Source organism: Vulpes vulpes, chromosome 7, assembly GCF_048418805.1.
Source record: "Vulpes vulpes isolate BD-2025 chromosome 7, VulVul3, whole genome shotgun sequence".
NCBI classification, from domain to species: Eukaryota; Metazoa; Chordata; class Mammalia; order Carnivora; family Canidae; genus Vulpes; species Vulpes vulpes.
The window spans coordinates 67,232,267-67,291,251 of record NC_132786.1 but is presented as its reverse complement, the minus strand read 5'-3'; the positions used below and the strand labels follow the sequence as shown (position 1 = coordinate 67,291,251).

The 58,985-nt window shown below is 35.3% G+C and overlaps 2 protein-coding genes and 1 pseudogene across 2 annotated transcripts; all 3 read right to left on the bottom strand.

Annotated features, from left to right (window-relative positions):
• Nucleotides 1-8,445: 8,445 nt before the first annotated feature.
• On the bottom strand, nucleotides 8,446-9,384 carry LOC140599513 (olfactory receptor 2T33-like). Its single transcript, XM_072762663.1, has one exon. The coding sequence runs from the start codon at nucleotides 9,382-9,384 to the stop codon at nucleotides 8,446-8,448; it is 939 nt and encodes a 312-aa protein (XP_072618764.1).
• An 18,440-nt stretch (nucleotides 9,385-27,824) lies between these two features.
• On the bottom strand, nucleotides 27,825-28,776 carry LOC112911023 (olfactory receptor 2AK2-like; annotated as a pseudogene).
• Nucleotides 28,777-38,703: 9,927 nt separating this feature from the next.
• On the bottom strand, nucleotides 38,704-39,642 carry LOC112911022 (olfactory receptor 2L8-like). The gene has a single exon (XM_025987340.1). It carries the CDS (start codon nucleotides 39,640-39,642, stop codon nucleotides 38,704-38,706), a length of 939 nt encoding a protein of 312 aa, XP_025843125.1.
• Nucleotides 39,643-58,985: the final 19,343 nt, after the last annotated feature.

The following is a 58,985-nucleotide window of genomic DNA, read 5'->3' as shown; positions in this document are numbered from 1 at the left end:
AAAATCATAAAAAAGGAAAAAAAAACTAAAATTGATTCCTGTAGTTAGCATATTTATGGGCCTTGTTTTTTACCCCTCTGACATCCTATGTCATTTGAATAGATCATGAAGACCATATTTACTTTCAAAATAATTATTGATACATCATTATTGGAAGTTTTTTTTTTTTTGATGTTTCTAGTTCATCTATATTCCTTTTTTCCTGTCTTGTTCTATCTTTTTTATTCATTAGTTTATGGAGTATTGTGCATGACTCACATTCCATGTGTGTGTGTGTGCGTGTGTGTGTGTGTGTGTTATAGATTTTGGATTCTTAGGATCCTAAGTACATAGAAGTCCATATCATTTTACAGTCATTTGAGTTTCAACACATTCTAAAATAACATCTTTTTTACTTTTTCCTCATGTTGTACGTAATTATTGTCATGGATTATACCTAAAAGATGATTTAAAAATCATTATTTTTGGGATCCCTGGGTGGCGCAGCGGTTTGGTGCCTGCCTTTGGCCCAGGGCGCGATCCTGGAGATTCGGGATCGAGTCCCACGTCGGGCTCCCGGTGCATGGAGCCTGCTTCTCCCTCTGCCTGTGTCTCTGCCTCTCTCTCTCACTGTGTGCCTATCATAAATAAATAAAAATTAAAAAAAAGATTTAAAAAAATAAATAAAAATCATTATTTTCTTACTTCTAAATATGGCTTTTTCTTGTCCACCTCAAAGATTTCCTTTACCATTTTTATAAGGTTAGTTTTGTGATACTGAAGTCCCTTAACATTGATTTCAGAAATTATTTCTCTTTAAATTCTAAATGATGTCCTTGTTTGGTAGAATATACTTGGGTCTAGGTTTTTATTTGGTTTTAGTTCTCTTCCCTTCATCTGTTTGATTATATCATTCCACTTTCTTCTGGCTTGCAAATTTCTGTTGAAAAATGATATGATAGCCATATGGAGTTTTTCCTTTATGTAACATCTTACATGTCTCTTGATGCTTTTTTTTTAGTTTTTTCTTTCTCTTGATGCTTTTAAAATTCTGTCTTTATCTTTTGACATTTTAATTGTTGGTGTTAGGTGTGGAACTATTTGGTTTCATCATGTTTAGAATTCTCTGTAGTTTCTGAAAATGAGCGATTTTTTTCCATTTCCTCTGTCTCTCTTTCTCTTTCACACACACACAGACACACACAGCGATCTAGACAAAATGACAAGATTGGGGATTTCACCCAAAAAGAAATATAGGAAAAGGTCACATCCAGGGGTTTCATCCAAACAGATATAAGTACATGCCTGAACCAGAATTTAAGCCAACAACCTAAGATTACTATCAGGACTTATGAAAAACATAGTAGACCCCAGATACACAGATAAAAGAACTAAAAACTGGTCAGACCAAAAAAAAAAACCTATAACTGATATGAAAAACCAACTGGGGATCCCTGGGTGGCGCAGCGGTTTGGCGCCTGCCTTTGGCCCAGGGCGCGATCCTGGAGACCGGGGATCGAGTCCCACGTCGGGCTCCCGGTGCATGGAGCCTGCTTCTCCCTCTGCCTGTGTCTCTGCCTCTCTCTCTATCTCTCTGTGACTATCATAAATAAATAAAAATTAAAAAAAAAGAAAAACCAACTGATTGCAATAACAATTATTATTCATCAAGTAGATGAATGAAACAGCAATATAGAAGATAAAATGATGGAAAATAATGAAGTGGAAAAGAGGGAATAAAAATTATTAGATCACAAAAATATATTTAGGGAACTGCATGAATCCTTCAGGTATAATAACAGAGGAGGCCCATAAAGAGAAGAGAGAAAATTGAGGTTGAAAGCTGATCTGAGCAAATAATAGCTGAAAACTTCCCTGTTCTGGGGAAAAAAACAGACATCAAAACTCCTGAAGTGCATAGAATTTCCATCAAATAAACAAAATCTAGCCCACACCAAGACATATCATCACCAAATTCACAAAATATATAGACCAGGAAGGAATGATGAATTTAGTAAGTTCTTTATAGATCTTGCATAATAGCCCTTTATCTGATATGTCATCCGCAAATATCTTCTCCCATTCTGTACATTGTCTTTTAGTTCTGTTGACTGTTTCTTTTGCTGTGAAGAAGCTTTCTATCCTGATTAAGTCCCAGTAGAAGAGATTTGGGGCTAAAGGGACACTTGTAGTATAAAGGGCTAGTATCCACAATCCATAAAGAACTTATTAAACTCAACACTCAAGAAACAAAAAAAAATCCAATCATGAGATGGGCAGAAGACATGAACAGAAATTTCACTGAAGAAGACATTCACATGGCCAACAAGCACATGAGAAAATGCTCCACATCAGGGAAATACAAATCAAGACCACAATGAGATACTACCTCACACCAGTGAGAATGGCAAAAATTAACAAGACAGAAAACAAATGTTGGATGGAGAGGATGTAGAAAAATGGGAACACTCTTGTTGGTGGGAATGCAAACTGGTGCAGCACTCTGGAAAACAATGTGGAGGTTCCTCAAAAATTTAAAAATAGAGCTCCCATATGACCCAGCAATTGCACTACTGGGTATTTACCCCAAAGATAAGGATGCAATGAAATGCCAGGACACCTACATCCAAATGTTCATAGCAGCAATGTCCACAATAGCCAAACTGTGGAAGGAGCCCTTCGACAGATGAATGGATGAAGAAGATGTGACAAATACCCACCATTTGCTTTGACATGGATGGAACTGGGGGATATTATGCTGAGTGAAGTAATTCAATTGGAGAGGGACAATCATCATATGGTTTCACTCATATGGGGAATATAAGAAATAATGAAAGGGATTATAAGGGAAAAGAGGAGAATTGAGTGGCAAAATTAGGGAGCGAAACCATGAGAGACTCCTAACTCTGGGAAATAAACAAAGGGTTGTGGAATAGGAGGTTCGTAGGAGGATGGGGTAATTGGGTGAAAGGCACTGAGGAGGGTACTTGACGGGATGAGCACTAGGTGTTATCCTATATGTTGGCAAATTGAACTTCAATAAAAGCAAGTTAAAATTTTTTTAAAAAGAATGCTAAAAGAGGCAAGGGGAAAAGGGGCCTTAAGCTACTACGGATGACAAGTGAGGTCTGCAGCAGTTCGGTCCACTGAAAATTCGAAGACCAGAAGAGAGTAGCAAGATATATTCAATGTACTGAATGGGAAAAGTATTCATCCAAAAAAGCTTTATTCATCCAGCTTGTTCTTCACAATAGAAGGAAAACAGATAAAGAGTTTCCAGACAAAGACATGCTAAATAAAATAAAATTTCCAGACAAAGACATGCTAAATAAAATAAAATTTCTGACCATTAAATCAGTTACATTAGAAATATTGAAGGGGACTTATTGAATGGGAAAGGACACAAAGCAACAAAGACAGGAAAGGAACAGAAAAATCACCAGAAATACCAACTTTACAGGTAACACAATGACAGGTAAATTCATATCCATCGATAATCACTCTGAATGTAAATGCACTAAATTCCCCAGAAACATAGAGTATGATATTGGATCTATAAAAAAAAACCACCAAAAAACAAACCAAACAAAAACAAGACCCATATATATTCTCCCTACAAGAGACTCATTTTAGACCTAAAGACACCCGCAGATTGACAGTGAGGGAATGGAGAACCATTTTTCATGCTAATGGACATTAAAAGTAAGCCTGAGAAGCCATGCCTATATCAGCACAAACTAGGTTTTAAACCAAAGACTGTAACAATAGAGGAAGATAGGGACTATATATTAATTAGAGGATCTATCCATCAAGGAAAAAATGATAATTGTAAATAATTATGCCTCTAATTTGGGAGCACCAAAATATATAAATTAATTAACAACTATGATGATACTCATTGGCAATACTAGAATAAAAGTAGGGACTTTGACATCCCACTTACATCAATGTACAGATAATCAAACAGAAAATTAATAAGGACACAAGGGCTTTGAATGGCAGACTTGATTCAATGGAATTAAGAAATATATTCAGAACATTTAATTATAAAGAATGAGAATACAGATTCTTTTCAAGTGCACATTGGTCAATCTCTCAAATTAATCAGGTCTATTCTGGGTCACAATCCAGGCCTCAATAAGTACAAAGAGATTGAGATATATTAGGCATATTTTCAGACCACAATGCTATGAAAATTGAAGTCAACCAGAAGAAATAAAAAGGAAATACCACAAAGACATAGTGGTTTAAGAACATATTGCTTCTGAATGAATTAGTCAGGAAATGAAGAAGAAGTTACCAAAACAAACAAACATGAAAAAAACTAAAAATGAATACACAACATTTAAAAATATTACCCATTAGAAATGACAAATACCCACCATTTGCTTCAACGTGGATGGAACTGGAGGGTATTACACTGAGTGAAATGAGTCAATTGGAGAAGGACAAACTTTTAAACCTACCAAAATCAGATAATTTTTCTTACATTGATTAATCTGGGAAGGCATTTTTTTCTTTCCAAATAAGAGAAGTCATATTTTCAAGTGTCAGAAGTAGAAGACATTATTCTAGCAGCAATGTCCACAATAGCCAAACTGTGGAAGGAGCCTCGGTGTCCATCGAAAGATGAATGGATCAAGAAGATGTGGTTTATGTATACAATGGAATATTACTCAGCCATTAGAAATTACAAATACCCACCATTTGCTTCAACGTGAATGGAACTGGAGGGTATTATGCTGAGTGAAATAAGTCAATCGGAGAAGGACAAACATTATACGTTCTCATTCATTTGGGGAATATAAATAATAGTGAAAGGGAATAGAAGGGAAGGGAGAAGAAACGGGTAGAAAATATCAGAAAGGGAGACAGAACATGAGAGACTCCTAACTCTGGGAAACGAACTAGGGGTGGTGGAAGGGGAGGAGGTCAGGGGGTGGGGGTGAATGGGTGATGGGCACTGAGGGGGGCACTTGACGGGATAAGCAGTGGGTGTTATTCTGTATGTTGGCAAATTGAACACCAATAAAAAATAAATTTATTATTAAAAATATGTGGAATGAGGCAAGGGCACTTTTAAGAGCCAAGTATATTGCAATAGAGAGGTACTTCAAGAAGGAAGAAGAGTCTCAAATACATAACTTACCTTAATACCTAAGAGAGAAAGAAGAGAAACATTAAAGAAACTTTAAAGGCAGCTAAAGAGAGAAATAAGAAAGAATAGAGCAGAGATAAATGATATAGAAGCAACAACAGCAATCAGTTCAACAGATCAATGAAAATAATGCTGCTTCTATAAAAATATTCATAAAATTGATAAACACCTACCCTGACTTATAAGTGAGATAGAGAGAGAAAAACTAAATAAATAAAATCATGAATGAAAGAGAGAGGAGCCCATCCAACACCACAGGAATACAATTGATTATAAGAGAGTCTTATGAAAAAAATATGCCAACAAATTAGGCATCTGGAAGAAATAGACACCAAAACTAAAATGGGAGGAAATGGGAAATTTGACCAAGACACATAGCCAGCAAAGAAATGGAATCAGTAATAAAAAAAGTTCCTATAACAACAAGAACAAAAGAAAATCTCCCAACTATCAAAATTCCTGGGCCAGATGGCTTTTGAGAATAATTCTACTATATATATATATATATATATATATATATATATATACTACATATATATGTATATATTCATATATAAATATAATTATATATGTAGACTTACATATGTAGAATTATATAAATATATATTTAAAGATTTTATTTATTTATTCATGAGAGACAGAGAGAGAGAGAGAGAGAGAGGAACAGACTGGCAGAGGGAGAAGAAGACTCCATGCAGGGAACCTGACGTGGGACTCGATCTGGGACTCCAGGATCACACCCTGGGCCAAAGGCAGGGCTAAACTGCTGAGCCACTTGGGCTGCCTTCTACAAAGTATTTAAAGAACACTTCATACCTACTCTTCTAAAATGTTCTAAATATACATATGGAAGGAAATTTCCAAACTCATTCTAAAAGGCCAACACTATGTTGATTTCAAAATCAGACAAATACCACACTAAGAAGGAGAATTATAGTCCAAAATACCTGATCAATATGGATGCACAAATTCTCAAAAATATTCTAGGAAATTTATTCCCACGGTGCATTAAAAATTATTGACCGGGGATCCCTGGGTGGCGCAGCGGTTTAGTGCCTGCCTTTGGCCCAGAGCGCGATCCTGGAGATCCGGGATCAAGTCCCACATCGGGCTCCCGGTGCATGGAGCCTGCTTCTCCCTCTGCCTGTGTCTCTGCCTCTCTCTCTCTCTTTGACTATCATAAATAAATGTAAAAAAATTAAAAATTATTGACCATGATCAAGGGGGGTTTATTCCTAGGCTCAGGGGTGATTCAACATTTGAAAATCAATCAACATGATACACATTACTAAAAGAAAGGATAAAAATATATTATTCTACAGAGTGATGCAGAAAAAACATTTGACAAAACACAGCAAGCATTCTTGATAAATACCACCATAAGATAGGTATAGAGGGATTATACCTCAAAATCATAAAGCCAAATATGAAAGATCCGCAGATATCATCCAAATGAGGAAAAACTAAGACCTTTTCCTATTGTCAGAAAAAGAAGAAAGAAGTGTCCACTCTCACCATTATTATTTAACATAGCCCTGGAAGTCTTAGCCTCAGAGGTAAGAATTCAAAAAGAATGAAAGATATTTCCAACCCATTTATATCCCCCAAATGAATGACCCATATAATGTTTGTTCATCACTGATTTACTTATTTCACTCAGCATAATACCCTCCAGTTCCATCCATGTCGAAGCAAATGGTGGGTATTTGTCGTTTCTAATGGCTGAGTAATATTCCATTGTTTACATAAACCACATCTTCTTTATCCATTCATTTTTCAATGGACACCGAGGCTCCTTCCACAGTTTGGCTACTGTGGACATTGCTGCTATAAACATCAGGGTGTAGGTGTCCTGGCGTTTCATTGAATCTGTATCTTTGGCGAAAATCCCCAGCAGTGCAATTGCTGGGTCGTAGGGCAGGTCTATTTTTAACTCTTTGAGGAACCTCCACACAGTTTTCCAGAGTGGCTGCACCAGTTCACATTCCCACCAACAGTGCAAGAGGGTTCCCTTTTCTCCGCATCCTCTCCAGCATTTGTGGTTTCCTGCCTTGTTAATTTTCCCCATTCTCACTGGTGTGAGGTGGTATCTCATTGTGGTTTGAATTTTATTTCCCTGATGGCAAGTGATGCAGAGCATTTTCTCATGGGCATGTTGGCCATATCTATGTCTTCCTCTGTGAGATTTCTGTTCATCTCTTTTGCCCATTTCATGATTGGATTGTTTGTTTCTTTGCTGTTGAGTTTAATAAGTTCTTTATAGATCTTGGCTGTTAGCCCTTTATCTTATACATCATTTGCAAATATCTTCTCCCATTCTGTAGGTTGTCTTTGAGTTTTGTTGACTGTATCCTTTGCTGTGCAAAAGCTTCTTATCTTGATGAAGTCCCAATAGTTCATTTTTGCTTTTGTTTCTTTTGACTTCGTGCATGTATCTTGCAAGAAGTTACTGTGGCCGAGTTCAAAAAGGGTGCTGGCTGTGTTCTCCTCTAGAATTTTGATGGAATCTTGTCTCACATTTAGATCTTTCATCCATTTTGAGTTTATCTTTGTGTATGGTGAAAGAGAGTGGTCTAGTTTCATTCTCCTGCATGTGGATGTCCAATTTTCCCAGCACCATTTATTGAAGAGACTGTCTTTCTTCCAGTGGATAGTCTTTCCTCCTTTGTCAAATATTGGTTGACCATAAAGTTGAGGGTCCACTTCTGGATTCTCCATTCTGTTCCATTGATCTATGTGTCTGTTTTTGTGCCAGTACCACACTGTCTTGATGACCACAGCTTTGTAGTACAACCTGAAATCTGGCATTGTGATGCCTCCAGCTATGGTTTTCTTTTTTAAAATTCCCTTGGCTATTTGGGGTCTTTTCTGATTCCTCACAAATCTTAAAATAATTTGTTCTAACTCTCTGAAGAAAGTCCATGGTATTTTGATAGGGATTGCATAAACGTGTAAATTTCTCTGGGTAATATTGACATTTTTAGGAAATATCAGAAAGGGAGAAGGAACATGGAAGACTCCTAACTCTGGGAAATGAACTAGGGGTGGTGGAAGGGGAGGGCGGGGGTTAGGGGTGAATGGGTGACGGGCACTGAGGGGGGCACTTGACGGGATGAGCACTGGGTGTTAAACAATTTTTAAATACAATAAATTGTTATGCATGAAAAATGCTAAATATAGAGTTATGCCTGCATTTCAAAGCAAAATGTTAACAGTTAACAGACATAATGCATATATAACTATTCTTTCAGAAATCTCACACAGTCAGTATTGTAAGAGCTTGAAATTTAGTGCAAAGAAATGTACTCTTACTCATGATTTATGGTAGCACATTGACCCATACACTTTCTCAGGGCTCCTTTGACTTCACTGTTTCTAAGACTGTAGATAATGGGGTTCAACACCGGGGTGAAGATAGTATAGAAGGCTGACACCACTTTATCATGGTTAGCTGACCTGTAGGATTTGGGTCTCATATAAATAAAAATAGCTGCTCCATAAAAGAGTCCCACCACAGTCAGATGTGAGGAGCAGGTGGCAAAAGCCTTCTTGCGGGCTTCTCTAGAACGCATCTGGAGAACCACAGCAAGGATGAGACTGTAGGAAATCAGGATGAGAGAAAATGGAACCAGCAGCATTAATACACAGCAGATATACATGACATACTCAAAAACAAACGTGTCAGCACAAGCCAAACGCACCAGAGTGGGGGCCTCACAGAAGAAATGATTGATCTCATGTGCATCACAGAATGGAAAACTCAGGGTGGCAGCAGCCTGCATGAGCCCATCAGCTGCCCCCAAGAACCAGGACCCCATGGTCATTCTCAGGCATAATTGCCAGCTCATGAGAACGGGGTACCTCAGTGGGTGGCAAACAGCCACATAGCGGTCATAGGACATGGTTGCTAAGAGGAAGCACTCACTCCCTCCCAAAGTTTGGAAGAAAAATATCTGCAACCCACAGCCAGCAGGGGAGATGGACTTCTTGCCACTCAAGTAGTCAGCTGCCATTTTGGGCACAATGGTGGAGATCAGCATCATGTCCATGAGGGAGAGTTGGCTCAGTAGGAAGTACATGGGTGTGTGGAGCTGGAAATCTTGGTGAATCAGGAGAATCATGAGGGCATTGCCCACCAGGGAGCTGAAAGCAATTGTCAGAATCATCACAAAGAGAAATAGGTGGGCTTCTGTGTAGTTAAAGAGTCCCAGGAGAATGAAATCTGAGGTGGTGTTCCAGATGTTCATGATTTCAGAAAGGAATAACTCTGCAAATGAAGAAATATTTGATAGTTTTCATCATTTACAGTGTCTATTTCAATTACATTTTTCATGAAAATGATTTGCTCGAAAGTGTTGAAATCTATTTGGAATCCTTCATCAGTGATTTGCAGGGTTTTTAACTTGAGGATAAAATTAATTCTACCTTTTTAATAATTTTCTCAAGTTTTATTTGCTTAAGTGGTATCATCAATAAAATTTCATGATAAATTGAGTGTAAGTTGTCAGCATATCTTGTACTATTTGATATCAACATCATGCAGAAGAAGTAAACTATTCACCTTTTCCTTTATGTTTGTATTTGCTTTTATTATGAATATTCAACATAGCTGAATTAAATTAACTAGTAGCTGAATTAAATTAGTAGCTGAATTAAATTAATATGTTCAGCAATATAAAAGCTAGGCACTTATTAATGAGGAATATGTAAATATAACACAACAAATTTATTTAAACCTACCAAAATCAGATAATTTTTCTTACATTGATTAATCTTGGAAGGCATTTTTTTCTTTCCAAATAAGAGAAGTCATATTTTCAAGTGTCAGAAGTAGAAGACATTATTCTAGCAGCAATGTCCACGATGGCCAAACTGTGGAAGGAGCCTCGGTGTCCATCGAAAGATGAATGGATCAAGAAGATGTGGTTTATGTATACAATGGAATATTACTCAGCCATTAGAAATGACAAATACCCACCATTTGCTTTGACGTGGATGGAATTGGAGGGTATTATGCTGAGTCAAATAAGTCAATCGGAGAAGGACAAACATTATATGTTCTCATTCATTTGGGGAATATAAATAATAGTGAAAGGGAATAGAAGGGAAGGGAGAAGAAATGTGTGGGAAATATCAGAAAGGGAGACAGAACATAAAGACTCCTAACTCTGGGAAATGAACTAGGGGTGGTGGAAGGGGAGGAGGGTGGGGGGTGGGGGTGACTGGGTGATGGGCACTGAGGGGGGCACTTGATGGAATGAACACTGGGTGTTATTCTGTATGTTGGCAAATTGAACACCAAGAAAAAATAAATTTATTATAAAAAATAAAATAAAATAAAATAAAATAAAAATAGGAAAAAATAAGACATTATTCTGTAGATATTAACCTAACTTAATTTGGAATTGTTAGTGTTTTTCATTTGATTTTATCAAGTTATAAAGTGAATATAATAATTAGCTTCTTGGAATATGTTCCCCATGGGACACCTGGATGGGTCAGCGGTTGAGCTTTGGTCTTTGGCTCAGAGTGTGTTCCCAGATTCCCAGGATGGAGTCCCAAATTGGGCTCCTTGTGTGGAGCCTGCTTCTCCTCCCTCCACCATGTGTGTGTCTCTGCCTCTCTCTCTGTTTCTCTCATGAATAGATAAATAAAATCTTTTTAAAATTATGTTCTCCAAAGCAAGACTATGATACTGTATGCAACGTTTTATTAACTATATAAAGTGATTTTGTGTAATGATACTGTTTCTCCTGAAAGTCACAGATACATGATCTTTTTGGGGGAAATGTGAAAATAAAACGTATTAGTACCCAATACAGAAATAAATTCATTTCTTCTTCATTCTCAAGAGAATCTAAATCTCCTAAGTGATTTTCATCCCTGATCTTCTAATACTGAAACTGTTTACACATATTGAATGAATGGGATCATACTTGAAGAAATAAATAATCTAATTCATTCACAAAGATACATTCTAATTCAATAATGAAATTGGATGTCAGGAATCCACCTCTTCTATGGTCATTCAATTTATCTGCAAATTCCATATGCCTCCGATATTGAAATGCTAATCAAAACAGAGAAAGACAGGGCAAAAATCTCATTCAATCCCTAACTCCACTGCTTCAGAATAATTATTGTCTTAGAAGGATTCTAGTTCTGGGTTTTAGTGGGTTGTTTCAAATTTAAATACTCTGGACACATACTTTCTCCTAACTGCATTTCCTAAAACTTTGTTATTTGCACACCCCATATCAGCAAAACTTGCATCCTGCACACCTAGTAACTGTATAAGCTACCTAATTATGGATTTCTTTATTGCTTTTGTGAATAACCTCAAAACCACCCTAACTCTTTTCTTTGATTTGAAGCCTTATTTCCATTATTCTACTTTCTCATTATTGAATAACGATAAAACTAAACATATACTTAAAGTCAATCGGTAATTTAATAACTGCAGAGTGTTGGGTAAGTTTCCTAAAATAACTTTTGCTGTGATCTTACCCATTTTTAAATGTATGTCATTATAGTGTCATTATGTATATTCACATTATTCTGCAACCATGACCAATATGTAACTCCAGGACTCTTCATAATCTATAACAAAAACTCTGTACCCATCAAGCAATGATTTCCTGTTTCACCCTGTCCCTGGAAACTAGAAAACAACATTTTTCTAGTCTGGCTCTGTAAATTTGATTATTATAAGATCTTGAGTCTAGTGGAATTCCACAGAATTTGTCTTTTGGGATTGGCTTGTTTCACTTAACATCATGTCCTCAAAAGTCATTCATGTCATAACATGTGTCAGAATTTCTTTCTGTTCTAAGGTGAGAAATATTCCTTTCTATGTATATGTAACATTTTCTTTATTAATTCCATCCATCTATAGAAATTTGAGATGCTCTCATTCATTTCAGCTTTATATTTAAATTTAACCTTAATGAGATTTTTAAAAATTGTTATAATGTGAACAAATATAGCTTAATAATACAGAAATTTGAGCTTCTCTTTTCCCTTTACACATATGTAAGAAAGATTAATTTAGTCATTACAGAAGTTAAAATTACTATTTAATTTATCAAATACTTTTTGTCATGATACCTTTTCTTTTGATGTTTATAATTTTGGGTTTCTTTTTAATTTGGAAATATTAGCATTTAACTTTTGAATGGATTTAGGCATATTTTCACTTAGGCATAGTGATTATGCCTAATCACTAATAACTTTTGAATGGATTAGGCATATTTTAAGACAATTTTCCCTGTCATAGAACTAATTGTCTATTCAACATGCTATTGGTTTATAGTATTTACCAGAAAATCAATTAAAGACATCAGTTAATAAAATCACTGATAGGAAATTATATTTTTTTCAAGAAATAATAATGTTAAATTATTTTTGTTTTAAATTTCTTAACTATTCTTTCAGTATTACACAAGAGACACAATTTTCTTAATTAAAATATTAGTACATCTACACAAAGAGGATTCTATAGGATTATTCCTAACTAACTGACTATGTATTCAAAGAGTTTGGAAATCCAGATGAGAAATTAATTCATCCTATAAATAAAATATTTAAATGTTATTAAGTGGAAGAGAGAAAGTTAAACATTGAATAGTCTAAGACATGCAAAATGTAGTAGTCTGATTATTTTTTTCTCTTTGGTGTAAAACAGCTATCAATTTTTCTGTATTCAGTCCTTTAGTACCAATGATGATGACATTGTATGTCTTTAAATTGCAAAATATTTTCAATGATAATAGAAGGCATGAGTATAAATATTCCTTTTCATTTTCTCAGTATAGTCACAGAAAAATTACAGCACATCGATAATATTCCTTCCATATTTTTCTGATCCCCATTGCCCAAACATAACACAAAATCATAATTTTTCCTCAGAATATTGGCATGATCAGTTAATAGGTTCTGTTAACAATAATATGATCACAGCTAAATCAGTTATGTAACTGAATTGATAAGTTATTGCATGGGTCTTACCCATGTTTGTGTCGGCTAGCATACCTTTTAGTTTTTCACATTGTGGGATAGATAAGCATATAATTTTATTGGTAAAACTACATGGAGAAAGTAATGCAAATTTGGATTTTCTAGAGTTCAGGATTGATAAAAAATTACTAAATATTAGAAATGACTATGAAAGACCTACTCACAAAGATAAAAATGATGACTTCAACAAGCTGGATCTGTATCCTCTTTGAACAGGGTCATCCTAAGACATCTGTTCTGGAGGAGAAAGCCTCTTATATTCTGGCAGCATCAAACTTCCTCAGATCAGTGTCAACAGTTAAGGGCTGTGTCCTATTGACACCTTTTGTTAAAAATACTATCTTATAAGTATAACAGACCTGCATAAATTTGAATCTTTGAATAACAAAATTGTTTAATTTTCAAAGATTTTAAAGATTCCCATATTCCTACGTTCTTTTAACAAGCTGTGATTCACTAAAATTAAAATGAGACAGAGGCACTTGGGTGGCAGTCAGTAAGCCTTGTAACATGGTTTATGGCTCAGGTCATGATCCCAGGACCATGGGATCAAGCCCATCATCTGACTCCACCACTAAATGTGGAGATTGCTAAATAGTGTGTCTCTCTCTCCCTCTGTTCCTCCCCCTGATCTCACTCTCCTTCTAAAATAAACAAATTGCTAAAGAAAAATTAAGATAAGAGAAAATCAACTAAAAGCAAATATAAATATATATCCATGAAAAGAAATGATTCAAAAACACACCAAGAAGTGAATTAATGTGATACTTGTACCACTTATTAAATATTTGATGAGTGAGATTACATAATGCATTATTAAGAGATTAAATTTTGTCAAAGTCAGTAATTAAAATGATCAAGCCCATTGGTGTTCAATTTGCCAAAATATAGAATAACACCCACTGCTCATCCCATCAAGTGCCCCCCTCAGTGCCCATCACCCAGTCACCCCCACCCCCTGCCCACCTCTCTTTCTACCACCCATAGTTCGTTTCTCAGAGTTAGGAGTCTCTCATGTTCTGTCTCCCTTTCTGATATTTCACACTCATTTTTTCTCCTTTCCCCCTTATTCCTTTTCACTATTTTATATATTCCCCAAATGAACGAGACCATATAAAGTTTGTCCTTCTCCGATTGACTTACTTCACTCAGCATAATACCCTCCAATTCCATCCATGTTGAAGCAAATGGCGGGTATTTGTCATTTCTAATGGCTGAGTAATATTCCATTGTATACATAAACCACATCTTCTTTATCCATTCATCTTTTGATGGACACCGAGGCTTCTTCCACAGTTTGGCTATTGTGGACATTGCTGCTGCAAACATTCTTACCAACTTTTTCTTTCTTGTTTTTTGATAATAGACATTCTGACAAGTGAAGATGAGATCTCATTGTGGATTTCATTTGCATTTCCCTGATATTTAGTAGTGTTGAAAACCTTTTCACGTGGCCGTTGGCCATTTATATGTCCTCTTTGTCTTCTTTGGGTCTATGTCTATTTAGAACCACTACCCATTTTCAATCAGACTAAATTTGTTACTGAGTTTTATAAATTCTTTATATATTTTGAATATTAACACTTTATCCAATATAATTTGTGAATATGTTCTTCTATTTAGGGGTGCGTAAGTGGCTCAGTGGTTGAGTGTCTGATTTTGGCTCAGGTTGTGATCCTGGGGTCCTGGGATCGAGTCCCACATCAGCATCCTTGCAGGGATCCTGCTTCTCCCTTTGCCTATGTCTCTGCCTCTCTCTCTCTCTCATGAATAAATAAATAAATAAAATCTTAAGAAATAATAGATGCAATTTAGATAGCATATAGTGTATTATTAGTTTCAGAGGTAGAATTTAGTGATTAATCAATTGAATATAAAACCCAGTGCTCACACATAAGCCTCCCCTTTAATGCCCATCACCCAGTTACCCATCTTCCCACCCTCCGCCCCTCCAGCAACCCTGTTTGTTTCCTATAGTTAAGACTCTTATGGTTTACCTCCTATTCTATTTTTATCTTATTTTATTTTTCCTTCCCTTCTCATATGTTCATCTGTTCTGTTTTTTGAATTCCACATATTAGTGAAATTGAATGACATTTGTCTGTCTCTGACTGACTTATTTCACTCAGCATAATGCTACCTAGTTCCATCTACATCATTGCTAAGGATAAGATTTCATTTTTTTGTGATGGCTGAAATATATATATATATGTAACTATGGCTGAAATATATATGTATGTGTATATACATATACATGTATATGTATGTATGTATGTATGTAACTACGTATGTATACATGCATATGTATATGTATGTAACTATGCCACTATTTTCTTTTTTCATTCATTGGTTGATGGACATCTGGCCTCTTTCCATATTTTTGCATTTGTGGACATTGCTTCTATAAACATCAGGGTGCATTAGTTCCTTGGAATCATTTATTTTTTATTTATTGGGTAAATACCTATTAGTACAGTTGCTGGGTTATAGGGTAGTTCTATTTTTAACTTTTAACTTTTTGAGAAACCTCCATACTCTGTTTTCCAGAGTGGCTGTACCACAGTTTGCATTCCCACCAAGAGTGTAAGAGGGTTCCCCGTTCTCTGTATCCTGGCCAACATCTGTGGTTTCTTGAATTGTTAATTTTAACAGGTGTGAAGCGGTATCTCATTGTGGCTTTGATTTGTATTTCCCTGATGAAGAATAATGTTGAGCATTTTTTGTTGTTCGTCTATTAGCCATTTGTATGTCTTCCTTGGAGAAATGTTTGTTCATGTCTTCCACCAATTTCCTGGCTAGATTTTTTTTTTTTGCTTGTTTTACTTTTTTTGGGGGGGGGGGAGTTTCAAGTTTGATAAGTTCTTTATAGATCTTGTACGTTAACCCTTTATCTGATATGCCATTTGCAAAATCTTCTCCCATTCTGTAGGTTACCTACTAGTTTTGTTGATTATTTCCTTTGCTGTGCAAAAGCTTTTTAACCCAATGAAGTCTCAATAGTTCATTTTTGCTTTTGTCTCCTTTGCCTTTGGAGACGTGCCTAGTAAGAAATTGCTGTGGCTGAGGTCAATGGGATTGCTGCATGTCTTCTCTTATAAGAGAAGATGGGTTTTTGATGGGTTCCTGTCTCACATTTAGTTCTTTCATTGATTATGAGATTATTTTTGTGTATACTCTAAGAAACTGGTCTAGTTTCATTCTTCTGCATATTGTTGTCCAGTTTTCCCAATATCATTTTTTTGAGAGACTCTCTTTTTTTCTATTGGATATTCTATCCTGCTTTGTTGCAGATTAATTGACTATAGAGTCAAGGGTCCATTTCTGGATTCTCTATTCTGTCCCATTGATCTGTATTTTTATTTTAGTGTCAGTACCATATTGTCTTGATGACTACAGCTTTGTAATGTATCTTAAAGTCCAGAATCGTGATGCCTCCAGGTTTGGTTTTCTTTTTCAGCATACTTTGGCTAGTGGGTGTCTTTTCTGGTTCCATATAGATATTCAAATTGGTTATTCATTTTGTTAATGGTTTCTTTTGCTGCTCAGAAGCTTCTTAGTTTAATTCAATCCCATATGTTTATTTTTGCTTTTGTTCCCTTGCCTTTGGAATGAGGGATAAAATAACATCTTTAAAACTAATGTCAAGGACATTATCACCTATATTTTCTTCTGTAAGTTTTATGGTTTCAGGTCTTAAATTTGGGTTATTTTTGTTTCATTTTGTTGTTAAGTACGTTACACACCCAGGGTAGAGCTCATGAACACACAGCCCTGAGATCAAGACCTAAACTGAGATCAAGAAGCGGAAGCCTAAGTAACTGAGGCACACAGGTGCCCCTTAAATTTAGTTTTTAAATGCATTTTGAGTTGGTTTTTGTATGTTGTGTAAGATTGTTCTCTAGTTTTAGTCTTTTGCATCCAGTTTTCTCAGCATCACTTACTGAAGAGATTGGCCTTTACTGAGTGTATATTCTTGCCTTCATTACAAAATTAATCAACCATATATGTGTGGGTTTATTTCTGGGCTATTTTGTTCCATTGATCCATGTGTCTATTTTTATGTCAATATTTTTATGTCAAACTTGACCAGTATAGTTTTGTAGTACAGAGTAAAATCAGGGAGTAAAATACCTGTGGCATTGACCTTCTTTCTCAAGATTTTCTAGGCTATTTGGGGTCTTTTATGGTTCCACAGAAATGTTATTCATTTATTGATTTTTAAAGATTTATTTATTTTATAAAGAGACTGAGTGAATGGGGAGGAGGGACAGATGGAGAGGGAGAGAAATCTTAAGCACATTATGTGCTGATCACAGAGCCCAACATGGGGCTGGATCTCACAAACCTGATACCATGACCTGAGCCAAAACCAAGAGGCAGATAGTTAACTGACTGTGCCACCCAGGTGCCCCACACAAATTTTAAAATTGTTTTTTTTTTCTTTGAGAAATGTGATTGTTATTTTGGTAGGAATGTTATTAAATCTGTAAGATTGCTTTGATTAGTATGGAATTTTAACAATATTAATACTACCAATTTATGAGCATGTTTTTCCCCATTTATTCATGTGTACTTTATTTCATGAATATCTTAAAGCCTTCAATGTACAGGTTTTTCACCAGCTTGCTTAAATTTATTATTTTGATATCATATTCTGTTTGATAGAATACATTTTTCTGATTTCTCTATCTGATAGAGATAGAGATTATTAGCACACAAAATACAATACAATTTACATATTAATCCCATATCTTAAAATAACATTAGATTTATTTATTGGTTCTAAAAGTCTCTGGGAAGTCTTTTAGTACTTTCTTATAGGTAGCATCATGTCACCTGCAAAACAGTAACAGTCTTCTTGCCAATTTGCCAATTTCTTTTATATAACTTTTTTCTTGTCTAATTGCTGCATGTAAGACTTTCAAGGCTATGTTAAGTAGCCATGATAGTGCTTGTTACTCATCCTACCATAATCTCTGCTGTTGACACAATATTTTTGTTACAAGTAAATTGGACAACAAGGATGTATTGCAGTACACATATGTCTATTATCTTGTTTATCTTGTTAGTATGCCACACATAATTTAATCATGGCATTAAGTGAAAAGAACCCAGATGTCTATCGACAGATGGAGATATATATATAAATATATATATAATATATATTATATATTTCTTTTCACTTAATGCCGTGATTAAATTATAATATTTATTATATATATTCCATGGAATATTACTCAACCATCAAAAGGATGAAATCTTACCAAGTACATTGACATGGTTGGAACTAGAGGGTATTATATTGAGTGAAGTAAGTCAATCACAGAAAGACAATTATCGATCATAGGGGATGGGAGGGAAAAGTGAATGGGAAGAAACCAGAGAGGGAGACAAACCATGAGAGACTCTTAACTCTAGGAAACAAACTGAGTGTTGCTAGAGGAGAGGTGGGTGGGGGAATGAGATAACTAGGTGATGAGCATTAAGGAGGGCATGTGATGTGATGAGCACTGAGTGTTATATACAACTGGTGAATGTTGAACTCTACATCTGATACAAATGATGTACCATATGTTGGCTAATTGAATTAAAAGAGAAAGAGAGACAGACAGGAAAATACTATGCCTTCCCAGTTTTCCAATGCTTAAGTTTTTCTGTGTTGAAAAAGCCTCATAGTCATGTATTTTAGCCAATATTCTTGAGATATATATATACCCTAATTATGACTTTTTCTTGTTTCTCACATATATTTATATATGAAGTAAATCTCAAGATTTACTTCAATGTCATGATGAGATTGTTTAATTTTAAAAATACACAAACTAAATGTAAAACTATTATTACTCATTTTGTTATTGGAGGAAATAAAATTGCCTTTATTTATCAATATTACATGTGTGTAACCACATGGCTTCAATATACCATGCTTCCAGCTACACAGATACTGCTCCAGAACATTTACCACCATATTGGTCATGTTATCATAATGTACACTCATAATTACAGGGAAATTGTCTCAGTTTGGAGACCTCTCAATGGTTAATATTTATACCTAATATGTACTCACAAAATGTTGATTTTAACTAAATGTGTGCATTGCAAAAAACTAATTTCATAGATGAATATAACCCTGAGTTATGTAAAATATTGTTTTATTTGAAGGCTTTAACATTTTGTTACTAGTAATCAAACATCCTTAAATGTTGATGATAGGTTAACTTATTACCTGATTAAATTATTAACAAATTAATTACCTTATTCAATTAACTGGTTACTTGGGTACTTATCTAACTGGTTAATTAAGACTTGCAAAAATAAATCTCTTGCCCAAAATTACTCTGAGGCATATGGACTCATCTGAAAATAAAGTATGGAGAATTTATTTTCTGGGATTATCTTTTCACTAAAGTCTCAAGCTCTCCATTTCCTTTATGTGTAAGTATATAAGGTAGTAGAATTAGATGTGTATGAAATGACTTCTTTCATATTTATGTGACATCTGTGTTTTCCTGACAAATTCATTCTTTCAAAGACCAATAGATTAATGATTACCAAGATTATTTTGGGACTCTGTAGTATAGCAAATCTTTAGTTTGTTTTAATAAAAATTAATTAGTAAACAGTGAAATTTTTAATTTTATTTATTTATTTATTTATTTATTTATTTATTTATTTAAATTAAATTAGCTAACACATACTGCATCAATGTAGTCTTCAATAACTTATCAGTTGGGTATACCACCCAGTGCTAGTCTAAACACATGCCCTCCTTTATGCCCATGTTGCAAATTTTTAAATGGGCAAAATATCTTTCATAAATATTAGCATGTTTTTGGCACCTTATAGATGACTAGTAGCCATTATGTCATTAAATAATATACATGTTCTGTTCATCAAAATAGCTGATAGTAAGACATAATAATGACCATATCACTCTCATGCTCTCATTCAATGACAAAATATCTATAATACATAAAATAATTTATTTTTTAAAAAACAAGTACAAAAATAAAAAGATAAAGTCTTATCGCGTTATATTCCCTGTTAAAAATTGATTCCGTTGTCTGTAACTTCAAAGGTTCAAAATGCAGGATAGATTTAAAGTCAAGAGTACATTTAGTACATCTGTTGTACAACACAGATGACTAAATGTACATTTAGTACATCTGTTGTACAATACAATACAGATGTACTAAATGTACATTTAGTCATGTGTGCTGTACAACAGATGTACTAAAAGTACTCTGGACTTTAAATCTATCCTGCATTTTGAACCTTTGAAGTTACACACAACTGAATCAATTTTTAAGAGGAAATATCACGTGATAAGACTTTACCTTTTTATCTTTGTGCCTGTTTTTTAAAAAATAAATTATTTTATGTATTATAGATATTTTATCATTGAATAAGAGCATGAGAGTGATATGCTCATTATTATGTCTTACTATAGCTATTTTGATGAACAGAACATGGTTTATGTATACAAGGGAATATTACTCAGCCATTAGAAATGACAAATACCCACCATTTGCTTCGACATGGATGGAACTGGAGGGTATTATGCTGAGTGAAATAAGTCAATCGGAGAAGGACAAACATGATATGGTCTCACTCATTTGGGGAATATAAAAATAGTGAAAGAGAATAAAGAGGAAAGGAGAAAAATTAGTGGGAAATATCAGAAAGGGAGACAGAACATGAAATACTCCTACGTCTGAGAAATGAACTAGGGGTGGTGGAAGGGGAGGTGGGGGGGTGGGGGTGACTGGGTGATGGACACTGAGGGGGGCACTTGACAGAATGAGCACTGGGTGTTATTCTATATGTTGACAAATTGAACACCAATAAAAAATAAATTTATAAAAAAACAATTTAAAAAATCACATACCCATTTATTTTCTGCTTGTATAAAACCTATGATAGCACAGAACCCAATGTCATTTTAGGTTCAGTGTCTAATTTCTATCCAAACTTCAATGTGGTCTTCCCGGAATTTAGTGAAGCTTCACTCTTCACATCTATATGCTCTATATCAAATACCATAATGACTAATGTAGTGGGCATGTCCTAATTTGGTACTTATTTGTCTATTTATAAAAGATTTATTTATTTATTATAGGGAGAGGGGCAGAAAGATAGGGAGAGAATTCTCAAGGAGACTCCTGCTGAGCATGGAGTCCAACAGGGGGCCAAATCCCTGGACCTTGAGATCATGACTTGAGTTAATTTGACTCTTGAGTCAAATTCAACTGATTGAGCCACCCAGGTTTCTGTTTTTTTAATTTTTTAAAATTAGATCCTAAATTTTAAAGCTAAAATGACCCTGATTCTCATTTACATACTACATATGTAGCAATTCTGACATTACATGGATGAATTTAAAAAAATGTAGAAAATACTATTCCAGGAACCATGATAACTCCTCTCATTCAACATGCCAATAACTAAAAGCAGGCAACTCTACTATTATTTTGGAATTGAACTTAAAGTAGATGAGACATGAGTACATTATTTTTCTCTGGAAAACTAAGGGGAGAAACCAGGCATCAATGAAATACCATTAGTTCAAAACCCAGTTTCCAGAAATTGTTTCCATATTCATTTTTGTTCTTTCAGTTTTTTACTCCAACTATTTTCTTGACAGTGAGAAGACTGGTTAACAAACAAAATAAATAATGGACTTTCAAAGTTGTAGGCTAAGCTAAATGATTATCTTTTATGTAATTGACAAATTAATTCAAATAAGGAAACCATTTTTTATACTCTTCTGGATGGATACATTCCCAGGCTATTTTGCTACAAAATAAATCTTATTGTGAACATGAAATACAGAATAATTATTCAAAAAATAAATTTGTGAAGAACACATAAAATGGTTAACGCGCATAAAAAAAAGCTTAAAATCACTCAGCATCAGGGAAATACAAATCAAAATCACAATGAGATACCACCTCACACCAGTCAAAATGGCTAAAATGAACAACTCAGGAAACAACAGATATTGGTGAGGATGCAGAGAAAGGAGAGCCCTCTTAAACTTTTGGTGGGAATGCAAGCTCGTGCAGCCATTCTTGAAAACAGTATGGAACTTCCCCAAATAGTTAAAAATAGAGCTACCCTATGATACAGCAATGGTAAAACTAGGTCTTTTTCCAAAGGATACAAAAGTGATTGGAAGGAGCACCTACACCCCAATGTTCATACATACAGTAATGTCCACAAAAGTCAACATATGGAAAGAAGCAAGATGTCCATCAACAGATGAATGTATAAAATTGTCATATACATATATGAAATATCACTCAGCCATAAAAAAAATGAAATCTTTCCATTTGCAATGATGTGGATGGAACTAGGTAGCAATATGTTAAATGAACTAAGTCATTCAGAAAAAGACAAATACCATATGATTTTAGTCATGTATGGAATTTAAGAAACAAAAGGGATGAACATGGGGAAGGGAAGTAAAAGTAAAATGAGATTAAAACAGAGAGAGAGGCAAATCATAAGAGACTCTTAACTCTAATAAATAAACAGGGTTGCTGGAGGTAAGGTGAGGGAGGGATGGGGTAACTGGGTGATGGACATTAAGGAGGGCACTTGATGTAATGAGCATTGGGTGTTATATGCAACTGATGAAACACTAAAGTCTATCCTTGAAACTAATACTACACTACATGTTAACTAAATTAAATTTAATTGAAAAATTGTCAGAAAGTCAATTCAGAAGTACAATTATAAGGCTACCGGTGGCTCTAGAAAAAAAGCATGAAGGATTCAAGAGACTTCATGACTGCAGAATTTAGATCAAATCAGGCTGAAATAAAAAATTAAATGAGATGCAATTCAAACTGGAGGTCCTACAACCAGGGTTAACGAGGTAGAAGACCAAGTGAGTGACATAGAAGACAAGTTGATGGCAAAGAGGTAAACTGAGGGAAAAAGAGAAAAACAATTAAAAGATCATGAGGATAGGTTAAGGGAAACAAAAGACAGCCTAAGAAGGAAAAATCTACAATTAATTGGGGTTCCAGAGGGCGCTGAAAGGACAGAGGTCTAGAAAGTGTATTTGAACAAATCAAAGCTGAGAACGTCCCTAACATGGGAAGGAAAAGAGGCATTCAGATCCAGGAGATAGAGTGTCCCCACCCTCCAATATCAATAAAAACCGCTCAACACCTTGAAATTTCATAGTGAAAGTTGCAAATTCCAAAGATAAAGAAAAAATCCATAAAGAAGCAAGAGACAAGAAATCCCTAATTTTTATAGGGAGAAGCATTAGGATAAAAGAAGACCTCTCCACAGAGACCTGGCAGGCCAGAAAGTGCTGGCAGGATATATTCAGGGTCCTAAACGAGAAAAACATGCAGCCAAGAATACTGTATCCAGCAAGGCTCTCATTCAGAATGGAAAGAGAGATAAAGAGCTTCCAAGACAGGCAGGAACTGAAAGAATATGTGACCTCCAAACCAGCTCTGCAAGAAAATTTAAGGGGGACTCTTAAAATTCCCTTTAAGAAGTTCAGTGGAACAATCCACAAAAATAACGACTGAATAGATATCATGACGACACTAAACTCATATCTGTCAATAGTAACTCTGAACGAGAACGGGCTTAATGACCCCATCAAAAGGTGCAGGGTGTCAGACTGGATAAAAAAGCAGGACCCATCTATTTGCTGTCTACAAGAGACTCGTGTTAGACATAAGGACAACTCCAACCTGAAAAATAAAAGGTTGTAGAACCATTTACCATTCAAATGGTCCTCAAAAGAAAGCAGGGGTAGCCATCCTTATATCAGATAAACTAAAATTTACCCCAAACACTACAGTGAGAGATGAAGAGGGACACTACATCATACTTAAAGGATCTATCCAACAAGAGGACTTAGCAATCCTCAATATATATGCCCCGAATGTGGGAGCTGCCAAATATATCAATCAATTAATAACCAAAGTTAAGACATACTTAGATAATAATACACTTGGTGATTCAATCTAGCGCATTCTACATTTGAGAGGTCTTCTAAACACAACATCTTCAAAGAAATGAGAGCTTTAAATGATACACTGGAACAGATGGATTTCACAGATATCTACAGAACTTTACATCCAAACTCAACTGAATACACATTCTTCTGAAGTGCACATGGAACTTCCTCCAGAATAGACCACATACTGGGTCACAATTAAGGTGTGAACTGATACCAAAATATTGGGATCGTCCCCTGCATATTCTCAAATCATAATGCCTTGACATTAGAATTAAATCACGAGAAGTTTGGAAGGATTTCAAACACATGGAGGATAAGTATGACCTTGCCAAAAGATGAAAGGGTCAACCAGGAAATTAGGAATAATTAAAAAGATTCATGGAAACTAATGAGAATTAAGACACATCTGTTCAAAATCTTTGGGGTACAGCAAAAGCAGTCCTGAGGGGGGAATACATCGCAATACAGCCATCCATTCAAAAACTGGGAAGAACTCAAATACAAAAGCTAAACTTGCACCTAAAGGAGCTAGAGAAAAAACAACAAACAGATCATTCAATTGGAGAAGAGAATTAATAAACTGTGGAGCAGATTAACAAAACTAGGAGTGGTTGTTTGAAATAATTAATAAGATAGATACACCATTAGCCAGCCTTATTAAAAAGAAGAGAGAGAAGACTCGAATTAATAAAATCATGAATAAGAAAGGAGAGATCACCACCAACACCAAGGAAATGCAAACAATTTTAAAAACATATTATGAACAGCTATACACCAATAAATTAAGCAATCTAAAAGAAATGGACACATTTCTGGAAAACCAAAAACTACCAAAACTGGAACTGGAAGAAATAGAAAACCTGAACAGGCCAATAACCAGGGAGGAAATTGAAGCAGTCATTAAAAACCTCTCAGGACACAAAAGTCCAGGGACAGATGGCTTCCCAGGGGAATTCTATCAAACATTTAAAGAAGAAACCATACCTATTCTAGTAAAGCTGTTCAGACAGATAGAAAGAGATGGAATACTTCCAAACTTGTTCTATGAGGCCAATATCACCTTAATTCCAAAACCAAACAAAGACCCCACCCAAAAGGAGAATTATAGACCAATATCTCTGGAACATGGATGCAAAAATTCTCAACAAGATACTAGCCAATAGGATCCAACAATACTTTAAGAAGATTATTCACCATGACCAGGTGGGATTTATTCCCCAGATGCAAGGCTTATTCAACACTCATAAAACAATCAATGTGATTGATCATTTCAGCAAGAGAAAAAACAAGAAACATAGGATCCTCTCAATAGATGCAGAGAAAGCATTTGACAAAATACAGCATCCATTCCTGATCTCAGATTCCCTCCTCTTCAGAGTGTAGGGATAGAGGCAACATTCCTCAGCAGCTTAAAAGCCATCTACTAAAAACCCACAGCAAATATCATTCTCAATGGGGAAGCACTGGGAGCCTTTCCCCTAGGATCAGGAACAAGACAGGGATGTCCACTCACCACTGCTCATCAGCATAGTACTAGAAGTCCTAGCCTTAGCAATCAGGCAACAAAAAGAAATAAACAGCATTCAAAATGGCAAAGAAGAAGTCAAACTCTCCCTCTTCGCAGAAGACAAGATAATGTGCCTAGGAAACCCAAAAGACTGCATTCCAAGATTGCTAGACCTCATACAGCAGTTCGGCACTGTGGCAGGATACAAAATCAATGCCCAAAAATCAGTGGCATTTCTAGGCACTAATAATGAGACTGAAGAAACATGAAATGAAGGAGTCAGTCCCATTTACAATTGCACCCCAAAGCATAAGATACTTAGGAATAAACCTAACCAAAGTGGTAAAGGATCTATACCCTAAAAACTACTGAACAGTTTTGCAAGCAATGGAGGAAGATACGAAGAGATGGAAAAATATTCCATGCTCATGGATTGGAAGATAATATTGTGAAAATGTCAATGTTTCCCAGAGCAATTTACACGTTTCATGTAATCTCTATCAAAATAACATGGACTTTCTTCAGAGACTTAGAACAAATTATTTTAAGATTTGTGTGGAATCAGAAAAGACCCCAATAGCCAGGGGAATATTAAAAAAAAAACCATAGCTGGGGGCATCACAATGCCAGATTTCAGGTTGTACTACAAAGCTGTGGTCATCAAGACAGTGTGGTACTGGTAAAAAAACAGACACATAGATCAATGGAGCAGAATAGAGAATCCAGAAGTGGACCCTCAACTTTATGGTCAACTAATATTTGACAAAGGAGGAAAGACTATCCACTGGAAAAAAAGACAGTCTCTTCAATAAATGGTGCTGGGGAAATTGGACATCCACATGCAGAAGAATGAAACTAGACCATTCTCTTTCACCATACACAAAGATAAACTCAAAATGGATGAGAGATCTAAATGTGAGACAAGATTCCATCAAAATCCTAGAGGAGAACACAGGCAACACCCTTTTTGAACTCAGCCACAGTAACTTCTTGCAAGATACATCCACAAAGGCAAAAGAAACAAAAGCAAAAATGAACTATTGGGACTTCATCAAGATAAGAAGCTTTTGCACAGCAAAGGATACAGTCAACAAAACTAAAAGACAACCTACAGAATGGGAGAAGATATTTGCAAATGACATATCAGATAAAGGGCTAGTTTCCAAAATCTATAAAGAACTTATTAAACTCAACACCAAAGAAACAAACAATCCAATCATGAAATGGGCAAAGACATGAAGAGAAATCTCACAGAGGAAGACATGCACATGGTCAACAAGCACATGAGAAAATGCTCTGCATCACTTGCCATCAGGGAAATACAAATCAAAACCACAATGAGATACCACCTCACACCAGTGAGAATGGGGAAAATTAACAAGGCAGGAAACAACAAATGTTGGAGAGGATGCGGAGAAAAGGGAACCCTCCTTTTAGTTTTAAATCAAATACCACATTCTTAGTTTGCCTTTTCCAGGAAATTATACATAAAATTGCAACTATTGTAACTTCCTGCCTTATAATTATGACAAATATTACTCTGGTACACTATAAAATTTATTTTTAATTGATTAACTGTCTCTCCACACTAATTATAGTAGTCAATTTATATTTTTGATAAATCTTACATCACCAGTTCTTGTTACAGCACCATACACACAGGTAAAATATTAAAACATTTTTTGAAAAAAAAATTTTGAGTGAAAAGATAAATTAATGCATTATATACTTTTCTCTGTTACTGTGTGCTCATTTACAGATTCTCTTGATGTCATATGCTTCAATAGACTATACACTCTAAAATTTTTTTAAAAGACTATATGCTCTATGTATTGCACTTTAGGTGTTACAAAGGGAATTCAATATATTTTTGATATGGAAACACTGGGGTAGCAGGATTGAGTTATATATCTTTAAAAGTTAAACACGTTGGAATACTACACTATTTTCCTAGCTCTATATTAAATATCCATCTAGTTCCTAATGGTATTTCAATTATTTCTTAAACCAAAAGGAATCAAAACATTTATCAATTTATTTAATAAACATTTATTGCATGTTACATTGAACATTCTATCTGTCTAGGCAGTATTCTAGCACAGCTTTTTATATTGTTCAATCTTAATCAATAAAGATTCTTGTCATATTTTCTGTACAAATATACATGCACACTACATTCTTTCTATGGCCCTGATCACCTCTTTATTCCTCAGGCTATAAATAAGTGGGTTCAGAAGAGGTGTGATGATGGTATAAAACACCACCCCTGCCTTATCCTGTTCTGGAGAATGCATGGAGTGAGGCCTTGTATAGGTGGAGAGAGTAGTTATATAAAATAGGCTTGCCACAATCAGGTGAGAGGAGCAAGTGGAGACAGCTTTTATCTGTCCTTTACCTGAGCTCATCTGGAACACAATAGTAATTATTCAGGCATAGGAAGCCAGAATGGCCATGAATGGTAGCAGCAGAATGATAAGCCCACTGAGGAGGACTGTACACTCATACTGGGAAGTATCCTGACAGACCAATGGCAAAAGTTATGGAATTTCACAGAAAAAGTGGTTAATGATCCAAAACCTACAGAACCAAAGTTGAAATACATACAGTGTGTGCACTAAAACTTTGGTAGAACTACTGGCCCATGCACTTGTGATCATGAACCAACAGATCTTCTTGCTCATGAGAACAAGATAATGTAAAGGATGACAGATAGCTTCATATCTATCATAGGACATGAAACCAAGGAGGAGGGCTTCAGTCCCACCAAGGGCCAAGAATACAAAGGTTTGAATCTCAAAGCCCAATAATGTTTACTGTTTGATAAGAAGTTAGTGGTCATCTTGGGCACTGTTGTGGAGATGTACATGATGTCGATAAAGGAGAGCTGGCTGAGTAGAAAGTACATTGGAGTGTGGAGTCTGGTGTCCACCTGAATGAGAAGGACCAGTATGATGTTCCCCATCAGAGCCATGGAAAAGAGGATTACAATGGCAACAAAGAGGAGCGTATCTATTTGAGCACATTGGAAAAAAAATAGAGTATAAAATCAGTTTCTACACTTTTATTTCCTGTCTTCATGACTTAAATCAAAATGTCAAAGCCGATAATATCTGAAAATTCCATGTAACAGCACTGATTGCCTTTTAAGAGAAAATAAAGTGATGGTTATTAAATGCAAGAAACTTATTTTCAATATTCTTAGTGAATATATCTCATTCATTTAAATAATGCATTCTGTGTCTACTGATTGAAAGCCACTTAACAAATGATGAAACAAAAATAAAGATTGTTACAGAATGTATAATTAAATTACAACTTTAAATTGGAAATAAAATTTTTTTCCCTCTCTTTTGAATATCTTCAACATAATAGGTTGAACATGTGTTCTTTTATTATAAAAATATCATATTGTTAATTCACTCATAAAAGTGATAAATTTGGCACAACATATTTGGTCAACACAAAACAGATTTAGGCCTTCTGTTAAGCATATGCAAAGCTATCTAATCAGCTTTTCTCCAAGTTTTAATTCCAAAGATAATACTGTGTTAAATATCAAAAACATTAAATGCTGGGGAAAAAAAAACACCTCCAGATAAAGAAATTATTTTAGTTCATGCCACCTATAATAAATAGGTAATAAACAAACAAACAAACAATATTTTATTTGATAGGTGAGAGAAAAAAGTTCAAAAATGAGTGGTAAATTTAGAAACATCTAAAAGATATCTTGAATCTATATCCAAATAATAAGAAATTTCCTACCTCCCACACTCCTCCTCCTCCAACATTCCATTTGTCACTTCTCTGATTTAAATGAAACTCCAAAGGAGAGGTTCAACTGACATTAACATAAAATAAATATATTGAGGACTAACAGATTTTATGTTATTATATTCATCAATATATTTAAGCAGATTCCAATCCTGAAGGAATTGAATTAAATGTAGTTCTGGTGCATTAATGATAAAGGCCTTCACTGTGAGTTTAACAAATTAAAATCATATCCACTTAAAGTATATTGCAGAATGTTTGTCAGAGAGAGGAAGCAATACTTTTTTATTCACAATGGTAGGTTTAAGAACTACTATATTATTCTTAGATCCATAAATGGAAAGTCACAAATATCTACTTAAATAACTTTATCAATTACATTTGTAATTAAATCTATCATTTATAGGTTCTTCTGTTTCTCTTCATTATCCACAAATATTCTTGGGCTCAATCTCAAGACGCTGAGATCATGACCTGAGCTGAAACCAGGTCATGGTTAAACTTAACTGACTGAGGCACTCAGTTACCCCTCTTTGATAATATTTTTACAAAACTGTATTACTGGAGGATCAAATATATCAGGGTTATATAGAAGGAACCACATAATCTTAATAATCGAGCTATGTAATGTGGCATTGCTGCAAAGAAGCAGAAAAATAAATTTAAAAAGAAAACTTTTATAATTTAAAATTGAAACTATTACTATTACTACACTATGAATTTGAAAGCTTACTGTTATTCATTACCTGAGACAATAAGCCTTCAATCATTACCATAAACAATTCAGTAGAAAGTAGAATTTAAACATAAAAGTCACTTTCTTAACCATAGTATACAACTTTTAACATCTCAGATTTCATTTATTTATTCATAGAGACACAAAGAGAGAGAGAAGCAGGCTCCACGCAAGGAGCCCAACATGGGACTCGATCCCGAGTCTCCAGCTAGGGCTGCAGGCACGCTAAACCGCTATGCTGCTGGGGCTGCCCACTTTCAACATCTCAAATTAAGTGGTTAACTTTCTGCTTATTCATGGCAGAAACTCATATGCTGTTTGCACAAACCCTCTAGAGAAACTTGGTCTCTAGTCAATAATTAAATGTATCGTCTTCATTGATGATTTTGTGTGTGTGTGTGTGTGTGTGGAGCTGCTGTCATTACTGAACAAGCAAATTGAAATTAAGGTGAATACTCAAAATATAGCTGTTCAAGTGAAAAAGAGTCAGATAACTTTTAACTCCTAGGTTTACAAAATTATTAACTCTATTTTACTTTTAAACATTCATATAGTCTAGGAGATGTAAATGACTCAAGAGATGCTTTATGTTAAATATTGCAGTATTTTTACTTAAAAAAAAAGCTTAAGAAGATTAGCATGGTCATAGGAGTAGGAGACTCACATTTCTGAGGGTCCACAGGTTGAATACTAATGTAACCAATCAGGTTCATTGTGCCCAAGATCATAGACAGGAAGTTAGATAATGACACGGTACTCACGTAATATTATTCTTTTATTTTAAGGATGTATTTATTTATTTATTCATGATAGACAGAGAGAGAGAGAGAGAGAGAGAGAGAGGCAGAGACAGGCAGAAGGAGAAGCAGGCTCCATGCTGGGAGCCTGACACGGGACTCGTTCCGGGGACTCCAGGACGGTGCCCTGGGCCAAAGGCAGGCGCTAAACCACTGAGCCACCCAGGGATCCCTATGTAATATTATTCTATTAAAACAAGACTTATTTAATCTGGAAAAATTAAACAGACAGAATTTTAACTAATCTCCATAATTAATTCTTTTTCACATCCTCTCCAACATTTGTGGTTTCCTGCCTTGTTAATTTTCCCCATTCTCACTGGTGTGAGGTGGTATCTCATTGTGGTTTTTATTTGTATTTCCCTGATGGCAAGTGATGTGGAGGATTTTCTCATGTGCATATTGGCCATGTCTATGTCTTCCTCTGTGAGATTTCTCTTCATGTCTTTTGCCCATTTTAGGATTGGATTTTTTGTTTCTTTGCTGTTGAGTTTAATAAGTTCTTTATAGATCTTGGAAACTAGCCCTTGATCTGATACGTCATTTGCAAATATCTTCTCCCATTCTGTAGGTTGTCTTTCAGTTTTGTTGACTGTATCCTTTGCTGTGCAAAAGCTTCTTATCTTGATGAAGTCCCAATAGTTCATTTTTGCTTTTGTTTCTTTTGCCTTCGTGGATGTATCTTGCAAGAAGTTACTGTGGCTGAGTTCAAAAAGGGTGTTGCCTGTGTTCTCCTCTAGGATTTTGATCGAATCTTGTCTCACATAGAAGAGTTGGATTCTTAACCAAGTAAGCCATCCAGATTCCCTGAAGTTGAATAAGCTTTAATAGTGTTCATCAATTCCTTGTTTTTATTTTTACTTGATATATTGTTAGAAAATATTTTAAAAGTTTTATATAACAAGAAAAGTAAATTACTTGGGATGGTTTTGTAAAAAATAAATTTCAAATAGTGCCTGTGGTATAAAAATAGTGGTATGTCCTTAGGAATCCAAACACAGGGCCATGTGGTAGAAGTCTATTGCAGTGGTGGAGGGGAACTGGGGAAGGCTGGCTTACTCTGTTCAGATAGGAGAATAGGAAGATGATGTAACTTAATGTTCACTTTATTTACTCAGGGATTTATTCCTTTCTATTGAGACTCATGATAGCAGCTACTGATGATTTTAAAGAATTAAATTAGTTAATACAGGTACATAACATATAACATTGCCTAATAAATTGCAAGGGTCAGTAAGTGTATATTTGCCCTAATTCTGCAAATGCATAAACTAAAAATTGGATCTTGTGAAGAACAGATAGCCTTTTGCCGGGAAATTGTGGAAAGTGTGTATATTACAAGATATTAAGGTGAGAATGAAATAAAAATTATGCTTAAGGAAATCTTTTACCAATCTTTGCTTATGATAGTATGATTTATCAATCTTGTTTTTATTATTAGTCTCTTTTTATCATATTTAAAATGTGCTCTTGCATCCCAGATCATGAAAATATAGTCCTAAATTATTATCTTGATGTTTTATTCTTTAACTTTTAACATTTGGACATACTGCCATCTATATTTATGTTTATTTTTAATTTGCAAATGATCAGAATGAGCACATCTTTCTTTTTGTTTTGTTTTTACAATGAACATGCAGTTGATCCAGCAGCTTCACTGAACTAACTGACCACCTTTGTCATAAATTATAAAGTACAAATCTGTATCTGGACTCCCTAATTTACTGCATTTTTCTGTGTTTGAACTAATATGACAAATGATTATTGTGTTTTATTATAGGTTTTTATATTTCATAAAGTACATATTCTCATTAATTATAAATTTTCTTTGACCTACTTAGGTACTTGTGTCAATTAATTCTATGGTTAACTTGAAAGCTCACATATATACACAGAAACTGATGGGGTTTAATGGAACTTATACTAACTTTGTATATGTGTTAACTATGTATATATATATGTATATATGCATATATATGAGATATATATGTAACTGTCTTGTTAAATTTATTTATTTATATTCTTCTTTTCTTTGATAATTTCACTTAAGCTTATTAGTTTCTTACCATGAATTGCTTATCTGTGTATCATTTTCCTAAAAGATTCAGAATTCTATTGTAATGTCTATATTTCCCCATGTTTTATTTAGCTGTAGGATAATTTTTCACTCTGATATACACAGAGTTTATTATTTATCAATTCCACTCCTTGATAAATACCCATCAGAAATACATGTATGTGTGTTACAGAAGGCAATTACTAGATGTTCACAACAGTACAATGCACCATAGCCCCAACTAGACACAATCCAAATATCCATTGCAACCAGAATGCTTAAATAGACTATATTTAATTATATAACAGCATAACACATAGCAACAAAAATCAATTAACTACTTCTAAACAAAACTCTGTATGAATCTCAGGAAAATAATATTAGATAAAAACAGCCATATACAAGAATTACATACAATAGGAGTCCACATATTCAATTGCAAAAATGTGTACAAATAATCAGCCTGTTACAAGTAATTATACTGATACTTTTGGAAGGAAAAGTAGGTAAAGAATGGGAAAGGATGGGAAGGCATCCACATGTGCTTGTAACATGCTACTAATTTCATGTAGGTGTGTTTAATTTATGATCATCTTACTCTACATAGAAAACCCAAAAGACTTCACCCCAAGATTGCTAGAACTCATACAGCAATTTGGTAGCGTGGCAGGATACAAAATCAATGCCCAGAAATCAGTGGCATTTCTAGACACTAACAATGAGACTGAAGAAAGAGAAATTAAAGAGTCAATCCCATTTACAATTGCACCCAAAAGCATAAGATACCTAGGAATAAACCTAACTAAAGAGGTAATGGATCTATACCCTAAAAACTACAGAACACTTCTGAAAGAAATTGAGGAAGACACAAAGACATGGAAAAATATTCCATGCTCATGGATTGGCAGAATTAATATTGTGAAAATGTCAACGTTACTCAGGGCAATTTACACGTTTAATGCAATCCCTATCAAAATACCATGGGCTTTCTTCAGAGAGTTGGAACAAATTATTTTAAGATTTGTGTGGAATCAGAAAAGACCCCGAATAGCCAGGGGAATTTTATTTTTTTCTTTTTATTTTTTAATTTTTATTTATTTATGATAGTCACAGAGAGAGAGAGAGAGAGGCAGAGACATAGGCAGAGGGAGAAGCAGGCTCCGTGCACCTAGGTCTCTAGGATCGTGCCCTGGGCCAAAGGCAGGCGCTAAACCGCTGCGCCACCCAGGGATCCCACCAGGGGAATTTTAAAAAAGAAAACCATAGCTGGGGGCATCACAATGCCAGATTTCAGGTTGTACTACAAAGCTGTGGTCATCAAGACAGTGTGGTACTGGCACAGAAACAGACACATAGATCAATGGAACAGAATAGAGAATCCAGAAGTGGACCCTCACCTTATGGTCAATTAATATTCAATAAAGGAGGAAAGACTATCCACTGGAAGAAAGACAGTTTCTTCAATAAATGGTGCTGGCAAAATTGGACATCCACATGCAGAAGAATGAAACTAGACCACTCTCTTGCACCATACACAAAGATAAACTCAAAATGGATGAAAGATCTAAATGTGAGACAAGATTCCATCAAAATCCTAGAGGAGAACACAGGCAACACCCTTTTTGAACTGGGCCACAGTAACTTCTTGCAAGATACATCCATGAAGGCAAAAGAAACAAAAGCTGGGCTTTCCTGTCCTGAGGCTTTCGCTGCCTCGCCTTAGCCTGGCTCCTTGCGGGGCCCCTCCCCCACTTGATTCTTATTTGTTTTTTCCACTTTCCTACCCTGTTAGAAGTGAAAACCCTTCTCGCTGTAGCATTCCAGCTGTTCTCTCTTTAAATCTCAGGTCGGATGCATAGGTTTCAGGATGATTTGAAAGTTATCTAGCTAAGTTGGTGGGGACAGGTGACTTGGGGACCCTACTCCTCAGCCATCTTGCCCTGCCCCCAATCCCCTAAATCTATGCTTATATTCTGTAATTCATTCTGTCTTTGGTAAGCTTCATTATTTTCCATTATTTTATCCTTTATATCACATATTCATTCCTTGCTTATTCCATCTTTGTGTTCATTACATTCAATGTTTTTAAAATATCACTTACTGCCATTTTAATTTCTAGTTTTCAAAAAGAATTCTTTATTTTAGAGAGAGAGGGCACAAGTGGAGACAGGGGTCAAAGGAGAGAAAGAGAAGCAGATTTCCTGCTGAGTGTGGAATCTTACTGGGATTCTATCTCAGGACCCTGAGGTCATGATCTGAGATGAAATCAAATGTTGGATGTTTAACCAACTAAGACTCCAGCCACCCCATTTCTGGATTTTTTTTTTTTACTCTTTTACCTGTGTGATAAGGGCTTCCCTTTCATTTTTTTTTCACCTGGTTTTCTTCAATTTTATTTTTTTATAATGAATTTATTTTTTTTTATTGGTGCTCAATTTGCCAACTTACAGAATAGCACCCAGTGCTCATCCCGTCAAGTGCCCTCCTCAGTACCCATCACCCATTCACCCCCCCCCCGCCCTCCTCCCTTCCCACCACCCCTAGTTCATTTCCCAGAGTTAGGAGTCTTTATGTTCTGTCTCCTTTTCTGATATTTCCCACACACTTATTCTCCCTTCCCTTATATTCCCTTTCACTATTATTCATATTCCCCAAATGAATGAGAACATATAATGTTTGTCCTTCTCCGATTGACTTACTTCACTCAGCATTATACCCTCCAGTTCCGGGATCCCTGGGTGGCGCAGCGGTTTGGCGCCTGCCTTTGGCCCAGGGCGAGATCCTGGAGACCCGGGATCGAATCCCATGTCGGGCTCCCGGTGCATGGAGCCTGCTTCTCCCTCTGCCTGTGTCTCTGCCTCTCTCTCTCTCTCTCTGTGACTATCATAAGTAAATAAAAATTAAAAAATATATATATATATTTAAAAAAAAATACCCTCCAGTTCCATCCACGTTGAAGCAAATGGTGGGTATTTGTCACTTCTAATGGCTGAGTAATATTCCATTGTATACATAGACCACATCTTCTTTATCCCTTTCATTCTTAACTCAAGCCAGTGAGCAGCCTTATGATTCTTGCTTTAAATTCTCCATCAGTTATATTACTTCTCCATCAGTTATATTATGGGTCTATGGGTCTAGACCCAAAGACCCAGGTCTCTGGCTATTTCTTCTTCCTCTCCCTGTGCCCTTCCCCTTTCATTCTCTCTCTCTAAAGTAAATAGATATATCCTCCCCCCCCCCCAAAAAAAAAGGAACTCCAAGATTTAGGAATGTGATGTGGGCAGGTTCTGCAGTGTTCTTCTGGGAGAGTGTCTCCCTGTGCTGGAATTGAGTGAGATTTGACTTAGAGGCACAGATGCACCAGAATGCAAGGTCATGGGACTTGGAGCTAGCAGGCTCAGCAGCCAGTTTCAGAGTGGAGTTGTCCCAGTCAGGTCACTCTGAATTTATGCTGAGGGTCAGGGGAGGAAAATGGTGACTGCTGGCTCCTTTGTCCCTGGAGAGGTGTCTACATGAAAGTTACCTCTCATAGACATGCTCCCAAAAAGAACAAATAATCTCCCCTCAGGCTGTCCTCAGATCTTGCTGTCTGCCTCTGGTTTCTTGCTTGTCTTCTTTTCCAGAAGCAGGGCAGCATTGCAGGGCTCTATATCAGCCAAGCCTACAGACCTTTAGAACTCCAGTATTCAAACACCAGATGGTTGCAAAAACTCATAAAAATCAGCCCCTCTCCTTTTCCCAGTCAGTGACTTTGGGGAAGTGTTCTCCTGGAGCATTCCCCTGGATAGCATTCATCCTCGCCTTTCTCTATGATCAGGGCTCCCTCCTCTTCACAGCGCTAATGCTCCATTTATCCCCCAAAGTGCACCTCTGCACTTCCTACCTTCTTCAGTGTGGCTTCTTATTTCATTCTATTTGTGGATTTTGTTATGTCAGTCTTCAGACCAATTTCTACGGTATTCAGAATGATTTATTAGATATCTAGTTGTGGTCAAGGAATAAGATGACCTTAGGGTCTTCCTACTGTGGGTCCATCTTAGCTCCTCCTCTCACTCTTTTTTAATATACTATTTTATTTTTAAGTTGGACTGAATTTATTTTAGTTGAAAAATGAATTCACTTCAGTTAAGAACCTTAGGTAATCACATTTTAATTTCCAAATTAACATAATTGAAAATGCTTGCTGGTAATGAGTTAATTAATGATCATTTGGTGACTAAAAGTAAGCAGTTAATGTCCTTTTTTTTCTTCCAGATTTGAAATTTTTATTATGTAATATGAAGTAAATTTTCCATCTCAAACAAATGCTTACTTTTGGAAAATATTACTATATTACATAGTTTCTTGTGATGAGAATATTTACCCATGATATATCTTAGGAAGACTAATTCCCAGATCAAGCTCATAGCTAGCTAATAATCTATAAATCTCTAAAGGCTTACTTAGTTTTAGTATAAAAATATCCAAATTTATATATATATATATATACCTTCTTCTAGTTTGGAAGAAAAATATTTATTTCCAATTCAAGGACTTCTTATATTTTGATTCTAACTTCTTTATTTAAATCTTCTCCCAGAAAATAAAAATATAGCAGAATTGTCCCATGAACAATGATATTCATTCATCCATAGTCTTCAGGTGTACAGCTAATCTGGAGAGAATGGCAGGACTTTTGTGGGCTAGTGGTTGAACAGATATATCTATTAAAAAATGTGGTACAGAAAGTTAACCCGGATCAAACCTCTAATTCTGCTTCATTAGAATTATGAGAATACTAAATGTATAATGTAATATACACAACAGAAATGATCTGATAAAAGAATATTAACAGATTTGGGAAATGTAAAGTTTGAGCTTTTAGAGGAATTATTTGGAAGCAGGTCTGATTTATTACTCATTGCTAGATAGTATGTAACTCTCATCAATTTTTTAAATATAATGGCTCTCACTCTTAGTCTATTTTGCTTCTCCTCAATCAAAATTATTTATCCTGAGGTAGACCTGTAATAAATTGCTTTCTTTTTATTAATTTATTTTTTAAATAAATTGCTTTCTAATGATTCATGAAAATGACCCATCTAGATTCCCCCTCATGAAAGATATAAACTCAATTTCCTTTCTAATGGTGGGAGAACTTCTAATTTCATGAGAAAATTTTATGCCAAATCTCTGTATCTATCACTTTTCCCTGAAAATTGGGAATCAGAAAAACCAGCATTCACTACTTAAGAATAAACTATAATAGAAATGAAACAAATATCTATCTATCTATCTATCTATCTATCTATCTATCTATCTATCATCTATCAATATATGTCTTTATATAAACCTGGAAATGATACAATGTTTATTGTTCTTTTGTCATTTTTTAAGCATTTAGGGAATATGCACTAAGTGTATAAGTAGTGTATTGAATAATGCCATCAAGCTGGATTGTTTCTATTATCACTTATGCATACCAAGAACACATTATTGCCCACAAGTTAAAACAAAATATTTACCTTCACAAAGAAAAAAAAAGGAATTTTATGAATATACAATTACTTTGTCAAATCTCAGTTATTTTAATCTTCCAGATTATTTTATTCTCTGTCTTCAACCCTAGAATAATATTGTTCTTAGGGAGTATACACGGAGAAAGTGATCTACTTCTGAGGCAGCAGGCCAAATAAGAAATTCCTCTACGTCTTTTCAGAGCTGATCCTCTGAATCAGTCGTCTCAGGGCCCCCATTACCTCCTTATTTCTCATGCTGTATATGATGGGATTGAGCATTGGAGTTAGGATGGTGTAGAAGACAGCCAGAGTCTTGTCTTCTGTTGGAGTTCGCAGGGATCTCGGGCGTAGATAAGTGTAAGCGAAGGGTGCATAGTAGAAAGTCACCACAGTGAGGTGAGTGCTGCAGGTGGAATAGGCTTTCTTCCTCCCTTCTGTTGATTGCATGCGGCAGATGGCAAGGAGGACCCGGCCATAAGAGCATGCAATGCCAATGAAAGGAAACACAATTAAGAGTGTGGTGCTTACAAACACTGTGTACTCATAGATCCAGGTGTCCATGCAGGCCAATGTCAACATGGCTGGGACATCACAGAAGAAATGGTTAATGGCTCTGGATTGACAGTAAGGTATATTGAGGGCATATGCAGTGTGGGCACAGGAGTTGATTGAGCCCATTATCCAAGATCCTGTTATCATCAGCACACACACTCTTTTGCTCATACGAATGGCATAGTGGAGAGGAAAGCAAATAGCCACATAACGATCATAGGCCATTGAGGCCAATATTAATCCTTCTCCACCTGCTAAAGTCAGGAAGAAGAAGCTCTGAACCCCACAACCAATGAAAGAAATAGACTTGTTTCCAGAGAGATAATTAGAAGCCATCTCAGGGACAATGGTGGAAATGTAGCTCAGGTCCATGAGGGAGAGCTGACTAAGTAGAAAATACATGGGTGTGTGGAGATGCGTGTCTAGGAAGATGAGGATGATCATGCACAAGTTGCCAAAAAGCGCCATTAAGAAAATGAAAACAATGAGAATGAAGAAGAACAGGCCAATTCTTGATGGTGGAAATAACCCCAATAGGAAGAAATCTGTAGAATTTGGGTTATTATTTTCCATGGGGCATTACTTTTGTTTCCCCTAAAGATAGACACACATTAAATATAGAAAAATAAACTCTTATTAATTTGCTATTTTAATTACACTGTGATTTATTCAGGAATCATTGCAGCTTTAAAATAATAATAATAATAATAATAATAATAAATACCAACAATGATAACAATATACAACTATTTTGAAAAGAAAAACATTTTTCCTCATAGATAAAATTTTTATTTTATATATTATAAAATAAATGTAGATTTATTTTATCCACATATTCAATGCAAAAATATTTTTAAAATATTTTAAAGAAATCTGCAAATTTGTAATGACTTTATTAAGATATGTTTACTTTATTTTCCTACATAAATTTAACTATTAACAAAGGCAGACGTTACATCTCGTGTGTAGGCTTTATTAATTAATATAAATAAACTAAATTACAGACTCATATTTGAATGCATTTGTGCATTGCATGCACTTAGGGGATGCTTTTGTTATAATTAAGCCCAACATTTCTGAAACTATGGTAGCCTATTGGATCATATTGCAGACATATATTCATTTCTTTGGAATTTGCTCAAAAATCTTGCCGAATCAAGCCTCTTAGCACCACATATCACTTTTTTACTGCTTTTTCCTCCAGAAATATACAATGAATTATTTTTGCCAAATACTATTTACACAAAGCAATTTTCTTCTTCCTCCTTACCCAAATTCCAAAAGCCCTAGTTAAGTAAACACTTTTCATGAGAACTTATTCTTCAATTCTTTTGTAGCTTATATGACTACATTTAAGTTCATAAAAAAAAGATGTACATTCTGTTCATCTGCTTCTCAATAGTTATATGATGTTATGCATTGTGTTATGGTACATTTTCTTACTTATTCATTTTTTGCACTTTTTTGTTTTTGTATATTCAAAGCTATTTCCATTTCTAGATAAATGTGAGTTTAACAAATATCTGTATCACCCTTCTCTCATACATTTCAGTTAGTATAATAACAAATAATTAGAAGGAGTTAAAATGGAAGAGAATTAGGGGGACCTTAAACTTGTCTGACCCCCTGAATATATAGAAGACACAAGAGAATCCTTTACTTCAGCAATGGAAGAACTAAAATCTAGTCAGGCTGGGATTAAAAATTCTATAACCTACATGCAATATCATGTGGAGGTCATAAAATGAGGATAGATGAAGCAAAGGAATTAATCAGTTGTGCAGAAATCTGTCGCCTACCCGAGTAATGAAATAGCAGGAAAAATCAAGGGACTGATTCCATTTGTAATTGCACCAAAAGCAATAAGAAAATAAGGAATAAACTTATCCAAAAAAGATAAAAGATCTGTATCAGAAAACTATAAAACATTTATGAAAAAAATTGAAGAGGACACAAATAAATGGAAAAGCATTCCATGCTCATGGATTAGAAGAACAAACATTTTTAAAATGTCTAGACGGCTCAAAGCAATCTACACATTTAATGTGACCCCTATCAAAATACCACCACTATTTTTCACAGAGCTAGAACAAACAATCCTAAAATTTATATGAGACCACAAAAGGCCCTGATTAGACAAAGCAATTCTAAAAGAGAGAAATAAAACTGGAAGCATCATGATTCCATATCTCAAGCTATAATACTAAGCTGTAGTCATCCAGACATGATAGTACTGGCACAAAAATAGACACAAAGATCAATGGAACAGAATAGAGAACCAAATAATGGACCACATATCCAATGCAAAACAAAACAAAACAAAAAAAAAAAAAACGGAAATCTCATCAACAAACGGTTTTAGAAAAATGAGCAGTGACAGTACACTGAAGCTGAACCACTTTCTTACACCATACACAAAATAAACTCAAAGGTACCAAAGACCTAGATGTGAGATAGGAATCCATAAAAATGCTAGGGAAGAACACAGGAAGCAACCACTTTGACCTCAGCATGGACGTCATTAGAACCCCTGAAACAAAGAAATAAAAAGCAAAAATGAACTATTTGGGATTTTATCAAGATAAAATGCTTTTTATTTTAAAGATTTATTTACTTATTTACGATAGACACAGAGAGAGAGAGAGAGAGAGAGGCAGAGACACAGGCAGAGGGAGAAGCAGGCTCCACACCGGGAGCCCTATGTGGGACTTGATCCCAGGACCCCAGGATCGTGCCCTGGGCCAAAGGCAGGCGCCAAACCCCTTAGCCACCCAGGGATCGTCCAAGATAAAATGCTTTTGCACAGCAAAGAAAACAACAGAACTAAAGGGAAGCTTACAGAATAGGAGAAGATATTTGCAGATTACATATATGTTGAAGGGTTAGTATATAAAATCTATAAAGAGCCTATCAAACTCAATATCCAAAAAAACAAAAACAAAAACCGGTTAATAAATGGACAGAAGACATGAATAGACATTTTTCAAAAGAAGATATCCGGATGGCTAACAAAAGATACTTAACACTCTTCCTCAGGGAAATACAAATCAAAATCATGATGATATACCACCTCACACCTGTCAGAATGGCTGAAATTGACAACACAATAAATAACAGTTTTTGTTGAAAATGCAGAAAAAGAGTAGCCCTCTTTAACTCTTGATAGGAATGCAAAATGGTGCAGCTACTCTGGATAACAGCTTGAATGTTCCTCAAGAAGTTAAAAATAGAGCTACTCTACAATCCAGCAAATACACTACTAAGTATTCACCCAAATAATACAAAAATAGAGATTTAAAGGGTTCAAGCATTCTGATGTTTATAGCAGCATTATCAACTATAGTCAAACTATGGGGAGAGCTCAAAATTTCATTGACTAATGAATGCATCAAGAAGATGTGATATATAGATATAAATAGATATTATAGGTACAGATATATAGTTAGATATGCTGGAATATTACTCAGCCTTCAAAAATGAAATCTTGCCACTGCAATGATGTGGATGGAGCTACAGTGTATTACACTAAGCAAAATAAATAAGTCAGAGAAAGGCAAATACCATAGAATCTGACTTATTTGTTGAATTTAATAAAGAAAACAGATGAAGATATGGGAAGGGGGAAAGTAAAAGAGAGGAAAACAAGCCATAAAGGACTTTTAATGATAGAGAACAAACTGAGGGTTGATAAAGGGTGGTGGTTGGGGGCTGGGCTAAATAGTAATGGATATTAAAGATGGCACTTCTTGTGATGAGCCCTGGGTGTTGTATGTAAGTGATTAATCACTGAATTCTACTCTAGAGAACACTACTTTACTGAAGTTAATGAAATATCTACGAAGGCAAAAGAAACTAAAGCAAAAATGAACTATTGGGACTTCATCAAGATAAGAAGCTTTTGCACAGCAAAGGATACAGTCCACAAAACTAAAAGAAAACCTACAGAGTGGGAGAAGATATTTGCAAATGATGTATCAGATAAAGGGCTAGTTTCCAAGATCTATAAAGAAATTATTAAACTCAACACCAAAGAAACAAACAATCCAATCATGAAATGGGCAAAATACATGAAGAGAAATCTCACAGAGGAAGACATGGACATGGCCAACATGCACATGAGAAAATGCTCTGCATCACTTGCCATCAGGGAAATACAAATCAAAACCACAATGAGATACTACTTCACACCAGTGAGAATGGGGAAAATTAACATAGCAGGAAACCACAAATGTTGGAGAGGATGCGGAGAAAAGGGAACCCTCTTGCACTGTTGGTGGAAATGTGAACTGGTGCAGCCACTCTGGAAAACTGTGTGGAGGTTCCTCAAGGAGTTAAAAACAGATCTGCCCTACGACCCAGCAATTGCACTGCTGGGGATTGACCCCAAAGATACAGATGCAATGAAACGCCGGGACACGTGCACCCGATGTTTCTAGCAGCAATGTCCACAATAGCCAAACTGTGGAAGGAGCCTCGGTGTCCATCGAAAGATGAATGGATAAAGAAGATGTGGTTTATGTATAAAATTGAATGTTACTCAGCCATTAGAAACGACAAATACCCACCATTTGCTTCGATGTGGGTGGAACTGGAGGGTATTATGCTGAGTGAAATATGTCAATCGGAGAAGGACAAACATTGTATGTTCTCATTCATTTGGGGAATATAAATAATAGTGAAAGGGAATATAAGGGAAGGGAGAATAAGTGTGTGGGAAACATCAGAAAGGTAGACAGAACATAAAGACTCCTAACTCTGGGAAATGAACTAGGGGTGGTGGAAGGGGAGGAGGGCGGGGGGTGGGGGTGAATGGGTGACAGGCACTGAGGGGGGCACTTGACGGGATGAGCACTGGCTGTTATTCTGTATGTTGGCAAATTGAACACCAATGAAAAATGTTTATTATTAAAAAAATAAAAAATGCAATTATCTTTTATCGTTAAAAAAAAGAAATATTTTTAATAAGTAAATATAAGTTTAAAAAATTAGTAAGGAGACCAGAGGATGAATTCAGAGATGAAAAAATTAAAAATTTTTTCATAGAAGAACTTTTATGAAACAATCACCTAAAAGGAAAAGAAGAAATGGCATCTTGAGATTATTCAACGTGGGAATGAGTGGTCACAATAACCAGAAAGAATATCATCAATAAGTAAGCCCAGCATATGCCTAAAAAGGATTGCAGTGCTTCATTATCTAATACTCTTCTAGGACCAGAGCCATCAGACTTTTGAGGAAGTTATTACACCAAAGACAGGCACACACACACCCCAATATAAAAATTATTGGGATAAATTCAATAAAACTTTAATATAAAAATATGTTTTCAGAGAAATATGGGAAGATGTTAAATCCAAAGTAAAAATATCATGTGTTATATTAATTCAAAAATGCCAGACAACAGTAAAGGACTTCTGGAAATTAAAGGGATAATAATTAATATCATTAATGTAATGAGAATTTAAAAAAATAAGGTGGAGAAAAATCAACCATAAAGAAAACAACCATAACAAAACAAGATTTGATATTTAGAACAGATAGGAGAACGAGAGGATTAATATAAATGACCCAACATAGGGGCACTCCATTGGCTCTGTTGGTCAAGTGGTCAACTCTTGGTTTAGGCTCAGGTCATGATCTCATGGGTCATGAGATAGAGCCCTGAGTTGGCCTCTGTGCTCAGTGAGGTGTTTCCTTGAAAGATTCTCTCCCTCTACCCTTTCCCCAACCCACATAAGCTCTCTCAAATAAATAAATATTTAAACATTTATATATAATAATTTATATGTTATTATTATTATTATTATTATTATTATTATTATTATTAAAGATGCCCCAACATATACTTCTGGTCAATCCTAAAAAAGAGTGTGACACGAATATTTTGAAATGAATATCATTCAACACAAACATTCAGAACCATTATATGAGATACAATGTTCAAATAGTATGCAATAAATACAAGAAATAAATGAGAAGTAATCTATTAAATAATATTTTCTTGAAAATACTATATATCCGGGCAGCCCTGGTGGCGCAGCGGCTTAGCGCCATCTGCAGCCCAGGGTGTGATCCTGGAGACCCTGGATCGAGTCCCACGTCAGGCTCTCTGTATAGTGCCTGCTTCTCCCTCTGCCTGTGTCTCTGCCTCTCTCTCTCTCTGCATCTCTATGAATAAATAAATAAAATCTTTAAAAAATATTATATATCCTTTTGAAAATAATTTCATAATCATTCTCAATATCACCTAAAAATATCTCAAAATCTTCTTGAGAGAAAATATAGTAAGATGAGTGGAAATATATATAATAATACAAACTAATATCATATTTACAATACTGTTGTATATTGTATATGCAACCAATAAGTTCTAAAGATGAAACAATGCTGTCAGTGCATGTCCTGGAACATAAAATGGAGTGTAACTATGTTGAATGGGGCAAGAGAGAAGAAGGAAAGGTGGTAATGCAGAGAGGTGGCAGCACTAAATTCACAGTGGCCTGAGGTATAAATCACAGTCTTGTAATTGGATTTAGGAATCAACCACTAGGAGGTAAGAATCTTGTTTAAAATATCAAAAAAGTTATGGGAAATGTAAAATAATTTGAAGTACTTGTCTTGGAAGTCTGGAGTTGTTGGCTAGGGATCATAATTTTACCTATAGTTTTTTGATGTCGTGTCCATGGATTATTTAAATAAAATATTAAAGTAATATTAAAGTCATTTCAATTAATAATTTGCATTTACTCAAATTATTGCAAGTGTAATATCCAAATCTATTGTGAAAAACCTACATCATTGTCCTGGTTATATATATTTTTTTGTCCTGGTTATATATAGAGCAATTTATTTTCAATTATTATGCAGTCACAGTCAACTTTCAGAGAAAAATTGGGAGAGCTACTTTTCTGTGTAAGTTGGCATTTGGATAAACATTGGACCAGCATATTAAACTGATACCATAAGATATAATTTATATTATTAGTTTCAATTATTGACTAAATTAAAATGTCATATTTGTAGTTACCAAGGAAATTAACATTGGTAGTATTTCTTCTCTTTGTATTTTATTCAGTCTCAGCTATAGCAAAGATTCCATGAAGTAGTTAGTATTATCTCTGTGCAATCATGAGAAAAAAAAAAAAAAAACAGCACAGAACAGAAATCCTGAATGGACAGGCTCCTATGGGGATCCTGCTTCTCCCTCTGCCTGTGTTTCTGCCTCTCTCTATATATCTCTCATGAAGAAATAAATAAAATCTTAAAAATAATAAGTAAATAAATAAATTTCATGTTAATATATATTTAATAAGCATTATTTTTTCTTGTGTTATTTTCCCTATGTTTCCATGTTCCTATTCAGTTGCAAACAAAAATTGAAAAAAAAACTCACTTTAGTGATTCATTTATATATAGAAGAAATAGATTTTTCAAACATAGGACCATTATTATAAGGATGAAGAACTGATTCCCAGTGATTAGAAGTAAATTATTTAAAACTATATAGTGATCAAGTAGCAGATCTGGATATGTGTCATCTGGATACTTGACAATATAGAAATTCCTTCTGAATCAAACTAATCTCAAATGTATATCTTTCTGATTGCTAAATAATTCTGGTCATATTAGATTTGGTCTGAGTATTTGCATACTTGCAACATGAATGCATTTACCAAAGAAATCTTACATTGCTTTACTGGAGGTTTTAAAAAAAATAAAGACACCTAACTCCAGGAAATGAACTAGGGGTGGTGGAAGGGGAGGAGGGAAGGGGGTGGAGGTGAATGGGTGATGGGCACTGAGGGGGGCACTTGATGGGATGAGCACTGGCTGTTATTCTGTATGTTGGCAAATTGAACACCAATAAAAAATAAATTTATTATTAAAGAAATAAAAATAAAATAAAAAGAATATCAAGCCAAACTTTTAAAAAGAATATGAATATAAAACAAAAAAAAAAAAAAACAAAAAACTCTACTAATTCTCATATACATTTGGATTGGTTCCTCTCTTTTCAAGAACCTGACATAGTTTAGAGTGCTGAACTTTACCAAAAGTGAACTTCCTTACTCATTCTAAGGGAGGAATCCTATAAAAGACCTATCAGATCAGATTTCCCAGGACAAATTTGAACCTAATGTCTTCACAGAGTCTACCTTCGTTCTTGAAATGTTTGGTCATACTTGTATCTCCATGTGCATAGATAATGATTATTTTGCATTGCCATCAGTTATCTAGAACTTAAAGTATTGTGAAATGGCTTTCATAGGATCTGAATCAGATGACCATAGGGAGAATCTTCTGACCAAGGATATTTCTGTACAGTGTCTGTGTGGAGTCATACATGAATTCTTTTATCCCTTCAAATATTTCCACAACAGATTTTCCTGTAAAGTTGCAATGAGTATATAGTTCATAATACTTCTGTGACTTAAGAATTAAAATTATTATTGTTCACAAGCTCTATAACTTGCTAAACAACTAAAAACATACATTGCTTACATATTTAATAAAACTATTTTAAAAAGAGATCTAAAATGCACATGTACACAAATCCTTGTACTTCTTAATATACCTTAACGAAATTCCACAATGTGAATTGGCACGGATAGATAAATAGAAAAATAGGCACTCAGATATTTTGAAAGATACCTGATTTATCAGTAGATACTTTGAGTTTGGATTCAGATTGAAGATGTATCTATTTTGCTTTATTACATAAGCATGCTGCAGATATTTTGGAGTCAATATTATATCTAATTCTAGTTCTGCCACTTAGTAGATATGTAAGCTTGGATTAGTAAATTCAGTCTCTGAGCCTGTAGATGATAAGTAGAGCAAATCAAAATCACAATGAAATATGATCTCACACTTCTTAGAATGGCTCTTATCAAACAAAACAAAACAAAAACAAGTGTTTCATAGTATTTGGAGAAAAAAAAACTTGACCACTAATCATGGGAATGTAAATTGGTATAGTCATAATGGAAAATAGTATAAAGTTTCCTCAAGAAGTGAAAAATAAAGCTACCATATAATCCAACAATTCAACTTCTGGGAATATACCCAAATAAAATGAAATCAATTACTTGAAAAGACTTTGCATTCCTATAATCATCATTGCAGTGCTATTCATAATACCTAAAATATGAAAATGACCTTACATGTACATTGACAAATGAATGGATAAATGAAATATATCATAGCAACCACAACATATGAACAGACCTGGAGGACATTAAGATATCTAAATAAACCAGATGCAGAAACACATATACTGCTTAATTATTTTTGTATGTGGAATCTAAATAGTCAAACTTTAGAAGTAGAGAGTAGGATGGCAGTTGTCAGTAGGTAAAGGGAGGAAGAAATAGGAGGATGTAGGTAAAAGTCTACAGTTTCCATTATACAAGATGAATAAGTTCTGAAAATCTAATAATGTACCACAATATATAGTTAACACTGTGTGTTTGAAATTTGCTATGAGAGCAGGTCTCACCATTTGGTGGTATTTTCACCAAGCAAAAACATAAAAATAAAGAGTAACCATGTGAATTGGTGGATATATTAACTAGCAGTGATTTTTTAATGTGCAAGTATATTAAATTGTAAGTTGTGTACCTTAAATATATATGGTTTTTGTCAATTTACCTCAATAAATCTGAAAAAACAAGTTATTACAAGATTGAATGTGATAATTTATACTGGTGTGAGTTACATGAGTGACCAGTAAACAGTACCTGGGATATTTTTTGCCATCTCCATCATCATTGCCACTAAAATAAACATAATTACCATTGTGTTATTTTTATCCATATTCCAGTCATCCTTAAATTTCTCAGTGACATTGTTCCCACATTGTTTCAATGCACTACTGGATTTTCAAAAATCAACCTAGGTTGCTAACATAGATGCAATTCTTATTTCGCTAGAAGGTAGTGGCATGCACAAAATTTTTAAAAATATAATGCCAAAATTAAACATGGAATGCAATACAATTGGGTGAAATTTATGTTGAAAAAAATAACCATAACATATCCATTATTTTTATGAATTCCTGAATTATTTCCAGGTGTTGTTTAAATTAAGAAAATATATTATTCCCTCCATAGATAAATTTAGAAATTACCATTTGATCTTTATTACAAATTCCCTTTTATGTCTTTGAATAAAATCTAGGCAAGAAATCCTTTCATTAGAAAAGGCAGATTCATATAAAGTGTGAATAAACAGTAAGTTTACTCAGGGAACCATTTAACCAATTTGTACTCATTGGCAAAACAAAATCTCACAAAAATACAGGTAAGAAATGTGTGTGTGGGGGGGGGGGCGAGATTACTAACTATAACTACTGCTGATGAAGAAACTTCTACATACTATTTTTTAATTGACTTTCATGTAAGCCCATCTAAAGCCTATCCCAATATGACTCAATCCTGTCTCTTACAAGGACCCTCATTTCCTTCCTATCCAGAGAACACATTTATGAAATAGCTTCAAAATCACTTTTTTGTTGTAAAAAAAATGCAGTTGTTCCCACTCAAACTCCATTTAAAATCTTCTGATTCTGAGCTTGACGACTCTTACAAACATTAATGTCACTCATTTCCTAAACTGCTCATCCTAAATCTAGAATGATTTCAACCCAGTCAATAATGTACCATCCCAAAATAATTAACTCAATAAGATAAAAAGCTATGTAATCACATCATATGCTTGTATAAAAACAGCACCGCTTCTGTAGAGTAAAATTTATGCTACATTTGCCATGCTAAAGCATTCTTTATTTACCTGCAGTATCCCTCCTCTGTAGAGAATCCATTACAAGCTCTGGACACTATGTGTTACTTCCCCATTCTCAATGGAAAATATGTATCTCTCAAATTAAGTTCTTTTAAAAATATCTTGATTCAGACAAATAAATTTTCAAATTTGAAGTTTCACTTGCATTCATATAAATATATAATATATATTTTTCACGCAGTTATTATTTTTAAAGTGACCATATTGTCATGAATATAGTATCATTTAGTGTAGACCTTAGCTTTTCAGAAGAAATTTGGGAAAGAAGTTCATAGATGCTCATAGGCAATATCAGCCATTGATTATATTATCAAATTCATCATATTTCACTGCTAATTCATAATAGATTATTAAGAATAACACCATTTCTTTCCATAACTGTTTAATAATTAATATTCTGGGTATCAAGAGAGCTTTATTTTTTCAAGTACACAAGTGTTTAAGCAATCCATTATTTTTAAAGTTTTAATTATATTTAGATATATAATATATATTACATATAATATTTTTATATATTTAATATCTTTTAAACTCATTTTTGTGACATACAATTTTGTTTTGAAATTCTGTCATTAATGAGATGCCTGGATATAGCAATTGCTTATTCTACTGTTTATAAAAGGTAGTTCTTAATTTTAAATAAAATTATTTTAAAACACTTGCAAAAGTAATTCAACCCAAATGAGAAATAAAAAACCAATTAGGACATGCACCTTTTATTACCTCCTACTTTTACTAACTTACTGGTTTGAATAGCTGACAGTGGTCCTATAGTCATCATATGAAGAGAATAATTTTTCTGAGTAGATATCTTTCAGTATTTTTCAAACCAATGTATATACTCATGTCTCATCCCTGTGTTTGACATTTCAGATAACTCCATGAAGACTCAGCAGCAATCGTGACTTCAGGAAATCTTTGAAGATTAAGGATAATGCTTGGTGTTTTTTGTGTGTGTTCACTTGAGAATGTCCACTGAGACTTGAATCATGTAGGTTAAATCACCAATTGCTCAGGATGGCCTTAGGCCAAGAAAAGAATGATAATTTGTTAGATGTTTAGATGTTTCCACAGATGTGTTTAAGGTCAATTCCGTGGGGGGAAAAATATATTTTATTCAAACTTTTGAATATTATATCTCTAAAGTTATATGGAATCATATACATTATATGTTATTATTAAGTAAGAATGAAATGATGAGCCTAGTATTCCTTCATTTTGAAGTTTGGAGTATGTTGCTATAAAATTCCATACACTGAAATGGGATGTGGTAAATGCAATATAAACACACAAAATTAAATTTTTATAATATCACACAATTTGCATGTGATCATTAATTTCTTTTAATATTACCATTTTTATAATAAATTTATTTTTATTGGTGTTCAATTTGCCAACATACAGAATAACAGCCAGTGCTCATCCCATCAAGTGCCCCCATCAGTGCCCGTCACCCATTCATCACCACCCCCCGCCCTCCTCCCCTTCCACCACACCTAGCTCGTTTCCCAGAGTAGGAGACTCTCATGTTCTGTCTCCCTTTTGGATATTTCCCACACACTTATTCTCCCTTCCCTTATATTCCCTTTCACTGTTATTTCCCCCAAATGAAAAACATATAATGTTTGTCCTTCTCCGATTGACATATTTCACTCAGCATAATACCCTCCAGTTCTATCCTCGTCCAGGCAAATAGTGAGTATTTGTCATTTATAATGACTGAGTAATATTACATTGTACACATAAACCACATCTTCTTGATCCATTCCTCTTTCGATGGACACCGAGGCTCCTTCCACAGTTTGACTATTGTGGACATTGCTGCTACGAACAAAGGGTGCAGATGTCCCGGCGTTTCATTGCATCTGTATCTTTGGGGTAAATCCCCAACAGTGCAATTGCTGGGTCGTAGGGAAGGTTTATTTTTAACTCTTTGAGGAACCTCCACACAGTTTTCGAGAGTGACTGCACCAGTTCACATTCCCACCAAGAGTGCAAGAGGGTTCCCCTTTCTCCACATCCTGTCCAAAATTTGTGGTTTCCTGCCTGTTAATTTTCCCCATTCTCACTGGTGTGAGGTGGTATCTCATTGTGGTTTTGATTTGTATTTCCCTGATGGCAAGTGATGCAGAGCATTTTCTCATATGCTTGTTGGCCATGTCTATGTCTTCCTCTGAGAAATTTCTGTTCATGTCTTTTGCCCATTTCATGATTGGATTGTTTGTTTCTTTGCTGTTGAGTTTAATAAGTTCTTTATAGATCTTGGAAACTAGCCCTTTATCTGATATGTCATTTGCAAATATTTTCTCCCATTCTGTAGGTTGTCTTTTAGTTTTGTTGACGATATCTTTTGTTGTGCAAAAGCTTCTTATCTTGATGAAGTCCCAATAGTTTATTTTTGCTTTTGTTTCTCTTGCCTTCATGGATGAATCTTGCAAGAAGTTACTGTGGCCAAGTTCTAAAAGGGTGTTGCCTGAGTTCTCTTCTAGGATTTTCATGGAATCTTGTCTCACATTAAGATCTTTCATCCATTTTGAGTTTATCTTTGTGTATGGTACAAGAGAGTGGTTTAGTTTCATTCTTCTGCAAGTGGATGTCCAAGTTTCCCAGCACCATTGATTGAAGACACTGTATTTTTTCCAGTGGATAGTCTTTCCTTCTTTGTCAAATATTAGTTGACCATAAAGTAGAGAGTCCAGTTCTGGATTCTCTATTCTGTTCCATTGATCTATGTGTCTATTTTTGTGCCAGTACCACACTGTCTTGATGACCACAGCTTTGTAATACAACCTGAAATCTGGCATTGTGATGCCCCCAGCTATGGTTTTCTTTTTTAATATTCCCCTGGCTATTCGGGGTCTTTTCTGATTCCATACAAATCTTAAAATAATTTGTTCTAACTCTCTAAAGAAAGTCTTCGGGATAAATTTTAGTTTATCTGATATGAGGATGGCTACCCCTGCTTTCTTTTGAGGACCATTTGAATGGTACATGGTTCTCCAACCTTTTATTTTCAGGCTGTCGTGTCCTTCTGTCTAAAATGAGTCTCTTGTAGACAGCAAATAGATGGGTCCTGCTTTTTTATCCAGTCTGAAACCCTGTGCCTATTGATGGGGTCATTAAGCCCATTCATGTTCAGAGTTACAATTGAAAGATATGAGTTTAGTGTCATCATGATACCTATTCAGTCCCTGTTTCTGTGGATTGTTTTATTGGACTTCTTAAAGAGGAATTTTAAGAGTCCCCCTTAAAATTTCTTGCAGAGCTGGTTTGGTGGTCACATATTCTCTAAGTTCCTGCCTATCTTGGAAGCTCTTTATCTCTCCTTCTGTTCTGAATGAAAGTCTTGCTTCATAAAGTATTCTTGGCTGCATGCCTTCTCATTTAGGACCCTGAATATATCCTGCCAGCTCTTTCTGGGCTGCCAGGTCTCTGTGAAGAGGTCTGCTATTAATCTAATATTTCTCCCCATAAAAGTTAGAGATTTCTTGTCTCTTGCTGCTTTAAGGATCTTCTCTTTATCTTTGTAATTTGCAAGCTTCTCTGTTAAATGTCAAGGTGTTGAGTGGTTTTTATTGATTTTAGGGGGGGGCATCTCTCTATTTCCTGGATATGATTGCCTGTTTCCCTTCCCAGATTAAGAAAGTTTTTGGCTATGATTTGTTCAAATACACATTCTGGACCTCTGACTATTTCGGCACCCTCGGGACCTCCAATTAAACGTAGGTTTTTCTTCCTCATGCTGTCATTTATTTCCCTTAATCTATCCTCATGATCTTTTAATTGTTTGTCTCTTTTTTCCTCAGTTTCCCTTTTTGCTATCAACTTGTCTTCTATATCACTCATTTGTTCTTCCACCTACTTAACTCTCGTCATTTGGACCTCTAGTTTGTATTGCATCTCATACAATTGATTTTTAATTTCTTCCTGATTAATTAGATCTAAATTTTGGAGTCATGAAGTCTCTTGAGTCCTTTATGGTTTTTTCTAGAGCCACCAGTAGCTTTATAAATGTGCTTCTGAATTGGCTTTCTGACATTGAATTGTAATCCAAATTTTGTAACTCTGTGGGAGAGAGCACTGTTTCTGATTCTTTCTTTTGAAGTGAGGTTTTCCTCCTCGTCATTTTGCTCAGTGCAGAGCAGCCAAAAACAAGTTGTATGGGGAAAAGGAGAAAAAGAGAGAAGAGAAAGAAGAAAAGAAAAAGAGGAAAAGAAAAAAAAGAGGAAAAAAGAAAGAGAGAAGAAAAGAAAAAAAATAGTGTGGGGGAAGCAAACAGAAATTAAAAAAAAAAAAAAACAACAACGAGGGTATCTTTTGATTCTGTATACTGTAAATACTTCGACTTCCCCTGGAACTTTCCAGTGCTGCTTGGTCAATAATTTGTTTTTCCCCTGTCCGTCCAGCTGGTCTTCTGGGGGAGGGGCCTGTTGTGCTGATTTTCAGGTGTTAGCACTTGGGGGAGCTGCTCTGCCCCTGCCTGGTGCAGGGCTCAGTGGGGGTTGTTTAACCCGTGAGGCCCCAGGAGGAACAACCCCAGTGGCTGCGGCAGCTCTGCAGCCCTGGAGTCAGCCCCCGCAGTAACTACGCAGCTCTCGGTCTGCAGGGCCTGGAGGCTCCGGGGCGGGGCCGCTGATCTGCTCAGCTGGAGCAGGAGCGTCCTTGCTGTCCTGGGCCCTCCCCGCCTCTGCCTGTCCCGGGGGAGGCCGGATCCTGGGCTGTGTCCTGGCGCCCTGTGCTCCGGAGCCTGCGCTGTTGGATTCGTGCTCCCCCCGCAGCCCCCTCCGGGGAGCCCCTGCCCGAGCCCCTCCAACTACTCCGGGTCCCGCTGTGCGCACTGCAGCCCTCAGGGAGGGAGCTTGGCGCACTCTCCCGGAGCGCAGGTGCCTGTTAGTGTCCCCGGGAGCCCGAGGGCATCCCCGCCCTCCTGGGTCCTGCTCTAACTCCCTGAGAGCCCCTTTCCGCCCGGGAAGGTTGGTGCAGCTCCTGCTCCTCCGGGACGGGGCTCTCCTGTCCTGGGGACACTCGCCCCAGCCTCAGCCCGGCTCCTCGCTGGGCCCCTCCCCCTTGGAGGCCTTTTGTGTCTTTATTTCTTTTCCCCCCATCTTCCTACCTTGATAGAAGCACGAACTCTTCTCACTGTAGCATTCCAGCTGTTCTCTCTTTAAATCTCAGGCCGAATTCGTAGATTTTCAGGAATATTTGAAGGTTATCCAGGTAATTTGGTGGGGACAGGTGATTCGGGACCCTACTCTTCCACCGTCTTGCCTCGCCTCCCATCTCTTTTCATTCTCTTAAATTCTCTCACACAGGAGTAGTTTTTATTTTAGTAAATCCAACTTATAAAAATTTCAAAATTAATTATACTTGGCATTGTATCTAAAATGTCATTATTGTATTTAAGATTATTTAGGTTCTTTCTATATTATCTTCTAGCAACATTCTACATTTGCATTTTAAATGTCGGTCTACAATCTATTTTGAATTAATTTTGGTGAAGGATGTAAAGTTTGTGTGTAAATTGATTGATTTGAAGATGTCTGATTTTCCATAAACGTTTACTGGAAGGACTATATTTGCTTTATTATGCCGACTTTTTCCTTTTTAAGGATTAGTTGACTTTTTTATATGACATTATTTCTCGGTTCTCTATTTGGTTACACTGATTTCTTCAGTTATTCTTTCACCAAACTACTAGTCATGATTGCTGTAACTTTATAGTAGTTCTTGAAATTGGATAGTATTAAAACTCCAAATATGTTATTTTTCTATATTGTGTTGGCTCTTCTTAATTTTCTGTTTATTCATATGACCTTTATAACCACTATTTTAATCCCCACAAAATAGTTTTATGGGTTTTCTTTAGGATAACATTTAATTATAGATCAAAATAGGAAGACACAATGTGTTGACAACATTGAGTTTTCCCATGAACATGTAATAATTCTTCATTTATTTCTGCTTTGATTGCATTCCTCAGATTTTTGTATTCTGCATATATATCTGTACATATTTTATTACATTTGTACCTTTCTTTCTTCTTTCTTCTTTCTTTTTCTTTCTTCCTCCTTTCTTTTTCTAATTTTTTCTTGATGGGGGGAGAGGTAGAAGTAATCACTAATATAAAAGGTATTTTGTTTTTAATTTCAAATTGCATTCTCTCTTTGCTGGTATATACCTTAGTCGTTAGATTTTGTATATTAGCCTTATATCTTGTAATGTTAATTAAATCACACATTATTTTCCAGAATGTTTTGTGAATTATATGATTTTCTACCTGGTAATTATCTCATGAATAAGGAAAGACTTTTTTTTTCCTTTTTTCCTTCTCAAATTGTATATATTTTATTTCCATTTCTTATCTAATTGCATTTGATAGTACTTTCAGTACGATGTTGAAAAACAGTGTGATAAAACATACTTGCACTGTTTCTTAGTGGGAAACCTTTCTCTCTCTCTCTCTCTCTCTTTCTCTCTCTCTCTCTCAGAGTGGCTGAAGTTTCATCAATCCTATTAACATTTAAAAAAAAATTAAATCCAATTTGCCAACATATAGTATATCACCCAGTGCTCATCATATCACATGCCCTTCTTACTGCCTGTCACCTAGTTACCTCATCCTCCCACCCTCTTCCCCTTCAGAAACCCTGACTTTATTTCCCAGAGCTAAGAGACTCTCATGGTTTTTCTTCCTCTCTGATTTTTCCTAATTCGGTTTCCCCTCTTTCCCGTATGGCCCACTATTTCTAATATTCCATATATGAGTGAGACCATATAATAACTAATAGTCTTTCTCTGATTGACTTATTTCACTCAGCATGATACCCTCTAGTTCCATCCACATGGATGTAAATGATAAGTATTCATCCTTTCTGTTAGCTGAATAATATATATATACCACATCTTCTTTATCCATTCATCTGTTGAAGGACATCATGCTCCTCCCACAGTTTGGCTATTGTGTATATTACTGCTGTGAACATTGAGGTGCAGGTGTCCCGACTTTTCACTACATCTGTATCTTTGGCGTAAAAACCCAGTAGTGCAATTTCTGGGTCATAGGGTAGCTCTATTTTTAACTTCTTGAGTAGCCTCCATACTGTTTTCAGAGTGGCTGCACCAGTTTGCATTCCCACCAACAGTGTAAGATGCTTCCCCTTTCTCCATTCCTCACCAACATTTGTTGTTACCTTTCTTGTTAATAGTAGCCATTCTCACTGGTGTAAAGTGATGTCTCATTGTGGTGTTTATTTTTATTTCCTTGATGACAAGTGATGTGGAGTATTTTTCATGTGTTTGTTGGCCATTTGTAGATCTTCTTTGGAGAAATGTCTGTTCATTACTTCTGCCCATTTCTTGAATGAATTGTTTTTTGGGGTGTTGACTTTGTAAGTTCTTTGATAAGTTCTTTTGTATATTCCCTTTATCTGATATGTCATTTTGAAATATCTTCTCCCATTCTGTGAGGGTTATCTTTTAGTTTTTTTTATTGTTTCCTTCACTGTGCAGCTTTTTCTTGATAAAGTCCCAATAGTTCATTTTTGCTTATTTCCTTTGCCTTCATAGATGTATCTTGCAAGAAGTTGCTGTGGCCAAGTTCAAAAAGGGTGTTGCCTGTGTTCTCCTCTAGGATTTTAATGAATTCCTTTCTCACATTTAGATATTTCATCCATTTTGAATTTATCTTTATGTATGGTGTAAGAGAATGGTCTAGTTTCATTCTTCTGCATGTGGCTGTCCAATTTTGCCAGCACCATTTATTGAAGAGACTCTCCTTTTTCCAGTGGATATTCTTCCCTGCTTTGTTGAATATTAGTTGACCATAGAGTTGAGGGGCCATTTCTGGGTTCTCTATTCTGTTCCATTGATCCATGTGTCTGTTTTTGTGCCAGTACCACACTGTCTTGATGATCATAGCTTTGTAATACAGCTTGAAGTCAGGTATTGTGATGCCTCCAGCTTTGGTTTTCTTTTCCAACATTTCTCTGGCTTTTCAGGGTATTTTCTGGTTCCAAACAAACCTTGGGATTCTCAGTTCCAACTCTGAAAAAAGTCCATGGTAATTTGATAGGTATTGCATTGAATATGTAAATTGCCCTGGGTAGCATAGATATTTTCACAATATTTATTCTTTCAATACATGAGCATGGAATGTTTTACCATCTCATTGTGTCTTCCTCAAATTTTTTAAGCGTTCTGTAGTTTTTAGAGTACATATCCTTTACATATTTGGTTCGCTCCTAGGTATATTAATGATTTTTGGTTTAATTGTAAATGGGATATATTCCTCTGTAATTTTTCTTTCTGCAGCCTCATTGTTAGTTAGACATGCAACTAATTCCTTTGAATTGATGTAACAGGCCAAGTTGCTGAATTCCTGTAAGAGTTCTATAAATTTGAGAGTGGAGTATTTTAGATTCTCCACATAGTTTCAGGTAATCTATGAAGAGTAAGGGTATGATTTCTTTCCTAATTTGAATACCTTTTATTTTGTTGTTTTCTAATTACTGAGGCTAAGACTTCTAGTATTCTGTTGAATAACAGTGGTGAGAGTGACATCACTGTCATGTTCCTGACCTGAGTGGAAAAGCTCCATTTTCCCCCATTGACAATGATATTCATTTTGGGTTTTCATAGATGGCTTTTATGATATTGAGATATGTTCTCTCTATCCCTATCCCTATGTCCATTAGATCTGTGGGAGGGGTCATTACCACTGGTTATTTATTTTGTTGTGAATTCCTCCTTATAGTCATTTTATTCAGTGAACAATGGCTGAAGCTGTGGGCAGAGTCAAAAATATTAATCAAGATACAAGCAAAATCCCCACTAGACAATTCCTAAGAGGTAAGGAACCAGAAAGAAAAAAAGGGAAAAAGATGAATACAAAGAAAAGCTAAAAAAGAGAGAGAGAGAGAGAGAGAGAGAGAGGAAATGAGTGGGGAAAAAGCAGGGCAGAGAGAGAGAGAATATAATCTCACAGAGTAGATAAAAGAGGGTGATGTACTTCTTTGTGAGTTTATTTTGGTCTCTATATTGAAAGATACTAAATTCCAAAATTATAAAAATCAAAACATATATATACAAATATATATATATATACAAATATATAT

Excerpts from the sequence above, each read along its gene's own strand:
- LOC140599513 (XM_072762663.1), bottom strand. The coding sequence starts at position 9,384 with ATGAACATCTGGAACACCACCTCAGATTTCATTCTCCTGGGACTCTTT.
- LOC112911022 (XM_025987340.1), bottom strand. The coding sequence starts at position 39,642 with ATGGAAAATAATAACCCAAATTCTACAGATTTCTTCCTATTGGGGTTA.